The 60,948-nt window shown below is 42.4% G+C and overlaps 3 protein-coding genes across 4 annotated transcripts in view; 1 reads left to right on the forward strand and 2 right to left on the reverse strand.

Moving 5' to 3' along the window:
- The window catches only part of pkp3b (plakophilin 3b), a gene marked incomplete at its 5' end in the record, with an annotated part of 14,783 nt that extends 11,037 nt beyond the window's left edge, over positions 1–3,746 (reverse strand). Inside the window, one exon of the mRNA XM_083665521.1 lies at positions 3,521–3,746. Coding sequence (XP_083521647.1) covers positions 3,521–3,746 — 226 coding nt within the window. The remainder of the gene's footprint in view (positions 1–3,520) is intronic.
- A 6,953-nt stretch (positions 3,747–10,699) lies between these two features.
- cd81a (CD81 molecule a) lies at positions 10,700–28,223 on the reverse strand. The gene is made up of 8 exons (XM_083690037.1): positions 28,072–28,223; positions 23,468–23,582; positions 13,898–13,995; positions 13,718–13,792; positions 13,392–13,511; positions 13,075–13,161; positions 12,851–12,934; positions 10,700–12,680 (listed from the first exon to the last, which is right to left on the reverse strand). The coding sequence occupies exons 1-8, from the start codon at positions 28,135–28,137 to the stop codon at positions 12,618–12,620; spliced, it is 708 nt and encodes a 235-aa protein (XP_083546163.1). The 5' UTR covers positions 28,138–28,223; the 3' UTR covers positions 10,700–12,617.
- Positions 28,224–31,165: 2,942 nt separating this feature from the next.
- On the forward strand, positions 31,166–59,755 carry kcnc1a (potassium voltage-gated channel, Shaw-related subfamily, member 1a; the record flags this gene model as incomplete). Of its 2 annotated transcripts, XM_083687938.1 has the most annotated exons (4): positions 31,166–31,732; positions 47,909–48,845; positions 55,628–55,798; positions 59,691–59,755. In XM_083687938.1, the coding sequence occupies 4 exons, from the start codon at positions 31,166–31,168 to the stop codon at positions 59,753–59,755; spliced, it is 1,740 nt and encodes a 579-aa protein (XP_083544064.1). The 2 variants fall into 2 exon arrangements, with proteins under 2 accessions (XP_083544064.1, XP_083544065.1); XM_083687939.1 differs by lacking the exon at positions 59,691–59,755 and having other exon boundaries at positions 47,909–48,836; positions 55,616–55,806.
- Positions 59,756–60,948: the final 1,193 nt, after the last annotated feature.

Here is a 60,948-nt window from a genome sequence, read left to right on the forward strand (position 1 = left end):
CCCTAACCCTTCTGAATGAATCATGAAAGAATAGAATACAGTCGGTCCAAGATTTCATAGCTGGCACCAAAAGACCTCAATCTGCTGAGAAAATATTCTGCTGTTCTACTTTTGACCAATCAAAGTCTACATGGACATCCCAGGATAGGGTTAGATAATCTAAGTGAACTCTACAGCATTTAAAGGACTTCTGCATTTAAAGGACACTCATTTAAAAACCTTTGTAACCTGCTCAGATGACCATTTTCTCTGTGTCACAGGTTTCTAAGACTGCAGCACAGTCCACCATCCACGTCTTATAACCATACAACACCGTCAAAGATCCTCTACCATACACTAAGAGAAGAAACAGATGTAAAAATGTGCACAATACCTCAGGTTTAAGGGAGGGGGTTAGCTAGAAACTGGAGCTGCACTCATGAGATACAACCATTGAGGGAGGAACCAGGATGATGTCAGACTAATCAAGAAGCAAGCTAGCATACCTCTGGGTTAGACCCTTTGTTATGAAGTAAATGGGAACTGACACTGGCCTCATTCATACCGCCAAAATGCTAAAAGCATAATGACCACTAGATGAATTAGCTAAAGCTAAACTAGCTCACTCTGTGTATTGAGGGTTAACTCTGTGAATAAGTGGGAGGATTGCATGCCTGAGGGCTGACACTGAACAGACAAATTCTGCCAGGTCAAAGGTATGTGTACTACAGTCACAGAAGACAGTTAAAATAAACAGATTTACTTAAATAGTGTTCATCTGAACTATCTAGAAATCTCTTTAAGATAACTGTTAGGAAGGAAACCAAAGGGGAGCTTTGTTGGGTTAGTTTGATGAACAGAATTGGCTCTGTCCAGCTTGCCAGCATGGTCCGTTCTACACTTTGCAGGTTAATGTTACACTATCTTCCCTCTGTCTAGGACATTGGGTCATAGAAATGAGCTTTTCCCTATGTGTGTAGTATATGTATATGCTCTACAGTATAACCATGGCAACAGTGGGATGTCTCTCTTTTGTATAATGTCGTCATGCAAGTAATTTGAGATTATGTTATCTATAGTACCCCTTTTAGGTTGAGTAGCCTAACCTACAGTACACTTCTCTCCAATAATCATATTCCCTACAGTACTTCCCCTCCACAATAAGTCATTATATGAGTTGCAAGACACACGCACATGTGTATGCACTAGGGTTAGGCCTATATTCGATATATTGAATATCGTGATCTTTGGTACATAACATATTGTTCTCTTACAGAAAACACTCTGCAAAAGTGCTTAAACTTTTGCTCACGCTGGCATGTCTCCACTATACTTCAGCAATGAACGATGTTATTATATATCATGATATTTTCTAAAGTAATATTGTGAATAGGAAAAGGTGGATATCACCCATCCCAAGTGCCCACGCACACGCACATGCACATGCACACACACACACACACACACACACACACACACACACACACACACACACATACACACACACACACACACACACACACACACACACACACACACACACATTCTTACACACACTCAAACACAAATTTAATGGGAGAAGGTACTGTACTTGCTGCTGAATGAAATGTATGTTTTCAATCAAATACGTCTCTTAATTAAAGTTTATTACTATAATCAACTGCCTCGTTTTCCAAACCACTTTTTTTTTCTCCTACTTATTGCAAAACATAGGCAGGCAGTTGAGTGATTTATAAGTTGGTGTTACACGTTCGTCTTCCAGATACACCATCTGGCCACAATACCCAACCCAACCCCAGCCCACTCAACCCTGTCCAAAATAGAACATGAGCTGAGTAGCTCAGGCCACCGATAACCATTCTGAAGAGCTGAATGGACAGGAATTTTCCATACATCAGAGGATACAATGAGGATTTTGAGATTAAGTCAGAAATGTGTTTTTTTTACCAGAGTTTGAAGTTATAGATAGCCACTACAACTAGCAAGTTTGATGACAATACTGTCAAGCAGATTTAGCATGTATTTGTACATCTTGAAGGTTTTTCATAGGTTTTAACAAATTACTGTTATGACGAGTTGTGTTCTATAACCTACATTGTTACTGTACATGGATGGGACTATCTGAGCGACTCAATTGGAAAGAGAATACAACATTTCAACCGCAGTAACATAAGGTAAACAATACAGACACCAAGTGAACTGTCAGGTAATATTCATCTTAAATTGTCATGCTCAACACGTGTCCCACTAAACCACCTGCCTGAGGCTGTCATTTTAGTTTTCACTCTTGTAAAGGAGGTCACTCTCTAAACCGAGCAACCAGTTTCAGGAATCCTGTGAGAAAATGCCCCTCCAATTAGTCCTAAACTTAAAATAATACTTTTAAACCCATAAGTGCTATATTATCCAGCACAATGTTCAGAAGATCAGACTGAATATTTGTTTTTGTATTTTGTCACTTATGGGCCATGGCTGTATACTGACTGACTGTCACTTTCTTCATAAGCATGGGTATAATCGTAGTAGGCTTCAATTTCACACTGTGCTATAGAATCCAGAGCCTCAAGGTACCTCAAGAATGCCAAACCAAGGGAATTGCTCTCATGGTAGGAATAATATATATTTATATGCACTAATATGGTAGTAATAAGGTAGTAATAGTGACTTAATTATGTTATTCAGAATTACACATATTGTAAACTGCTAAGAGAAGAGGACTTCTCATACACTATAGTACATAATCACTATAAATTCAATTCAATTCTGCGGCATGAACGATCAGCTCTATGCTGAATGGAATTGTCTTGGCATATGGACATACCCATGGCTGAAGCTATGTGAGGAATACTGGTCAGATCTATTGTTTTGCAGTCCAAATGCCTGCAAGGCTTTGTTTTAATGACACCACTGAGGGAGGAAGGTCTAAGTTTTACTCTGTTGGAGTGTGTCCAAAGGCGAAATCACTGTCTGCAAATACGCTCTCATTTACTCATAACAATTCGATGTGATTAACAGAGGGTGGGTGTCAGTCTCATACCATTCAACTAAATGCTTTGTATACCAGTCACTCAAGAGTAATATCCTCCTTGCTGGTTGATAGCTCATCTGCAGTGGACCACTGCCCAAGCAAGCCCCTAACTGAAAAGCTTTGTATCAGAGCAGTTTCAACAGGACTTGTTTCACTGATTAGGACAAAATATTATTACGTGTATATATATATTATAATACGTATTATATATGTATTATTTACAGTTATAATACTCATTTACATTGACTGGTTATGTACCAATGCACAATCCACATTTAAAATATGTATGTGTAGGATATCAAAGTGAAAACCATTGATCATTATCATTATCAAGAGCTTCAACCTATGCTGGACTAAAGGGCATCCTCCACAAGCGAGTCATTTATGGAATTTCAGAGGTTTTCCACATGCGTATCTTATCTGGTCTCCGCACACAGTTTTGAAATGAATGTGTAACGCAGATGAATAAACTTTCCAACGTTTGCATAAATCAATAGATATAAATGTGCCCACCTAGGGAGACGAGGTGCGAGCCGTTCAACCGTGGAAGAGAGGAGGACTTCTTTTCGGCAAGGCGCATCTGGACTTGTTGCTGTACCCTCTTTGCCTTTGCCATCTCGTCCGATATTGTACCCCCTGGTCCAATCTGTACATCGGAGGGGACTGCATAAGTGGTGACCGAAGTGTTGGGCTGCAGGGCAGACAGAAAGCAGCCTTCGGCGGCCACAATGGCACTCATTACGATACAAACAAAGAAATTCAAAAGGTAATCCTAAATGTGATTGAGGGATAGATAATCCTTCCTCAAAGAGAGTTCCTTGTTTGTTACTCTTGTGTAAATGACGCCCAGATCCTGGATAAAATTAAATAATCAGGCATTCAACTCTTATTATTCTAAGAGGCAGACAGGTAAACCGTGCCCCAGCACGACTGCACGCACGATGTTCTGCCCTTGGCAACCTTCTCTGTGGACTGAATAGTCAGTCAGATGCTTGTCCCGAGGCAAGCGCTAGGCGGAGTTTTTCTTCTGTTACGCACCCTCATAAACTTTTGCCATACGAATTAGATCAATTTCACTGCCGTATTTGAAACAAGATATGTCATTAGAAGTATACTGCAGTATGTCTTGTATCCTTCGTTTTACCATCATTGAGTTGATGTTGAATCATTGTTACATTTAATTGCTTGTGGATATTCTCTGAAGAACTCTAGGAGCCATCTAAGACCTTTAAACCATCTGCGCTATCTTGTCATTTTTCTTGGCCGTACAAAACCTATCGTAGTTTTAGGTATCTCTGATGTTATGCAAAGGCCTTAACATTTGAAACCACATCTAATTATCCATAATCGACCTCAATCTCAATCGAGGAATTAACTGGCTCACCGTCATAACAGATTTAGGTATCCTCAGTAAATATGGTCAAAAATGTTGTGTCCTCTTCAGTTAGCTCCAACCAGTCTGCTGTCTTTTTCTGAAATCTCAGCCCTTTTTGGGAGGCGGTTGTTTTAGACTGCAGAGTGCCTATAGTCTGAACCCTACCTTGTGTGCTCCCCCCCACACTGACCTGACGAAGATGAGAGGATGGGAAGTGTGTGTGTGTGTGTGTGTGTGTGTGTGTGTGTGTGTGTGTGTGTGTGTGTGTGTGTTGAGGGCATACAATTAACTGTAGCATGTACTCTGCGTCATGTACTATGTGTCTACTCAGGACCTGACTGCTCTCAATGATAATGTAGTGTGTGCAACTTCCTGTCTGATGACCCTGTCTGGGCCTGTCAAGGTAACTGATGGAAGAGTGTGTCAGCATGTGGCTCGAGGATGGTTGAAGATGCAACACACTGGGATCAGCTCTATGCTCTCTGTGCTGGTGCATTCAACCAGAAAAAACACTTCATGCATTCCCAAACATACAGTTAGGTCCGGAAATATTTGGACAGTGACACAATTTTCATAATTTTGGCTCTGTACACCACCACAATGGATTTGAAATTAAACAATCGAGATGCAATTGAAGTGCAGACTTTCAGCTTTAATTCAAGGGGTTGAACAAAAATATCGTATGAAACCATACCATTTTTATACACAGTCCCCTATTTTCAGGGGCTCAAATGTAATTGGACAAATTAACATAATCATAAATAAAATGTTCATTTTTTATACTTTGTTGAGAATCCTTTGCAGGCAATGACTGCCTGAAGTCTGGAATCCATGGACATCACCAAATGCTGGGTTTCCTCCTTTGTGATGCTTTGCCAGGCCTTTACTGCAGCTGTCTTCAGTTGTTTGTTCGTGGGTCTTTCTGCCTTTAGTTTTGTCTTCAGCAAGTGAAATACATGCTCGATCAGGATGAGATCAGGTGATTGACTCAGCCATTGTAGAATATTCCGCTTCTTTGCCTTAAAAAACTCCTGGGTTGCTTTCGCAGTATGTTTTGGGTCATTGTCGATCTGTACTGTGAAGCGCTGTCTAATCAACTTTGCTGAATTTGGCTGAATCTGAGCAGACAGTATTTCCCTAAACACTTCAGAATTCATCCGGCTGCTTCTGTCTTCTGTCACATCATCAATAAACACTAGTGACCCAGTTTCATTGGAAGCCATGCATGCCCATGCCATCACACTGCCTCCACTGTGTTTTATAGATGATGTGGTTTGCTTCGTGCTTACTTTTTTCTTCCCATCATGCTGGTACAGGTTGATCTTAGTTTCATCTGTCCAAAGAATGCTGTTCCAATGCTGTTTAGATTTTTGGCAAAGTCTAATCTGGCCTTTTTATTCTTGAGGCTTATGAATGGTTTGCACCTTGTGGTGAACCCTCTGTATTTGCTCTTATGAAGTCTTCTCTTTATGGTAGACTTGGATAATGGTATGCCTACCTCCTGGAGAGTGTTCTTCACTTGGCTAGATGTTGTGAAGGGGTTTTTCTTTAACATGTGAAGGATCCTGTGATCATCCACCACTGTTGTCCTCCATGGACATTCAGGCCTTTTTGTGTTGCCACGCTCACCACTGTATTCTTTTTCTCTCAGAATGTACCAAACTGTTGATTTGGCCACTCCTAATGCTGCCGCTATTTCTCTGATGGATTTCTTTGTTTTTGCAGCGTAAGGATGGCCTGTTTCACTTGCAATGAGAGCTCATTTGACCGCATGTTGTGCATTCACAGCAACAGCTTCCAAATGCAAATGCCACACTTGGAATCAACTCAGACCTTTTACCTGCTTAATTGATAAAGAAATAACAAAGGAATAGCCCACACCTGTCCATGAAACTGTTTTTGAGTCAATTGTCCAATTACTTTTGGTCCCTTGAAAAAGAGGGGGCTACATATTAAAGAACTGTAATTCCTAAACCCTTCCTCCAATTTGGATGTGAATACCCTCAAATTAAAGCTGAGAGTCTGTTAAGCCCATATTCATATATAACTGTAACTTGAATATGTTTTGCTAAACAGCTAAAATAACAAAAATTGTGTCAGAGTCCAAATATATATATATACCTAACTGTATATCTCTCCCTTTGGCTGACATAAAGAAATGTACATTTATTATAGTCCTGAAGAGATTAGGGTTAGAGTCAAGACGTTCTTGATTTGATCTTGATCTGTACCTCTATCCTCTTTCAACTGTTTGTGATATTGACACAAGCTAAGCTGAATTCAGTCTTTCTCAAATCACACAGTTCTCAGTGGGCGCAAAAACAAGTGTTGGTGATGTCATCACATAGGCAGCTCTTTACTTTGAAATGATGACATCACATTGGGAGTCTCTCTGGCCCTGATTAGCCATTGGGTGGTCAAAATCCATTGCAACACTGCACTGAACTATCTGATACACACATTTCTTGTCATACACACCGGTAGACTGTTAAGGATGTTGATGTCTCCAGACACATCATAGACAAATAGAAACCTAGGAAAAGGGATTGAGCTGTAAACTTAGACAGTGTACTCTCCCTAAGAAAATAACCGCCACGGAGTGTGCTTTGGAACTAATACAACAGCAGCCTAACTGAGCCCTTGACTCTCATGGCAGGTCACAGAGAAACAGTAACCTAGCCTCACTGAGTATCTGACTTCATGAACGGTTGAACAAACCCTATTTTTCGGAGTTTGTAATAATAAGCAACCAATTTAGGTTTAGGAAAGCAGATCCAGTGGAGCTAGTTGCCAGTAACATAGGGGGATTGTGTTGGGAGCCCTAACAGGGCCTCATGCAGATAAAAACCCAGAACTAGTGTCTGACAAGCCATGAAGGAATGAGCCACTACTTCATTCTCACACTCATCTGTGCAAATTTGAGTGGGCCAACCAAAGCCAGGCAACAGTGTGGTCATGCAATGGGTTGTTTTCACTGCACTCTGAGATGTTAGCACCATTGTATCAGCATTCCAGTATCTTTCTGCTGACAAAGTCAAATACTGTATCTAGTTAGCTCTTTACAAAAAAAAAGCTGGTATCAAGTCATTGCTATTTAAGATAGAGTACATGTTGGCAGAGCGATTTCTGCATCAAAGTGTATTGCTGATATGTGCCTAATAGGTCTTTTTCATGAAGTATCAGGGCAATAATGCTATGGGGCAAACATGGTTTGTGGGTTATTGGCTACTTCTGTGAAAAAAACTGATGGTTGCTGACTTGCATGCTAATGTTGATGAACTGTGCTGATGAAAGCCAGATCATTCTCCCTAAGTTAAGGTCTTATCATTCTTCAGCTAGTTCAGCACTGCCAAAACCACATTTTGAATCAGGGACAGATAGGAGGTGCCAGGAGGTGCCTATAAATCAGACATGGCTGTCTGCTGTTCACAACAGTCATATCAGCGAACACACAGCTGTCAATCATATTCAGACTCCCGATGGGGGATCCCATCATCTCCTCTTCATTATTTCAGTGTCAGCTCCAGCACGTGTTTCTCACATGTTCCATTTTCTCACATGTTCCTAATGGGGAACACACCCATCTTGTCCTTCCAAAACAAACACACACACACACACACACACACACACACACACACACACACACACACACACACACACACACACACACACACACTTATCCTTTCACCTCTCTACCATGCCTTGTTACTCTGCATATCAAAAATGTGTGACATTTCTCATGCCAAGCATAAAATGTGTGATGACAATGTGTGTACCATCATCTCTGTGACTAAAGGACTTTCTTTTTGTCTGCTCGTCTGTCCTTTTGCAAGAGGACAGGTGTTTGTCATTTGTCCAAGGTAAACATGTCAGTGTGTGCTCGATGTCAATTGGGGTCACTCAATCCCTTTTACTGAGTGAAATAGTGATTCCTTAATGTGAGAGGATGGGTTTAGACCACAATGACTTACAGTATGTGTCAGGCTACATTATGATCCATGCCTGTAGGAAACCTGAATCTATTAAAACACATACCCTAACCCTAAATACTCAAAATACCTTACCAACAATAATTAAGGAGTATTTTGTGTGTGAAGTATCAACAAAGTATCTACTGACATTATATCAGTATGTTCATAATGGCATTGTGTTAGTGTGCATGGCTTCAAAGGGATTCTTTAAGCCAAAGGCATATTTAAAGCCTCACCTGGATCACATTGTGCATGGGCTGTAAAGACACACTGGAATCCATGAGAGCATAGAGGGAGCTTTCTTCTTCCTGGATACCCTTTGAAACAGTGACTGCACCCTTGCTAGAGCTAACTCTGAGATAACGAAGAGGAGATGATGGGATCACCCATCGGGGGTCTGAATATGATTGACAGCTGTGTGTTAGCTGATATGATTGTCGTGAACAAAAGCAGACAGCCATGAATATGCTCCACAGCCATTGGCTGAAAAAGCTGAGAGGCACTTAGGGCCTTATTCAGACTTTGTCCAATGACGCTTGTGCGTCATTCATTTTTACAAAAAGTATGCATGAAAATGTATCCATATTCAGACCTCAACTACGTACCTGCTTAACTCATAAGTTGATTAGAGTTAGTGGCTCTAAACTTATTCCACCTTTTCTCATGAGTAAAGTCCACGTAGCCAACACTGAATATGATCGAAGTCTGAATTTGCAAGATACTGTGGGCACACCCCTATTTTGGTGGAACCACACCCAGACGTGCAACTCACCATGGAGCATTTCATTCAGGAAATAATCCTGTAGTCTGAATAGCTCTCAACTGGACTAGTACGTCATTTTGGAATTAATTCCATTTTGCGCACGCCTTTATCTCAACTCTGAATAGGTCGGATAAAACATTTATAGTACATAGGCATGGCCCAAAACCCATGAGTGCATGATGTCAACTGATTCACATTGTTACCTTTCAGTCAGGTCCAGGATGAATGTTTCCCTAGCCATGGCTATCATTCAATATGACATAACACTCAAACTAGACCAACACAGTATCCATGCCATTGCATGGAGAATGAATCTTTTGTATGCATTAAGTGGATGCAATGTGGTCTTTGTTTAGTTTCTTTTAAAAGCATATGGACTCAAAACATAAGAAAGAGTAATACTCTTTCATTGTCCTTGTAAATGTCAATGCACTTGGAGACTCCCAAGTGCTACATTGACTACAGAGAGCCTACCCAAAAATACAGCTTGCCCTCTCTATAGAGTGGTGGTGATGGGTTGTCTCTCTTTGGCCCAGTGGTGCTGAGGGTCTTGCTGTAAGGCTGTTAAACGGTGCTGGTATGTGAGGAATCTCTGCAGCACTGGGAGAGGCCTCCTAATGGTGTCAGTAATGGCATAAATTATGTCAGTAATGGCCTGAGAGGGCAACCTGAGAGTACTTATAGAGTATACCACTCTGCTCTAAGCCAATGGGATGGCCAGATGGTCCTGTGCAAAGCTCTACTTATCTGTAGACTCTGGACTGTACATGTGTACTGTGTGGACATCCACTCTCATATCCTCATAGCCCTAGTTAGAGCCTCACCTCACCCTGGTCAGCACAGACTACAAGATGCCTGTGAGCCTGTCAACTTCTCTGGGAACATTCAGTTACAGTATTTGCACTTAAAATGGGGTAAAATTGAAGAAAAGTATAGAGGAACCTAAACATATCTATTTATAAACAGACAGTATTTTGGGCTATCCATAACATATTAAAGGTCAAGTATGTTGATTTTAGCTTTAAAATAGTTCTAAATGGCCATGATAAATCGGTTGCTATCAAGGAATGAGATCACATGATGAAGAACGTTCTGTGTCCAAACAAAGCGTTTTCTAAAATTGTGTGTCAGGTGGGACACTGGCCTTTATAAGCCTATTTTACATTTGGTTTGTTTACAAGGATGTTTACAAGGATATGCACATGTTTGGTGCTATTATTGAATATTAGGTCCCTATCTGGCAAAACTTTTCTCATTAATGATCTTACAGTATCTCAGAGCGCAAACTAGACTATATGTTTTATACTGAAACCTGGTTAAATATGAATGGGTCAGCTGCGCTTATTATATAGCTTAGCATATATATAATGCTGAGCATTGTGTTGCATCCGTGTATGTAATGTGCTCTATGAATAAAGTTTGACTTGATTTGATTTATTAGAAAACGTAGCATGTACATGTTTTCACATGTTTAATGTGGCCAGAGGGGGCAGCAATACACACAACTACATGCTGGACCTTTAGATATTTGTAATTGGGAACTATCCTTTTACAGTTAACCGAATAATAATAATGAACATACGTTATTTGTAAAATACATTTAATCCCTTAATATTTGGGCAACAAAACCAAACCAATGTCTAAAACGGGAGAAAGGGCCCAGATTTGAGTGGCAGTGGGCTACAGAGTCTCAGTCACTACATAATGTGTAATAATAGACAGATACCAACACTAGAAAGAGAGCAATACTTTTGCTGGCATTAATCCTTCACTTTTGTCTCCCACAACATATACTGTAGGCTACAACCAATACGTTGTTCATCACTCCAAGTTTGAATTCATGACTCAACTGATTTCTCAGTCTAGCACACTGCCCCTGAAGTCTAAGCCCCTCCTTCTTTTGACAACGTACCAGACAAAATATCACAATAAAAGGCATACCTTGTCTTTACATAGTCATTAGTACAATAATATATAGCTGTACATGTTACAAGACACTTAACCGTATATCAGCATAGGCATTATGTGTTAACAAGACATGGTTTTAGTTGGCTGACAAAGCCATATAGCATCAATGAGTAATACAAATGATGATGGAGTGAGTATGTGTGTGCATAAGTGCATGTGAGTATTGGTGAATGGTAAGAACCCGATTCCATTTCAGTCCCTGGCACCTACTCCAGAAGTGTTCACAGATCCATAAGAACAGAACAGATGTGCATAATATAATGATAGCTCCACTTAGCCATCCAAGAGGCCAAATGGAGCTTCCACCATATTGCACGCATCTATCCAGCCCTTTCAGATATGTGATGACAAGCCAGAGACAGAGATGGAACTGGGACTAGAAGTGCTTTGCAGTCAAGCACTCATCCATAGTCACTGTGGAGCAACAATCTATGGCAAGAGCTCCCCCTACTGGACCGTTAACCATGGAACACCATGGAGCAGCACAACAGGCCTGCCCCCTGGTGGCTATATCATGTACTGTTTAGGACTGTTTAGGACTGTTTATGTCCCTGGACTTCCTGATACACAAACACACATACATACACAACCTGTCACAACTGCATGGTCAGTGGCGGAATACAGTATCACCATACAGCACAGCTACAACATTGTCGAGCACGTCTCAGCATAGTAGGACATTGGGCTGCAGGAGTATAACAAGTAGGCGTTAAAAAAGACTAGAAAATACACACGTTTGGTATGAATGTCTGAAGGGGTTGAGGTTCTGAGGGTATGAATAGTATGCATGCAGTAAGGACAGGAGAGGACATACAATGTAGCTACACAGGAACACAGTGTTACTGGACAGAATGGGGACATTCCACGCATAAGGCTGGGAGGCATATGGGAAGCCTCTCTATGGCTTGAGTTGGTTTGATAAAACACAGGGGGAAACAATCACCTCCTATCGTCTTGGTTCTGAACATGGTCAGTAAAATCATTGTTATCCATTCACTGTTTCTTAGTGGTTGTTCTCACTGCAGAAAACTCAGGCAGACAAGCAGTGAGTGCAGAAAAGGGTGGGGAAGAGGGATTCAATATGACATCCATGCTTGACAGTCATAAAGCACTGCAAATATATACAGTTTATACATATACATTTCAAAAGAGATTGATAAAACCAACAGCATACAATTTCTTCTGCATACAACTTCAGCAAGGAAGCAATACCTCACAATTAACACTCTGGTATGTGCTGCTGGTGTGTGCGTGTGTGCGTGTGTGTGTGTGGGGCTACGGGGGCTGTGAGTTCATTGTGTTCAGACTAGAATTGGTAAAATATAGAACAGCAATATGTGACTGACACAAATCATTGACACTACTATTAAAATAACATGTAGAATCATATCTCATTTGTAGGACTGACACAAGCATCTACTTGAGGAAGTGACAAATTATAAAAAAGAAAAGAAAAAAGAACAGAAATCTTTTCCTTCAGTCATTGGCTAGTGTCTTCAGAGGCCACGCCCCTTGGCCTCCTCTCCAGGGACTTCAGTATACCGGGCTATTGCGGATCCCACAGCACAGGACCATGCTAAAGATCATCTCGAAGATCTGAGAGGGGAGAAAACAGAGCAGTGAGTGAGAGAGGGGTACAATGGGCCTCTCTCATAGCCATGACTCTTTCCTCTGGGTTCCACCTTTAGACCAGGCCTGGAAACCCTTTACCATGGTACTAAAACTCTCTACAATGGCACTGAAACTCTCTACCATAGTACTCTCACCATGATAACGGCAACCACCAGGGCAATGATGCCACTCAGGTAAACCTTCTCAGAAAACAGGTCCTTGATTTTGGTGTGGCAGTTCTGAAAAAGAGAACGACAACCTGATTAAAGTGTGATACTGTTTGTACCCTTTGATTTATGTCAAATCACTGCAACCACAATAATGCACCTTGTACAAATGGGAGGTATTGTACATGTGTCCTTGTGGACTATAGTCTTACCTCCTGGATCTTAACTGTTTTGGGGCAGAGGTCTGTTAAACCTGAGGTGAGAAACGATGTAATGCTGCCTTGGCCACAGCAGTTGAGCTAAAACAAAAAGATAAATGTTAATGTATGTGTGTGTGTGTGTGTGTGTGTGTGTGTGTGTGTGTGTGTGTCTAACTATAGTATGTTTGTTTGCCAATTTGAGCATTATACAAGTGTGTGCTGTAAGTGTGTACAGATAGAAACAGTTTAGAGGACCACTTAAATATCAGATTGATTAAGATATAGATGAGTTGGAAACAAGTTTACATGTGAAGTTGTGCTTGACTTACTGTCTCATGGAAGACCTTCAGCACAGTGGTGGCAGCCTGTTTCTTGTCTGGCTCCACTATAGTGTCAGTGATGGCTTTCTGGTACACTGAGTCGTAGAAGTTGATCACCTCTTTAGAAATCTGAAAGAAACAGGAAAGGGTTGAGCACTGGCCTTCACTGGTGAGTGTGTGTGTGTTTAAATGTGCATGCGCGTGTAATTGTGTGTATGAGTGAGTGAGTGAGTGAGTGAGTGAGTGAGTGAGTGACAGTGTGATAGTATGTGTGTGTGTGTGTGTGTGTGTGTGTGTGATTGATTTACAGTATGTCTAAGTGTGTGTGTCCTCACCGTATCCTTGTGCATGAATCCCCAGATCCCAGCTGCCACCTCACAAGCGAACAGGATCACCAAGCAGGCAAAGAACTGTAGGACAACAAAGACATTCATTCAGTGGTAGATTTAGGGGATAGCCAGGAGCAGGGCTAAACCCCATACACATGACTCTGTGCTGTATGGTTTGTGACTCACTGTTCCAAGAAGACACTGAGACTCCTGAATCGCACCATAGCAACCCAGGAAACCCACGACCATCATCACCGCGCCCACAGCGATCAGGATGTGAACACCTGAGAGAGAGAGAGGGAGAGAGAGAATGAAATGGTCAAAAAGATATTGATTAAGGTCAAGAGAGGCACTACATTTCAAGCCTCCAAGTGTTAATTCTAAGACTAGTCTTATAAAGCCTGTAATACCCCTAGTTTACCACCAGATGGCATAGTGTTGTTTTTTTATGTGGCATTTTCCTATGTTCATGTTCACAGTTGTGCTTAGCTCACAATCATGTATGCATCAGACATGCATGTGCATGAAAAGAATACGCTTAAACTGTAGAATAAGACAGAAGAGGGAAAATAATGCACAAGGAGGACACCATTTTTTGGTTCAAAGGTTTATAACTGCTCAGGCAGTCCAATGTTTAGTTTATACAGCTCCTTTGTGAGGTATTCATCTAGTGAATCCACAGACTGGCCAAACGCAGTAACCATAGAAACCCCAGGCATGAACTTGAGGGTGTAGAGAAGCTGATTTGCCTAATAAATTCAGCCAGTAAACCTGTGCAGAGCATCAGGGCTTTAGCACCACACGCCTCAGAAAATACTTCCTTTATTTACTGCATACTGTATATCATTCACTGGGCCTCATACAGGATTCCAGTTGGCGTTTGGTGTTTGCCTGACCCAAAGTCGTAGATAGAAAGTATAATGATACCTATGAACTCTGTCGTAGCCCCTCTCATCTTTGTTGACCTTATCAACCTTGTACATGATCCCACCGCATTGTCTTGTGAAAGCTACGTCATTTAAATGCGTAGATGAAGTCACATAATCTGTTAATCGCCCCCACCTGAAGTGTTCTGGTTGTCCGGGGTGACTGTTGCCTGAGCTATCGTTTGTGTTCACTTGTGTTTCTGTGACAACAGCCTTGAGGTTTTCCACGGCAGTAGCAGCTAGAAGGTGATATTGGCCGAGCTAGGGTGAACTGGTCAGTCAGAGAGGAACACCCATCCAATGGCTGTGACCAGTTTAGAAATCACTCACTAACCACAGCTTTACACATTGCCTAATGTGAGTAATGGTTGAGTGCCCCAATTTGTTAATATTTGACTTATTTCTCAGCTGGACCTCACTTGGGCCATTGTGACTCTGCATCCTTTCTCCATCTCTTTCTACTAAGATTGATTTAGCTCCCAGGTGTTTTCTGCAAATCTATAGCTTCTATAATTAATTATTACAATTTTAACCTAAACCATTTGTACCCAAAGAATTACAGATTTTTTTTTTGACAGGTGCTTTGTGTTTTTTTGTATGAGACTATACTGGACTGCTACTAGGGCTACAGTACGCCCCTCTCTCATCAGAAGAATTTTTTTTTTTATCTCTCTTTATCTATCTCTCTCTTCCCATCCATCATCGTTAAGATCTCTCCTCCCTTCCTTCCCTGCACGCCTCACAGACGAAATATCCATTGGGTTTCATCCCTCTGACTGCCCTTGTTAGATACAAGGAGGGGCCTGGTCTCGGTTGGGGTTCAATGTTTTTCGTCTTGCCTAATGTAATCCTCAAGCTAATTGGATTCTGGTCCTCTGGTCCTCTGCCCCCCCCATCTCAGTGAATAGACATAGTGGGCCAGGACAGTACCCCCCCCGCCCCCCACATCCACTCGCCTGGGTCATTTAAAAATCGATAGCTTGGAGGCTGACCAACTGCTCCTTCAATTTCCTTAATTGTGGCTGTGCGGCGGTAGAGATTGAATCACGGATGGAGGGTTCTTTACGGCCGTTGCTCAGCCATCCCTCAATATGACATCATCAGACTATGACATCAGACTGCTGTGACCGGCATGTTGAGCAATGTTACACCCTTCTCTTTCTTTCTTTACGACTCCCTTTCTTTCTCACTCTCTTCCTTTCTCCCCTTTGTTCATGAATTTGCTCATCAATAGATTCTCAAGAACTGTCTAATTTAGTCTTCTGCTACACATGAGTTCTCTTCAATGTTCATTTTCTTTATCTGTCTTTCTTTCTCTGTCAGGTTAAAAGCATCACAATGAAAGTCAATCCCACCAGTGGAAAACTAACGTTGTGTTCTATGTGGTCCAGATGCTTCCTGTGGAGAGAAAAGTGAACATGTTTCCTGTGGTAAGCGGTGGCACTGATGACATACAGTAGCCTTATTGTGTCATTGTTACCTTACAGTGAACACTTGAATCATCCCTCCAACAGGGCGTGTACTTCTGAGAACAACAGATTGTGCATCAGAGAAATTACAACCTTGGGGAAACACCTTCTTTGCAACATCTTCCTTGCAACACTCTGTGTAAGACAGAGAATATTTGGACATGTTGAACATTTGTAAGTGTGTATAATCTAAGTTATTGTAGAGTAATATGTGTTTATTATAAAAATACATATATTTATTATCAAATATAAAAATATATATATTTAAAAGACATATAAAAAATACGTTTTAGTAATGGGCGAGTAACATTAACAAGGTTAAATAATGTATACTATTCAGTTTTATCACACTTTAAGGATTAAGAAATCCTCAGTATGTAATATAACAGAATTATACAACACCAACATTAGACTAACTATGCAGATAACACGAAAGCTGTTCAAATATATCTGTATATATTGAATATAATTAAATCAATGGTTGGAGTGTATATTAACTGAAACACTAGATAACAGTGCTCAGGCCAATGTATAGCAAAGTGCAGATGTGTGGTCTTCCCAAAATGTAGTCATGAGCGTCTAGTTTAAAATCTGCATTGACCTGGTGGCGCACAAAGTAAGGCAATGCAATATCTTACAAGAGGTTATAAGTTTGAATCCCAAGTGAGGACACTTCAAAAAGTGACTGAATTCAAATGTAAAATGAAATGCTGAATGTAAAATGCTAAATGTAATCCTGATTGTAAAAGATGCCATCATATCAATGATACCATTGCTCAGATAAATTAAATATGGAGGGAGAACTAGAGCAAATCAACCTCTTCTTTTTTTGCCTAAGTATCTATTTGATTAGGAGGTTCATGTTACATCAATATTAGGCATTTAATGTTGTATTTACATAAATAGGCAACATTTAAAAAATAAATGTTTAACTCTGAGATGGTCTGATGTTGACCGTCAACTGCCAATGTTAAGAAAACGTTCATTTTCAACCCATGTACAATCATGTAGTAACGTTAGATGATGAGCATCAAATGACAACCTTAAGTCAATGTTGAAAAATAACCATCACATAACAAGGCCTAATAAACGGTTAATTCTAACCAACATGTGACTAACCAACAACCATAAAAAAACAATGTAAATTCAACATTGCATAAACTTCAGAGCTCCAGCGCTTGCATTTTGACGTTTAAAAACAATACTCTCACAACCCTTGTACAACATCAGTTTAGTTAGGGGGACTGCATGGAGAAAAGAGAGAAGAGAGCATTTGAGCATGAGTGTATGCTGAAGGAGAACCTCCCTCACACTGGATGGTGACCTCATGCCCTGAAGAGACCCTTGGCCTCATTTAAGGATACTAGTCAGGCCTCGCTTTTTGAAAATGCAGGAGCAAAGATCATTTTATAATTTTGTGGGAAGTTGAGGGTTATTGTGTGCAGTCCTGAAGATGACCAGATCATCCAGAATCACTTGCTTGTAGTTCATGTTCCTCAAATGACATCAATGTACCAATTTTGTTACAATGTACCAATTTTGCAAATGACGTAGAGTTCCTATGCATCATTTGTTATTCTTTGTACATGGAAATTAGTTGAGAAACATAGGAAGAAATAAACCATATAGGTAGACCTACATGTTCACCTGTGAGGATTAGCTTAGTGTTTCAGTTTATAAAAACAAGCCTAAATGCTAACTGCTTATATTGCCACTATACATGTTATGCTATGGAAAAACATGCAGAGGCTGTACCATGCTGTGCCTATGAAATCTGAGACAGCTCAGTGTACTATGGCACTAGATAGTATATTGGAAAGTATTGGAAAAAAGGTCTAAGTTGTGTGAGTGTGTGTGCGTGTGCGTGTGCGTGTGTGTGTGTGTGTGTGTGTGTGTGTGTGTGTGTATGTGTGTGTGTATATCTGGGTGTGCGCGCATGCACCTGTATATGAAGTGGTAATGCTGAATGCAGCTGTTTGTCTCAGTGCAAGCAGCTGGCTCTGAGCCAGGCGGATAGACCCTTGAGTGAGAGGAAACATAAGGTCCAACACCAGTACAGCTCTAGAATCAGCCAGTATATGACATCAGGCTCTCCAAGTGGGCTAGAGAGCACACATTCTATGGGCTGTAGAGAGATGTGCAGTATGGGGCCCCAGGTGGAGCTTAGATGGAGAGGGTGGGGGTAGGGTGAAGAAAAAGAGAAAAAAAGAGATGGGAATGAAAAGAGAGGAGGGGATAGCTGCAAAGCAGAGAAGGATAGACTGAACAAGAGGAGAAGAGGCGGAGTAAGTAGGAAAGAGTGGAAGAGAGACAGAGGCAGAGATAGGGATAGCAAAGAGAGGAGTGTGAATTAAAACAAAGGAAGCAAGGAGAGAGAAAAGAAAGGAGCAGAAGAGGAAAGAGAGAGGTAGCCAGAGCTGAAGAGGGGGAGGGAGAGACAGCATAACACAGACGTTAAACACAAACAGATGGGTACAAAACCAAACTTCAGTGGAAAGTAGTGAGCTAGAGAGGAAACTTTCTCAAGAAGAGGGTGGGGCAGCGGAGGGAGGAGGGGGGAGACTGGTGAGGAATTTTTTCCTCTCGTTTATAAAAAAAACTAAAAAACATGGACCATGCTCTGAAGAGCATGAGACCTTATGTAACAGGCAGGATGTGATCATTACCTTTCTTTGTGTAAAGTCCCCCTCCTACTCTGTTTGTTTTGGGATGTTTGAAACAAGTAGGCATATTGTTGAGGGGACAAAGAAAAACAACACATGTGGGAGTTGTTTTCTCTTATTCGTCTTTGTGGTGGGTGGAGCGAAGTATGTTACAATGGAGTAACAAAATTATGCCATGAAAAAATCCATCATGGAATTCCCCAGAGAACATATTGTTCCCTAGTTAGTTACTGTTGATTTGATTTGAACACAGACATTGAACTTGTTTTTTCTAATCAAGGTCTCTTGGCTCTAGTTTCCTCTCCTGAAAGTTCACTAATGTTTTCTTCCGCCTACTCTCCTCCCTATCTCTACATCTGTTCGTCCATGTCACATGTATGCCAAATAATGAATGGCAAAAAGTTGTGAGGCAGATGACAAGGAAGATGATTCATGTAGCTCAGACTGTAGCTGCAGACTGTTTATTATGGTTTAGTTTGTGAAAGTGGAGGAAAAAGAGGAAGTTTCTGGAAAGAATAAAAGAAAACAAGGAAGTTTCTAGAGGAAGTTGACCTCCCATGGAAGGAATTTCATGGGAGTATACATAAGACAGACAAGGGTGACCCCCTGGGTGGGAGAAACACATAACTCGCTGATGTTAATAACCTACACCAATTCACACAACCTCGGCCCACTGTACAATATCTGACAATGAAGTGTAAGTAATGCCATGCTAGACATTTCTCAGCCAATAAGACAGCAGGAAAGAGGAGAGCACATGGGGGTCATACCAGATTTGAGACTCCAGATTTAGGGAAGTAGAATGCTCTGTCTGCCATGAACCTTGCGGGTGGTCAATATGAATGAATACACATATTAAATAAATCTAAACTATTTGTTGACTACGGACAAGTGATTCCACCATTATGAACCTTACAGATTCTTTAATATTACCTTCACCTATAGGAATGATCTACAAGTGCTGGGGAAAGATACTTAGACTCGCTATGTGTAGGAGTAAGTGATTAATCAATTGGGGGGCAGGGGGAAGCTTTACTGGCATCTATGTATCAGGAATAAATGGACTGTGTAGATAAATTTTACTTCCTCTGAGAGTGTTTTAATGAACGAGTAGAATTACCCTCTTATTAGAGGGAACGTAGAGGGAATGTGGGTAATGTCAATGGCCTTTTCTCAATTGTTAGTAACATGATTTCTCACATCCTCTCCTCCATCCTCCACTCGTGTCCTACTGAAAACGTCACAGGGAAACGAGGAGAGGATCATTTTCATATGATCAGGTACAGTGGATCCACAATTCTTTTGAAGCCCACGCTTTCAACCTTCAAAATGTTGTAATAAAGGGGGCGTGGGTTTGATACGTAAGCAGAATGTCTGCAATGTCTTCCACATGAGGATACAAGCTTACTTATCAGTTTCAGGGTCACATAGGAATTGAGGACGGAGGAATCGAGGAGAGGACAGATTTTCGGACTATTGAGATTTCAACCGGTTTACTATTGAGAAAGGGCTAAAACCTCTGCTGACTTCCTCTTTTTGCTACTCAGGCTCCTGTCGTGTTATGCTCATGCAGTGGCATGTGTGTGTGCTCTGGTGAGGCGCCCACTGTGTCACCTAGACTCATAAAACACTTTGGAATGGAATACTTCAGACTCCCAAGCACAAACTTTAGCTGTTCTCACTCAGATTTCACTTGTGCAATACAAATTCAAAGGACTTGCCCTGCAGTATTTAGAGCAAGGGGCTGTGCAGGCTGTGTCACTTCTCACATCCTACATGGAGCAGCAAGCACCTTCATAACCAATCATGAATGTTTTCTTGACACTGAATCAGGAAAGCCCTACTGTATATGCCATGATGTGTAGACTGTAGTAGGATATTAATCCATACGGTATTTGAGAGATCTATTGATTTCACATGCTGTTCAGCTGATGGTTGTATTATGTATTGATTATTCAAAGATAATTCATAGGACGTTTTATTGAATTGCACTTCCATGTCTAACTTGTTACTGCACACATACAGTACACTGCCCCTGCTTGTTCTCGCCTAGCCTCGCCTGAATTCTAGTCGGGTTCAATTTTGAAGTCAAACAAGCCCACTGGCTGTGCAACAACTTCTCCAACTGTTTTTAAATGAACATTTCTACCACAACCCATGGTCAGACAATGACAGGAATGAAGGACCAACTTTAATGGTTTCTGCCAAATTAATACATGTCTCTCACCCACAACATGTCTCACACAACTCCAACATCAGTAAAACCCAGGCAAGGCTGCGCTGTGCTATTCTCACAAAGAAAATCAAACACCCTGATTTCCTTTCGCAGGTAGTCCCAGGCTTAGCAAGCCTCTCAGCTGTCCCTAACCCTGGATGGCCACCCACTGGGCTTAGACAAAGGGGGCTGTGTCCCATGGTGTCAAGGGTCAAGGCCTGTCCAGGCCATTACAGTGGAACTTCCCATCCCTCTCATTATAACTGCACTGTCTTTGGAACTGTGAGAAACACACTCAATGGAACCTGATATGTTGCTTACAGGCATCCTAGAGATGTCTCACTTCTGCAAACATCTTGGAAAGAAGTGAAAACAGGTCTGATGACGACAAGCTGACACTTGTGATGAAGCTGGGTTGAATACTGATGTGTTTCGCCAGTCAGTCCTTTGTTACACTGTTGCCTTCCCTCTCTTTTTCGAACAAGAAACAAAAGGAAGGAAAAGGGAGTGACAGCGGAATTACACAGCGTGATAGGAAGGTAGGTAGTGCTGTCACAAGTGGCTGTTTTTTTTTTACAAGTCCAGTGATTATATTAGAGCCCTTCCTACTTTCACTCACAACAAAGATCTTACAAATATTCAACATTTACACACAATGAGGGAACTAGGTTGTTTCATATCTTCTTTAATGTCACTGCTAGAAATGCTTGATTGTTGAGGGCATCTCATTCAGATCTTTGAAGTGTGTCCTGAATTGGCTTTGAATTTATGATGCTGATCGTCATTGATTATTTGGTATAAAAATGACTTGAGTGATATAAAAAGAATGCAGCTGACTAACATCTATAAAGTTACAAATCAGTTATCTGGGGTTTGTCAAGTCTTTGGAAAACAACAGTACAACAGTACAGTTCTGTGTATAAATGCATAGACTGCGTGTAACACTACACACTATTGAGTTAGGCCCACTGTAAGCATTGCAAATTAAGTTATGGTGTAACTATAGGAAAAGACAGAATGTGATGACAACAAGGGATTGCTCTCTTTCCTGTTGCTATTGCTCACATTTACAGAACTTGGTTTCATGAGTAAGAGCCACGGGTTTTCCGTTAGTTGGAAATATAATCATGGTCAGTATGATGCCAAGATTCCTTTAAGAACTGTGAGGAAGGAGGACAGAGAGGGAGAGAAAGAGACGCACAGTGAGAGATACAGAGAGTAGTGGGGGGTGAGGCTAGAGAGAATCCCAAATTTTTGCCTGAGGCTGAACGTGAAACACAGATCCATTGGGTGTGTGTAAGATTGTGTAAGTCAGTGAAAGACATTTCAGACTCTCTACAGAGCTATCCACACCCCCTAAACAAGCAAACATACAAAATACTGTATTTATAGGGGGGGAAAGAGATGGAAAATTCAGATGTATCAACAAGTCTTTAAAGGGGTTCAAAAGAGCTGTTGGTTTGGTGAGACAGACACCAGCACTATTAGGGTTTTTTCATGTATTGTTTGTACAGTTGTTACCCAACTGTCTGTCTAACAGAAATTCAGGCTGCAGATATAGAACTCTTGGCCAGAGATAGACACTCAGCTGCTCACTAAGAATAATGAGCCAAGGAGAAGGCATCTCAGTTTTTAGTGGTACAGGAAAATCCCAGTTGAAACTCAGTCCCACAAACAAGTGTATCGGGTGCAACAATTAAGGTCAGCACCATTCATTCTGGTGTGATTTCTAAGGTCGCGATCCAAACTCCCATATATGTGAATACTACAGAGAATACTGTCAGTAAACATACTATTTTCCCTATAGTCAAACAAAATCACAGAAATGTTTTGAGGACTAGCTACACACGTCTACTACACTCTGAAGCCTCCAACACAATAGTTGACTTTGGGGATCCAGACTGATCTCAGCGCAACTGGGAGGGATTCCTGACTGATGTCATTGTTCAGACAGAGGCCACACCACAAGGGAGATCACTCTATGGAGACTGTTAAAAATAGATCATGTCCTTGGTGTTGCAATGTAAGTAATTTTGACACAAATCTAATTCATTAATCACTGTAATGTGTGAATACATTTCAAATCCTTCAAGAACCCTAAAGGAGCTCCCATAACTTTAACTTGATTACTCTAGAGGTAGAGAAGTGAAATCGGCCATTTGAAAAGAGACTGAGCAGCTTTGATCAGTGGGGCATGGGTAGTGTAGTGTTTATTTTAGCTGACCTTGCCCATGAGCACCCCAGGGGGGCACAACTGCACTAATGGCATCTGTGTCAAACAGACAGGTCAGGTCACAACCCCACCTATGCTTATGGCAGAAGTCAACATTCAACCCAATGTACAACCCATACAGTACATAGAACTCACCTGGTGAAATGCATGTGTTATAAAAGCAAGACAGACATCTAAACACAAAAGAGACACAAGATGTATATAAGATTGGATGGAAAGAGGGAGGTAGAGGAGGTTTTAAGAGACGTACTGATGTAGAAGGTGCTTGGTGCCTGTTGGCCTTCAAACTGGAGCCCAAGCAGACTGCTGGTCTGGGTGTCATGTCTGAGCCACAGCGCCACGCCCAGGATCATACCTCCTACAAGCTGGACATAAGAGAGAAGGGAGAGAGATAAGGGGTTAGACACATACTTTCATAGAACTAGTCTCATCTATTTACCTTGCAAAATGTTGCTTTGAAATACCCCTCTCTGGATTTCCAGATTCTACCAGAGTCCATGCTTTAATGAAAGGTTTACAGGAATGGTTAATGGAAAAGGACCATTGTAGTGTTTTCAATGTTCCTAGATGACAGAGAGCAATTTACCCTCCCCCACCTATTACTTTAAGTAACAGTGTCTGCTTAATCTCTCTGGCAACGTAGGGGGCAAAGGTGAAATTCCTGTAGGGGGCAAAGGTGAAACTCCATGCTTTACCTGAACTGACTGAATTTTCATTTGACCCAGGTGTTCATTTCAGCAGTGTCCAATTTCTCCCTAACTTTGTTTGAAAAGTAAAGAGTCACGTAAGGCCTTTTTACCATCATTAATTTTGACAAAATGAGAATGGGGCCTCATTAGCCTTCTGTCTTGTATCTCTCCCTGTACAGAAGGGTGTGTGGAAGTAAGGGTGTGTGGTATTCCAGTTACAGTGGAGGGGGACAGAAATGGCAGAGAGCTGAACACGCAAGAGAAGAGATGGGTTCGGAAAGCTTGAAATATAAAACAACAACACCATTTCATGGGTGGTACAGCAGCTTAAGTGCACCAGGAGAAGATTGGTGTTCGTAATTGATACAGTATACACACTCTTTGCGGCTGTTGTTATTGTTTTTTGAGATGGGGGCGTAGTGTTTAGGCAAATAATTTACACAATGCAGGTCCTGGCACAGTCCCAACACACCAAACAGCTCACCAAATCAGCTTGTAAAGTGTGGAATATTCTGCTTGGGAGGTATAGACCTGAGCTGAAGGTGAACCAAACCAAAACCATGTCCTTGCAAACCATGCATTTACAGGAATTGAGTCATTTGTTGATCTCTCTTATACTACAGTATATGAAGGTGAAAATGAGTGACACCATAGGGCTATATTACGTAACATATAGAAAGGTGTTTTGGGGAGTGTATGTGTGTGTACATCCCAATGTTTCAAGTGGTGGAGTTTTAAGTTCATGGACTGAAATAGACTCCGCTACCCAGCCCCAGCCTCTCTTCTCTCCTCCTCCTCATCTCTCTCAGCTAGCTTCATTCCACTGCTGAGGCTAACTGCTGCCTGGCAACCAGATCAACACTGGTGCTGCCAAAGGGTGAGGCCCCTGAACGTTTGCATTCTGGAGCACCGAGAGCAGCTCTGCGCAGATGCCTCTGAACCACTGGGATTTCTGTCATTTGAACACAAGTGCTTATAGCACCTAAAACAGAAATAGACAGAGCAAATTGCATCTAATACTTCAATACTTAATACTTATATGGTAGGATCACACTTAACATAAGTTCCTCTTCTAGCTGCATAGTAATGGTGTGTTGTTACATGTTGTTACATTACAGTCATTGATTTGTAAAGCTCTTTAATTACAACACAATGTAAATTGAACCAAGAGGTAAATTCATGTACTATAGACTTTCCATGATAAGATACAGTAGGTGTGTACAGAAGTACGGTCTGAGGCCTGTGGAGACAAGTGAGTTCCCTTACAGCTTTATTGTCACCCTCCTCTTTCGGGAATCTTCCCTCACCACCCCCTGTCAGCTGTTGCTGTTCCCAGTATGGGCAAAGCCAGGGCCACTGATGTCCACTGTATCACTGTATGCATGCTATGATTCCCTCCTTCCATGTACCCCACCCAAAACACACACACACACACACACACACACACACACACACACACACACACACACACACACACACACACACACACTGAATAAGCACTCATACTGTACTGTATCTCTCTCCCTCTGCCTTCCCAACATGCTGGCCTGGGAGCAGCCTACAAAGACAGGTGGCCAGGGAAAATACTGGAGGTAGCATGTGTGTGCATAGTCATTAGTTTGCTTCAATGCTAGTGGTCTCATGGAAGAAGGGAACTTTGGACTCCTTTCCTATCAGGGCACCAAAAGCCCTATTAGGTCAACAGAGGTAGTCTATCCAAATAATCTATTGCACTTTATTTGATGCAATGTGTTGACTCCACTCCAAACAGTTTGGAAACTGCTCTGTAATGCTACTCAAGTACAGTATTGTACTTTGTTTTATGGACTTCAACATACACGGATGTGTAGTTCAGGAACATATTGACAAATAGTATTTTTATGGGTAAAAGTGATTTGATGCAGTGAGCAGACCACCAGAGTTCACCTTGATATGGAAACAAACCAAACCAATATCAGATTGTCAACCTACTGTATTCACATAATTTCTGTGACAGCTAAAAAAGTGAATTTCCCAGAATTATGAAATATCAAAACAGCTAATGCTTCCCCTGCAAGTCATACACTGCTTATCTGGTTTCCATCATCCACTCCCCTCTGTCTCTCTAAAACAACTAATTTTTCAGTCAATCCACTCCTTCCATTGTCTGAGCAATGGCATCTTTAAAGGCACAATCTGGGATCTGGAAAACTGTGTGGTCATTTCAATTCATCATATAGACTCTTGAAGAATATTGATTTCACCCCAGATTGTGGCTGCAGTGTATTACAACCCAACCAACATCACTTCCCCATCTACAAGTGTACTGTAACTACAGCACAAGTATGCTCCTGTGCCTAGATTGGCAGGCCCTCAGTGCCAATACCCCACAGTGTATGTTTCCTTTACTGTATGATGACTGTATCCTGATACTGTGGCACTGGTATATCTGACTCATAACAGAGAATGTATACTCATACAAAAAAGCACAAATAATACTTCCTGTTAGCACACACACATCCTGGCTTCTCTCTCTCTCTATCTCTCTGAAGCCTGGGGCAGATAGGTACACATTAACTTCCCTAGCACCTCTGCTCTTTTTCCTGCGGTCTGGTGACAGGGTTATTTCTGCCATATACCCCCAGTGTACAGGGGGGTGTAGAATGCCTGGCATGCTGGAGGAGAGGGGGGACTTCGCATTAGCCACAGTTTCTGTGGCCACCAGCCCCCTTACTTACTGTCCTGTCAACCCAGATGTATGTTGGTTAGAGACCCATGGGTCTTTGTCCTTAAAGTGGGGGTGTAGAGAATTACTTTTTCACATTGTGCCAATTCTGATTTGTACCTTTTACGTACTTCCAGTTGCACACTTTCCAAGATTTGGTATTCCCATTTTGAAAAGGTGCACACGTATCTCACCAAAAAAGTGTTCCTGACTTAACACACTTGGAAGTGTGGCCAACAGAAATCATCTGAGTTCAAATCTAGATAGATTCTTCAAGTAAATAGAATTACAAGTAAATAGCCTAATATTCTTTGCCACACCTGCTTTTGAGTGGAATTGAATTGTGGAAAATAATTCGACAAGTTTGCCCCAATAAACTTTTGATGTGGGGATAAATTGTGCCTGAGGGGGATCTTCAAGCAATCTGAAATGTTTGTGTCCTCTCTCTAATTTCTAAAAACAATACAATTGAATAGATTTCAATGACATTATCTAAACTACACATTATTTAAAAAAAGCAAAATGTCAAAATGCATCATTACATTCCATGTCTCAGTGTAGAAGCGAAGAAGTGAAGCACGAGTGTGTGCGGTCTTTTAGTCAAAGTTTCCATCCTAATGAATCATCCACCACAAAATTTCCCCATAGAAATCATAACGCCAAAGGAATTTCACCAAGATTGACAACTTCACAATGATCAGCAGGCCTCGTGGAGTTTAGAGTGGAAAATCATTCCGATTCTGCTGATGAGGAACCTTATGATTCTCCAAAAACGCCAATGGAGGTGATGTCATATAATGTCATGCCATGTGTAATATATTTAACATTGAACATCAATGTTTTGTTACATCAATGCAATCTACCATGCAGTGGGCCCACACATATTAACCTGTTACGTTCTTATAAGAAAACCCTTTAATACATCAAAAACCTTTAAAGAACTCTGAACATAGATTCAAATCATATACATGATATGAACATACTTCCCGCGCACTCAGATTCTGGGCAGTGCACTCGGTTATTATTTTTGTTTCAAGCTCTAACATGGCAACTATTCTGAACATATAATGGTCCGCTCACGATGCGGTCGCTAGAATAAGACTCCTCCCGTACCGCTATTCGTATACCGCTATTTGTGATAAATAAACATCCCGCCATATGGTAGCGTATCTAGTCTTAATTTGGGAAATGTATTTTCGGGTGCATGTATACCAGTTACCGTCGACAAAGAGGAAACGTATAAACAAGCAAAAATACCCGCACAACACACCATGTTTAAATTAAAATATATATTATATGATGTTTTTGGGTGTTGTTGTTTTTCCTTCATCATGGACCTATTCTGCGGATTAAAACATGACTATTTTTGGAGGGGAGCTCGATCATGCCTCTCTAGATAGTAAACAAGCCTATCACGGCCGTTTGGCCTTAGAAATACTCTTTATTGCAAGATGGTCTTACCCAGAAGATGAAGTTGCAGAAGAAAAGCAGATATTTAATACATTTAGTGCAGCCTTCGACTCCCATGGTTGAATTTTTCCGATCCTTTTCGACAGGGACGCAACGAACGAAAGACGCAAGGCCAAACGGTCAGTGAATGAAAAAGGTCTAATTTTTGGACACTGTCGACTCTTTGTGGATCGAGCTTGTCGACGCAAATAGGCAACACCCAACTACTCCCCCGCCCGTTAAAAGACGAGATGGAAGTCCCGCAAACGCAGCAAACGAGATGTGCGCAGTCCTTTTGGGTGGCCCCGCCTCAGTTGTTTTAAATCTCCTTTACCCCCATGCAAAAAACTAGCAATAGGACCATGTGCTGTACAACGGTGACGCCTACAGAGAAAGTAGTGAATCGCAGTTAAAGGTACAATCTGCAATTCTGCTCTTTAATGTCATTACATATAATTGTAATTAATATATAATATAATACATCCATTGATTCTTGAAGAATACAACTTATAAATGCCTCTTGAGTTTAGGACACTGTCATAACCCAATATATAACTGCAACAATGTTGGCTAAATGCTTCCAAATATGTTCATAACTTGCCTATCATGTTGATCTCATGGACTGGCAGTCTCTCATCCATAGCTCCATCTATGAATTTCAGAATGGTTATTTCTCCAGTCCCAGATGCTGCTGTTTGGCTAAAAACCGAATCCAATGCATCCATTACGAAGCTTAGCCTATGTCTGTGTTATTATGCAAAGATGGTCAACTTAAATTTGACTTCAATACACTCACTGTTGTAGAAAGTATAGGGGGCTCAAGAAAGGTGCTGTTACATTAGCTACTGCTGTGATGAATGTAGTCAGGCAAATTGGCCTTCAGATAGGACTAGTGTAATTATGGAGTGATATCGGGATTATGGGATTGGCATCCTGACAGGAGATATTGTTGGAACACTCCCAAACCACATCCAGCACACTCTCCTCCTTCAAACGATCCCTCAAAACCCATCTTTTTAAATTTGCTTTTAATCTTTAACCATTTTTATTGTTGTTTTTACTGACTGTGCTTTTGTTTTACTTTTTATGTATCTATCTATTCTTGTTCTCTCCATGAAATGTAGTGTCTTTGAGTACTGAGATATACAAAATACTTTACAAAATAAATGCATTATTATTATTATTATTATTATTATTATTATTATTATTATTATTATTATTATTATTATTACATTATTATTACTGACGAAAGCTCTACTAAGCACCATATGCTTACATTTCTTTATGGGTTGTGTAAGGACCTCTCTCAAGTTGGCCTAATAGGCCTAGCCTCATGGGATTCTATTGGTATAGATAGATCAAATCTACTGTCTAGAAATCACCACCATTATTTATTCAGGTTAATAAATAATGCCATATTCCAGCATCGTTTAGTTTGGTTTAGTTTATATGCACAAATAAAAATGCAAAGTTGTCAGCCTAAGCCTACTCTAGATGCAACAGTGCTTTAGTGGTTTTAGCATAAGGGCCTACAATACACAAGAGAAAACGTACATTTTATGAGCACAACACGGTATCCCAGTATTCTACGTTTAAATAAATAAATAAGTAGCTTATAGAGGCTACAGGTTGTTTGCGGCAATATGCAATTTACTGACTGTTCTGTCATTTGATGCCCTGTGCTGCTAGGCTATTGCTGTTCTGCTTTTGTCCGCTGAGTGTCAGCTCTACCTTTTTGGTTATAATGGTTGAGAGAGTAGATTAACTTTTATGTTCCATTATAGGCTACGCATGAAGTAGAACCTAACCCTAACTTTACCATAACTGTTTTCAATTTCAATTTCAATTAGGTGACGTCAGAATCGGCATCTCACTTAGCATTAGCCTCGTCTCCAGGCTTTTATCAGCCTCAAAACATATGAAGAGGACAGCTTTGAGCACCTGTGTGGGTTTTCATGGGGAACAGGCCATTGCGAGAGAAATAATGATTGCATAGAAACTATTCCAGCACAACATGCGTGTATGCAATGACAATTGCATAGTGCAGCTGAAAGTGTAGAACAACCTTTCGCCCGCGACACACCCCACATACTTCGTTCATGCGCCTGCGCGTCCTTAAGAAACTTATGTTATACTTATGTATAAAACAATGAGGACGGATCCCTTTTAAATTATGCTTCACTGTACTGCGCATAGAGCCACACGGGGTTTGACTTCTGCTTCTTGTCTGAGCATTATTTCGAAGATAACTGATCAAGTTGCTGTGCCATAGGCTAATAGTGGCTCCTTCAATGGGATCGGCGTTTTTGGCATCTATGAAGCCAGGAGTATTATCGAGTGGTCTAAAAATAAATACACGTAGGCCTATACAATGTAGTCCTACGTAATTGGCACGGATCAATGCTGGTCTCTCAGCAGTAGTCGCTTCATCTGGGATCAAAGAGGAGGAGAAGAAGGACAAAGGGAGTGCAAGTGTCTTATTTCAGAGACGGTCGGGGGAGGAGAGGAGAGGAGAGAGAGAGAGAGAGAGAGAGAGAGAGAGAGAGAGAGAGAGAGAGAGAGAGAGAGAGAGAGAGGTGTTTGATGAGAGTGCGCTCAAAGCGACTGGTGCTGTCCGTTCAGCACCACAGCTCTCATTTCTCTTTGGATGCCACCAGTGCTATAGCCTACATTTACCCAATTAGAACGGGATTGGACTTAGCCATAGGATTTAATTGTTTGGAGACATACACTCACTTTTCATCCACGCCTTTTGGGGGAATGGTCGTCTTTGCTCCTGGGATGTAGTCATCAGCATTTTGTATTTCTTCCTTCCTTTTTCTTGGGTAGCCACAGGCAGTTTTTTTGCTTCACCTGGCCAACATCTCGAACAGGCATTGAGGCATTATTCTCCTTCGTATGGTTACTACAGTAATTGTGTTTTCTCTTATCATCAAGTGGAGTCAGTGCCTTTTGCTGACTGATTAAATCAGGTGTCGTCCTTATCTTCCTTCTCTTTTCTTCTCTCCTCTCGAGCTCATGTGTCGGCCAGGTCTCAGTGCGTTGCCTCGCGTATGGTTTGCATTATAATGCCTGGGACCTGCTCGAGACATGCCTAAGCGACGCAATGGGCCAAGGCGACGAGAACGATCGTATTGTGATTAACGTGGGAGGGATCAGACACCAGACCTACCGCAGCACACTTCGCACATTACCGGGCACACGGTTAGCTTGGCTCGCCGAGCCCGATGCCCACAGTCACTTTGACTATGATGCCAAGATTGATGAATTCTTCTTTGACCGACACCCAGGTGTCTTTGCCCACATCCTCAATTACTATAGGACCGGCAAGTTGCATTGCCCTGCGGATGTGTGCGGGCCGTTGTACGAGGAGGAGTTGGCGTTTTGGGGCATCGATGAGACGGACGTGGAACCATGCTGTTGGATGACTTATCGACAACATCGAGAGGCTGAGGAGGCTTTGGATAGCTTTGGAGGTGGGCCTGTCGAGAATGGGAATGATGAAGCGGATGGTGACATGGGCGATGCTACGGACGGTGACGAGGAGCTAGAGATGACTAAAAGATTGGCGCTTGGGGACTCCCCAGATGCCAAGGCCGGAGGGCTGTGGCGACGTTGGCAGCGGCGCGTTTGGGCACTCTTCGAGGATCCTTATTCTTCTAAATATGCAAGGGTGAGTTTAAAGAGAGAGAGAGAGAGGATGAACACAAATGTTTCTTTTACAAGTTTTGATATTCAGCATAGTTTTGTCCGACTTCATAACAGTGCTTTGACAATATGTAATCTGCAGTGCTCAAAGATATGCCTATTCATTGGCATTCCAAGCTCAATGGAACCATCACCAACACATAAGTGCATGTGCATTATAGAGAACATGTGCATTATATTTGGGCGTCTTGTCGCATTGATCGGCTGCATCCCTTCCTGCAGCTCAGCTGTGCAACACGCAGCTACCTTACTCCAGGCCCGCAGGAGTTCTCTCATGAATGAATCTCATGAAGACTATAGCTTAACGTAACTTTTGAACAACGGTTTGAATGTTTTATGGGGCCATTATCAGCGTATTGAGGACTACCACATAATGAGCACACCATGAACTAGACGGATAGCATCAGTCCTCTATGCAAGTCCTGTGGACTGGATTGGAGTCGGAGACTTTGTCATGAGTCGAAATCAAAATGACCCCGCCAAAACATCGTTTGAAATAAAATCCTACTTTCACACACTCACCTTCGTTAGGTGGTTATCCCCTTTGTCAGGCATCAAACTTGCGAAATGTGCCTAACAAATAAACAATTTTGCCTAACAAAACTGACTTTTCTACTACTCGGGGGTAGCATATGTTATGAAGCGCGTTTAGGGAGTTAGCGAGCTAAATTAAGCTCGAACTCGGCGTTTGGTCGAAGTTAGCTCGCTAACTCCCTTAGCTCGCTATTAAATGACTTTGAAAGGGACATTTGGCAAGCTTGATGCCCGACAAATGGGACAACCACCCGACGAACTATCAGAGTGAAAGTAGGATTTTATTACAAACTGTGTCTTGGCGGGGTCATTTTTATGTCGATAGCCTACAGTCTCCATCTCCAATGCAGTCTATAGGACTTGCATATGAGGATGCTATCTGGTTAACCATGAACCAAACTCGCCTTTTCCGTGAAAGCTCAATACTGATGAATTGAAAATGGTCAAGAAGAGGAATCTTATCAGGAGATGTTGCATATTCATTAGAGTGTTCTTGTTGATTAACTTTACATCTGTAAGTGATGTGCTGCTTCACATCGTCATGGTTGGGGGTATTTTATGGAGAACCCAAGTGTTTGCATTGTCTGACCTGTTTTTTTCTTGGTGCCATTCAAATCGTAGAAAGTGCCAGGCTTCTAGAAGTAAGACATGTTACTGGTGAACTGGTCTACAGTAGCTCTATGCTGACCCACTGACCTGAGAATAAGATGTGAGGACATTTTATACAATCACGAGCAGTCCATCTTTCCCTAATTCAGCACAGGTTACATTGTTTTGGCATATTGTCCATGTAACATTCTCCAGATGGCTCCTTAATATCGATCAACAATTAACAAATCAATCAATCAATTGATATTCCACACCTTTCTGCATTGTGCTGGATTGTGTTGAATTTGGCTAGCAATTGGTCCGTCCCTAGCATTTGACAGAAGGATGGGCGTCTGCTCATACATATGTGCCCTGGGAGATGGCTACGTCTGTATAGATCAATGTAGAAATGCAGCTGTTTACTCGTTAACACAGGAGCAACCCGGTTTGGCTCCAGCTTAAGCACCTCGTAATCCTCCTGAGAGCTCCAGTGAATGGTGCGCTGCAGGATTGAGTGACAGGCTAGACTACCCCCCCTCTATCACAATGTATATTGTCTATGCTCCGTGTTTCTCTTGTTTATTGTTCCTTCCTATTCTTTGACTCTCTACTTCTCCCATTCTCTCTCTTTCTTTCGCTGTGATAGTTAATCTTTGGCATTACAATGGATGTCTCTGTGTCTGAGCTACTGGAGATCTCTTGAACCATAGATACCATGCAGTGTACTGTACACAAACAGGACATTTGCAGAACTTGAGAGACCAAAATGTGGAATTTCCGTGTCCAGCCAAGGAGTCAATTACATCTAATTAAAGCCACATTAAGCCCCCTATGGTCACTAGGGGCAAACTTAATACTGCTCTATGAGAAAGACCACATGGAAATCCACTTGGGAATCTTGTCCATCTGTAAATTGCCTTTATTCCTGTGATAGAGAGAGAGAGAGAGAGAGAGAGAGAGGGAGGGAGGGAGGGAGGGAGGGAGGGAGAGAGAGAGAGAGAAAGAGAGAGAGAGAGAGAGAGAGAGAGAGAGAGAGAGAGAGAGAGAGAGAGAGAGAGAGAGAGACAGACAGACAGACAGACAGACAGACAGACAGACAGACAGACAGACAGACAGATAGACAGACAGATTGAGAGTGAGAGAGAATCATATTTTGATATCAGGTGGTTCCCTATGCAGGGTGCCATATCCCTGTGTAGACAGTGAAGAGCACCTCATTAACACCTCTCTCTATAACTAACCAGCCTGTGGCTCTGGCATCTCACGCCCTCCTCCTGCTCTGCTGGCATACAAGCTCACGTATACCTGTTGAAATACATGGTCATTAATGCACTACCAGTCTACCATGTAGGTACATGTTGCAGTAAATTACAAACATGGCTCTGTAAACCTAACATTCTTGTGAACAGGTGTTCATACAGCCCTCATCCCTTACAGAGAGACATCACAAGACAGGCATAATCACCTACATCAAGAACAACTTGACTCCTCAAAAACAGTTTGTCCTCAATTTGCAGAGGGGTCTGTGTTTAAGCCATAGTTTGTTTGAGGATCTGTGTTTGAGGACTTTTGATGATTTAGCGTCTACTTCCTGGATTTGTGAGAAGGCAGATTGTCCTGAGTGGTTCATAGATCCCCATTTACAGATATAAAGACATGCTTTAGTAATATATGTTTAAGTGATGATGATGTTGTGAAGTGACATTGTGCAGCTAGAAGAGCGTGCGGATGGGCGTCGGTCGGGTTTGGGAGAGAGGGAAAAGAAGATGTGAGATTGCCCTGGTTAGGAGTGGAGGTGGGAGCTGGATGGAAATGGGTAGGAGGTTTCTTTCTTCTCATTTAGCTACAGCTGTGTGTTGTTGCACCGTTTCACTCTAAAGTCACACAAGAAAACAGCAGTGAGTTTCTGTGGAGGAAGAGATTCAAAATCAATATCATGCTTTAGCTTTTAAAGTGGACGTGTCAGCTTTAATGTGAGGAGACTGCTGTAACCATCCCACCCTGCCAGCAACTTTGACCTCAACCATTCAGGGAGAAAACCGTCCTTGAGTTCAGAATGAGATCCATACTACTTAAAAGGAATGCGAAAAAGTGCACCTGCATCAAAAATGAAGCCTAAGTGTTCACCTTGTTCACCACTCCCTGACAGGGGTGTGTTGGGAGGGAAGCTCTATAACCAGCACAGTGTGAATAACAGATCCATGCTGAACACAGCAAGGCTGGCTGGTCCTTAGAGGGCTGGAGCGATTTGCATTAATTAGGCTACAATAGTGGAGTGGGCACAAACCCTGTTAATTAATGGAGAGACAGGGAGGCATCCCATTACAGATCAGATATGCTGGGTAACCATGCCCCCACTAAACCAGGAAGTGATACCCATTTGAAGGAGCTCCAGACAGAGAGACTGGCTCCAAAGGTTTCTGGAGGGGCTGTGGCTCGGATATTGTTGTATCATACAACACCCATACTTTTTAGTTTATCCTGCACTATGCATTACAATGAGAATATTCATAGGTGTATGTGCTTGGACACCACACACTCACACCTTGTCCCTCCTGCCAGCTGTTTCTTTCAAAGCAAGAACGTTTTACTTCGATGACCTTGATGGAATGTCACACACCTCAACACAGACCCAGACCCAGCCCACAGCTGTCTACAGTGCAACCCCAGCCAGCTGTCCCCTGTTCCCTCAGGTGGGGACATCTCTTGCAGCTCTCCTAAAAGAAGTGGAGCAGGACACCCCTTAAAAAGCACTGGGGTGGGTCCCCACGAGCCCCTGCATTATAAATATCCCTGGCTGAGAGGAACGAGGAGCACGTCAGAGAGCAACTCTAACTGGGGCAATCAACGAAGCAGCATTCAGGGAGCAAATGCCACTGCTGCCTCACAGAGACTACAGTACCCATCATTGGATGGATCACCCAAGACTTGGAATAAAAACACTGAAGAATAGAGAAAGGACTGGACGGGTTAAGAATAAGATTTTAAGATAAGATAGACATTTATTTCCCAGTACAACTTCAGATGGTTATGGATATGATAGAGCAGACTCTACATGAGTGGTCACATGACCAACACAAGTTAACATTACGTTATATCTGACTCCAAAAGATATTTTATGGTTAATAATGATTGATAATGATTTGCTCGTCCCTGTGTGACAAACCTTAACCCTCACCCTAGATTACATTAAGAATACCCAATATACCACTACCGTGCCGTCAAGTTACAATGAATCGCGAGGAGTTTATACTCTACGACTATGTGTTGTTAGAGATGCATGTGAACATTAGACATTAACGGGAGAATCTGGTCATGATTATGTTGCTGTTGCTGTGCTGTTTTAACAGAACCTTTATCTAGCACACAACAGCACATTAATGCACATAGGAAGAATGAGAATAGAGTATCAAATTAACCAATTTAACAGTTCCAAAGTAAAGTATAACTGTAGCAAACAAATGGAAGTTTAACCATATGTTTAATGCTATGTGTGTCAAGGACAACACAGGAGATGGGTGCCCATAGGCCTAATCCGAGAAACTCTAAGGAAATCTTGCTGTCCTTGTCCTTAAATACTATCCAACAATAGAACATAGGTGTGAGAGCCAGTTGGCCTATACTATATACATTATAATAGCAAAGGAATTGACAACAGGCAAGGCGCGATTTCTTCAGGATGTCTACCAGGCATGCTCATTCAACTGTAAATAGATATTCCGGGCTGAAAGATGGGGTTATTGATCACCATTCCCACTGGAAGATCAGACGATCCTTGTCTTTGTCTCAGCCACATTTAAACACATTTAAGTCAAATAGCAGACATTCCCTCTGCCATCATCCACAAGCTGTTAGACTCTGGTCCATAAAAGTCACTCATGACCCCAAACACCCATGATGACAAATTTTGTTCATGACACTGCGAAAACCTACAGCTTTTCGGTCCACGTTGGACCTGAATTTTCACACATCATCACTTTTGGTATATCCTGGAAGTGGCTCTAAAGCTGTGACAGACCATATCTGATCTCTTGTCATTACTTAGATTCTATCCCATTGGAATGTAGACACCGTCCCATATGACTGTCCCATATGAAAGCTTGTCCCATCAGAGACTTCGGTCTGCAATTCTGTGCCCTTCTTGTTGACCAACTTACTTCAGGGCTACCTGGTATTCACAGATCTAATGTGTGACTCTCCAAATTTGATTAGTGAATAAATTAATATAAAAATATACGATTAGTGAATAAATATACATTTTGAGTTGAGACTAAGAAGAAACTGTCAGGCATAATCAATCCTTAAGGATGTTTTCAACCTCTGCAACCAAAGGCATTTTATATTGTGTCACAGTTGTGCAACAGTCAAAAACTAACCAACTGATGTTGTGCAATGGTTTTGAAAGTTTTTTAAATGTCAAAATGCAAATGCTGGAGTTCTGTAGCTTTTGCAATGTTGGATTGACATTGTTATTTGATGGTTATTGGTTAGTCACATGTTGGTTGGAATTAACATTTATACAGTTTATTAGATGTTGTTATGTGATGGTTATTGTTCAACGTTGACTTAAGGTTGTCATTTGATGCTCAATCTCTAATGTGAGTTGAAATGGGTTGAAAATGAACGCTTTCTTAACATTGGCAGTTGACAGTCAGCATCAGACCATCTTACAGTTGAAAATAGTAGTAGTAGTTTTTAAAATGTGTCTCTCTAGAATAGTGGGGGGTGCTGATGACATGGACATGATTTTGCATGAGTGGTGTGGGTAGCAGTGACAAGGAATGGCACACTGGCACTCAGCCTAGGCACCACTGCTACACATGGTGCGGGCAAATGCTTGGTGTATATGTTGCCAGGGTCCATTAGCAGAACCTGTTTCTTTCTCATTTCAGCCTGTATCATTGGACAGTCACAATACACAGATCACTTCCTCTTCAGCTCAGTGGTTCCCTTTCAACAAACTCATGTCACCTAAATGTCGGATTTCTCACCCATTTTCTATGATGCCAACATTTGTTATTATTATATTACGCATCAGTGTCTCAATATCAGTGATTGTAAGAGCTCTTGAGCCTTAGACCTAAATTATCATATTTCAGATAAGAATAATTCACGTTGGTCTTTTTCCAAAATCCAAAAATCCAGCGAAAAGTGATAGGTTGTTATACTGTAGCAAAGGCTTTGGTGATGATTTTGATTATGCCTTGATGATACAGCATGCAGTACTCTTGCCATTTATCTTCAAATTGTTTGAGATGACTGCCATCACTGCTGACAGCGCTGCTTACTTGCAGTACAGTACATTAAGGGGTAGTTTCCGAGACAAAGATTAGGCCTAGTCCTGGATTAATCGCACTGGAAATTTTCCATTGAGGATGCTTTTTAGTCTAGGTCTAGGCTTAATCTGTGTCCTGGAAACCAGCCCTTATTGTCCAGACACCACTATGGTTTGTGTGTGAATAGATAGTCTTGAGTTTTAACAGACTAGAGTAATATCTGCGTAGCCCATTCATCAGTGTGCTGTAAACGCTGAGTGTGCAGTTGTCTCTGTGTGCACAGTCATACAGGAAATAATGTGAAGTGGGATATACACTTTATGTCTCATAGCAATAACCTTGTTATCTGCCTCATCAGAGAACAGAGTGAGTGAGTGGTACAGGGATGTAGGGGAACTCAGAGCTAACTTTGCGTTCTACATGGCATCTGCACAAGCAATACACCATGTAAACTTGAAAGTTAAATTCTATTCATAACCTGAAACTGAAAACAGCCACTTGCATTTTATTCAAGGATGTTACTATGCTTCAAAAACCTTATAGGCATAGGCCTACATAAATGAGCAGTTGATCGCATTGAAATGTCAATCTGACATTATTTTATAGTACCAAGGACTTGTTCTGTATATTTGATGATTTACATTTACATTTTGACATTTAGCAGACGCTTTTATCCAAAGCAACTTACAACAAGTACACTTGTCTAAAGTAAGTGAATCATCTATACATCAGTCATCATAAGCTAAAATCTATGCTAGGACCAGGTGCCATTGGCAGTCACAATGCTAGAAGAAGGAAGGTTTATTTTTATTTAATTTTGTATTATTATTATTTAAAAAAAAAGATTAACAGTAGAGGAACTGTACAGAGGGGTAGTGGGGGGTAAAGAGGTCTTTAGGAGGGACAGTCAAGATGTAGGCTGAAGAGATGGATCTTCAGTCTACAGCGGAAGATAGGTAGTGACTCTGCAGTCCTAACAGCAGTGGGAAGCTCATTCCACCACCAGGGCGCCAAGACAGTGAAAAGCTGTGACTGAACAGCTGCATCCTCATAGAGCCAGCGGTGCCAGGCGGGCAGCCGAGGTGGAAATGGAGTAAAAAAAGGAGTAATCGGGCAGGGGTTTGGGGGCTTACCATTGCTTGCAAGTAGGGAGGAGCTGTTCCCTTTACCGCCCGATAGGCGAGCACCAGGGTCTTGAATCTGATGCGCGCTACAACCGGGAGCCAGTGAAAGGTGCGGAGGAGGGGGGGGGGGGGTGAAATGAGAGAATTTGGGGAGATTGAACATCAGACGGGTAGCAGCATTCTGGATGAGCTGCAGAGGTCTGATGGCGGAGGTGGGGAGCCCAGCCAAGTGCGTTGCAGTAGTCAAGGCAGGAGATCACAAGTGCCTGGACCAAGAGTTGTGCTGCTTCTCTCGTGAGGAATGGACGTATGGAGGTCACAGTGGAGTTCTCGACTGTGATGGAGGAAACCATCTGCGGGGGGGGGGGGGAGAGAAAGAGTTGAGTGTCATTAGTGTAGCAGTGGTAGGAGAAACCATGTGAGGAAATTACAAAGCCAAGAGATTTGGTATAAAGGGAGAACAGTAAGGGCCCTAGGATGGAGCCCTGGGGGGGGGGGGCGCGTGAAGAGGACAGCGACCCTCTCCACGTCACCTGGTAAGAGCGATCGGCCAGGTAGGATGCAAACCAGGAGAGTGCAGAGCTAGAGATGCCCAACTCTGAGAGAGAGAAGGATCTGGTGGTTTACTGTGTCGATTGCAACAGACAGGTCCAGAAGAATGAGAGGACAGGGAGGAAGCTTGAGCAGAGTGGAGGGTCTCTGTGACAGCAAGGAGAGCAGTCTCAGTAGTCGTAGTAGTGTCCAGCCTTAAAGCCAGATTGGTGAGGTTAAAGGAGGTTGTTCTGAAGGAGATAGTGAGACAGTTGGTTAGAGACAGCACGTTCAAGTGTTTTAGATAAGAAAGAGAGAAGGGATACTGGTCTGTAGTTATGGACAGCAGACGGGTCAAGAGTTGGCTTCTTGAGAAGAGGCTTGACTCTGGCTGTCTTAAAGACAGCTGGGACAGATCCTGTGGATAGAGAGGAATTGATTATGGTGGTAAGGAACGGAAGGAGGTCTTTGGAGATGGATTGGAGAAAGGGTGAGGGGATAGGATCGAGAGGGCAGGTGGTTGCACGCTTGGATGTGACAAGTTTTAGTATATCATCAGGGGAGAGGGGGGGAAGCTGATGAACCAGAGACCGGGTGTAGCGCAGTGGGTTTAGGAGGAGTGGTAGCGGTGTTGGCGAGAGGTTGAGTGAAGGAGCTGCTAATGTCATCAACCTTCTTTTCAAAGTAGTTGACAAAGTCATCTGCAGACAGGGAGGAGGGGGGGGGGGCGTTGAGGAGTGAGGAAAATGTGGAGAACAGTTTCCTTGGGTCAGACGCAGAGGATTGAATTTTGGAATGGTAGTAAGAATTTTTAGCAGCTGATGCAGAGGAGGTGTAGTTGAGGAGGTGAGAGAGATAAGGTTTTAGGTCATCAGGGAGGCCGGTTTTACTCCATTTCCTCTCAGCTGCCTGGAGCCCTAATCTACAAGTTTGCAGGGTTTCAGACAGCCAAGGAGCACATGGAGAGGATCGTGCTGGCCTTGTGGTCAGTGAACAGAAAGAGTCAAAGGATGAGGAAAAAGTGGACACGAGGGTGGAGGAGGTTGCATCAATAGATAGAAGGGAGAAAGATTCAACAGAGGGTAGGGAGGATAAGACAGAGGAAGAGAGAGAGGTGAGGGAGAGGGTTCTGACTGGGAGGGGGTGGATTTGAGGGGAAGGGAGAAGGATACAAAATGATGGTCTGGAAGAGGGGTAACAGTAAGGTTGGAGGTATGGAAGGATCTGGTGAAGACAAGGTCGAGCTGATTGCCTGCCTTATGAGTCGGAGGAGAGTGGGAAAAGGTAAGGTTGAACGAGGAGAGAACGTTAAGAAGGTCAGACAAGTGAAACTTCTCTGACTGGATGTAGAAGTCACCCAGTAGTGTGAGCGGTGTGCCATCTTCAGGGAAGAGGCTGAGAAGGACATCCATTTCTTTCTTGAAATTAGAAAGCTGCCCAGGGGAACGATAGATAACAACAATGTGAAGTTTGACAGGGAAGGTGACAGAAACAGCATGGAATTCGAAGGTGGATATGGACAGGTGTGATAAGGGAAGGACATTATGTGACCACTTAGGTGAGATGAGGAGCCCTGTGCCACCCCCTCGACCAGAGAGTCTAGGGGAGTGAAAAAAGGAGTAGGCATCAGAGAGAGCTGCCGGAGTAGCTGTGTTTCCGGTGTAATCCATGTCTCAGTGAGAACCAGGAAGTGGAGGGACATGAAGCAGACATAGGCTGAAATAGCCTCTGCCTTCCGGACTGCTGACTGGCAGTTCCAAAGTCCTCCCGCGACAGCGAGGTCGTGGCCGATTGAGCATGGTGGGTAGACTAGATTGGTTGGGTTGCGAGGGGGAGGTATAGCGTCTATGTGTCCTCCTGAGGGATGAAATAACAGGAATGGGGAGAAAGCACATTGTGGTAGTTACAGGTATAGTTGGAGGGTTTGCAAGGCAATATGAGATGCAGGTAGCGCTATATACACACAAGCGTAGCGAAAACAAATCCTTAGTCGTCTGGCCCTTCTCTCAGGCCTTCCTTGATGGACTCCCTCGTCTTTGTGTCAGGCGTCTTCGTGTCAAGAGGCTATCGCAGAGGCTGTCCCTCTTAGACAGTCAGGATAGAAGTACAGATTCTGTAATTGCTGATGACCTAGCAGAGTTGCAGCCCCTCCCACCAAACAACCAGTTAATGACCAGCCTGTTTAAGTAGTTAGCAAAGTTGCAGCCCCTCCCACTAGTACTTGACAGTGATTGGCTTCAAACACAGTCTATTCTCAACAGAAACTAGCACCCTAGGCTTCTGGCAAGATAACTTACAGCAACACACTAAGTCTAAACAAGAGTCTAAACAAGATTAATTCACCACAAAAGTCAAAATTTACTTTGTTGCAGTGTGGAGCTGCCAGCCAGCTTATGTAGTTAGCAATGTTGCTGTCTGTATAGCTGCATTGGCCAAGTGTGTGTTTTATGGATTGATGAATGACAAACCACTCATGATATTAGCTAGTTTATTACAGAAGTGTTGTGGCCTTTAGTTGTTAATGTTGTGGGTAGTGGGAGTGGATTGTGTCCACCTATTGACACTGCCATTAAACTGTCAATCAAGGCAAATCAGAGCTGTTCATACATACAGTAGGCTTAACGTACAAGGGTATTTTTCACACAAAAATGCTTGTGGACAGTTGTTAGACAGGGACTTTACTTTGATCCCTTTGGCAGTGACCCCATAGGGTACTTGATTCATGGCATAACCTTCTCTTGTCTCATTAGGATCTGCTGATTCTAGAAAGCTTTATGAGCCCCCAGGGGCTCTCCCTCACTTCCCTCCTCACCATCAGATTCCTCCCCAATAACATCTAGTCACACTAACACAAGCACACACACTACTATTGTGTATTGATTTAATGAAACATAAAAACATGTAGTACAGTATACTGTACATAAATGCAGACTAAAACACACAAGTACACCATTGTCACAACCTCATAAAACCCACAGAAAGGCAAAATGGATGGGTGGAGAGAAAGGTAGTTACATAAGAGAACGTGACATGCTTTCATCTCTAGGAGGTATGCGTCTAAAAGAGATGGAGAGAGTGGGAGTGGTTGTAGGAGAGAAGGGTCTGCTTGCAGGTTTATTTTTTAGCATTGACTCAAAGCTGCTGTCTCCCACACTTAGTGGCACTGTGTCTGAGGCTTCCAACTCACCTAAATTGTTTTTGCATAACTGGTTATTTTGATATGCTCTTAATGTAATGTACCTTGCAGCTCTTTCACTTATAATACTTTATTGTTGTATTCACTACAGTATCCTCTAACCCGAACCCTGTAGAACCATATCCTCACGATACAGAAACTCAACCTGTATTGTAGATTTAACAGGAAACGTGTCCAAATACTTTGCTCAACAGTGAGATATCTCCATAATTATTGAATTTTGATAACCATTCAGTGCCATTGCTTCTCAATGTCAATAAAGTCAGGTACTTGTTGTTATTGTTGTTGTTGTTGTTGCTGTTGTTGTTGTTGTTGTTGTTATTGTTATCGATGTTAATGAAGCTCCATCTTGCCAAGGTATGATGGAGTGCAGTGTGGCTGGCGGATGTTTAGTTGTTGGGTGTTTATTTCCCACAGGTCTGTTCTATTAACAGCCCTGATGAGAAGAGGAGTCTGTGATGCAAACTGACAGGATGAGGGCTAGCTGCTGATTGGTTTGCATTGAGAGAGTGGCTATATGCTCAGTCATAATCGTAGCATTGTCCTTGGTTCCCCCCATCCATCTGAAGGATGAGGCCTTGCCCAGCCAGACACCAAGGGAAAATTTCCCTCACTGTTAAAGATGCCACTTCACTGGACTAAATGTCTGAGTTCTCCAAGGCTCTCTTAAGAACATACAGTATGGTAACGCTTTATTTTGCAATCTTGTTTCAGTATTTACAATGTTTACTTTGGGGTAACTAACAGGTACAAAATTAAAGTGGTGCTGAATTGTAAACAAACAAAACTATTAAAAAATGATTATGATATTACCATTTTCACAATGTGCTTTTTTGCAGACTGTCAAATAGGCATCAGGCAATGCCCATGCCCTCTCCATTATGTCTGTAGTGATACAGATTCAGGAGTCTGACTCTGAGATTACAGTGTTGTTCTAGTTGAATTAGAACATTATGCAGTTTGGGTCTGTGCTATGCGTGGGATTGTATGTGTGGGATTATATGTGGGTAGTCTGAGCTGCTCCTTCCTTCACCTGTAATCTAAACAACAAAATGGCTCAAATCCAACACCGTAACATGCTACAGTACTGACAGACCTGACCTGACCAGATTCATTGTCTCACTTGGAATGTTTTCACTTTACTTTCACAATGCAGGAAATTTGACTTCGTAATGGATAATTAAAAAGACTTCCTGTTATCCTGTAAAACAGATTCATCAGGACTCAACAAGTAATCACATTTATTATGGTAAATCCGGAAAACAAACCTATATCTAAACTACAACACTATAATTCACATGCAGTAATTCACGTGAGTGTGTTATAATGCACTTATATTATAATATATTACTATACAGTACCAGTCAAAAGTTTGGACACACCTTCTCATTCAATGGTCTTTATTTTTTATTATTTTCTACATTATAGATTAATATTGAAGACATCAAAACTATGAGGGAACACATATGGAATTATGTAGTAAACAAAAAAGTGTTAAACAAACCAGAATATGTTTTATATTTTAGATTCTTCAAAGTAGTCACCTTTTGCTTTGATGACAGCTTTGCACACTCTTGGCAAGGTGTGTCCAAACCTTTGACTGGTACTGTATATTACCTCTTATTTATAGTATAGCACTGAGTTCGTTTGTCGTGAATTGCTTTTTGTGCTTGTCCTTCTTCCAGAGTGTTTTCCATCATCAACTGTACCACACACACACACACACACTCAAGTTTGGTCAAAAGTTAACCTATAGTATAACACTTGATTGACAGTATTTTGACAGTACCTATACAATCTTACTTGTAACAACAACTTTACTTGTCATGTGCTGTATGAATTATGTTGTTTTTTATTTTATCGTTTATGCTACATTGTTTTATGTTACAAACTGTACAGAAAGTTTGTCAGCAGCAAGCATTGTTCCCCAGGCATGTGATACAGGCAGCAATGGTGTCCAGTAATGCAGTTGACAAATACAGAAGGACGTCTGTCACCTTTTCTGGGCTTGTCACCAAGTCTTATGAACACAGGTCCGTGATGACAAGGACACTAACAGTCTCTTCTTACTGGCTGGAGTACAGCTGTCCTCATTTCAGAAACCCAAGCAGTAAGGTGTTTTTATGTGGAGGGCACGGATGGAGACACATATAGAGAAAGAAAACAAAGTCATTTTGATTGCCATTTAGACAAGATAGAGAGGTGTGTGTGTGTGTCTGTGTGTGTGTGTGTGTGTGTGTGTGTGTGTGTGTGTGTGTGTGTGTGTTTCAAAGAAAGCCAGCTGAGAGTTGAAGACCTCTCCAGACACCACTCTGCCTGTCATGTGTGCCTGCCATCTCCAGACCTCTGCAGCCTACCATCTGTTTCATTAGCACACATTGCACAAGGGCCTCGTAAAAGTTATAAAGTAAATGATAAATGGGTATGGCACATGATACGCATCACGTTATCAATGTTGGTCGTTGGAATATTGTGTCAAATAAATCGATAAATAGACAATTCTATCATATATGCGGGAGCTATACAATGTACAAAACTTATAACGGGGGTTTGGGCAAACTCACAAGCTTCAGAAGAGCGTGCGAAGTGGGCGTGTACAGCAAATGGCGGCAGATTTGATAATTTGGATGGTAAGACTACAGTCTACACAATACAATATTTACCAATCTAACGTTACACTAGCACACAATGCCTTGTACAAAAGAGAGAGTAAACCCGGATAGTTACTTTGAAGCGCCTTGAACTTTGATCGCTTGAAGAAAACACAGTGTCCTTTCCATCCACACTCTCAAGATGAACACGCAGCAAGCGAAATCCAGCAAGAGGATCAGGTTTGGGCTGTTGTAACCTTTGCTAGTTGGAGAATATAAAGTTTGTATTGTAGCAGTTGTTTTGTGGTAGTGGTGGTTAGCCTTTTGCTAACGCTGCAGGAAATCCTAACTTTTACAGGCGGTTTAAGCTCGTGGTACAGCAGGAGGTCCTTTGTTCCAGGTGTGATAAAAGGAGGGGGGGGAGTGACTACTAAGAGACTGAGACCATGGTCTTCCTCACCTACATTGAGGGCGTCTGCATGGTGTGGTTTACCTTTGAGTTCCTAATGCGTGTCACCTTCTGTCCAAACAGTGAGTAAGTGACTTTAGTCTCCCAGCTGCACCGACTAGGCCAGTCAACAACTGGTCTCATGTCCATTAAAGATTGTGCTGTGACAACTTAGGTTTATAGGCTCTGAAAAGGGGAAGGTCAGAAAAGGGGAAGGTCATAAACCTTGATGAACCTTAATTGGTCAGAGATCAACTGGGCGTCACATTCAGCATTTCATTCTAAATGTCATTATTCCCAGTATTGATCATTCTGAGGAAAATGGTGTCTTGTACTTTCGTTTAACATATAGGAGGGGTGAAGATGTGGAGGTAACTTTCCTTTGTGAGTTATTTCCTACTTCAAAGGAGAGGGATTTGTAGGTTATAGGTGTGTGGGGGGGCGAGGGGAAATGGCCTGGCACAAGGGGTCATCTGCTCTACAGCCTGCAGCTTGCACAGCCTTCAACAACAATAGCGAGAATCAGAGTCAGCCTCCCTTGCACAATTTTTCATAGTCATGATCTTCCTTCAATTGAATGGGTCAGTCAGACTTTCTGCATCTGCTGTCTCTGATTCTAGTCGTGTCAAGTGGGACATATAGAATGTAGTAGTCTGAATTTGACTTTAGCGAGCCATGGGAAATCATTATGCAAGGGTCACTTCGTTTCTCAACACTCTATAGTGTGTTTCTTTTTTCAATTTAACCTTTTCTCCTGAGAAGCTATTAAGGGGGTGTTTGTTATGAGAATCAGTGTCGCAATCACATTCTAAGGAGTGCGCTCACTGACTCATACCATATTTGGAGTTCAAAGGTATCATTTGATTTACAGTATGTTGTATAGGTTATATTGACATTGTACTGGGTTCTTGGCAGAAACAAAAGTTGGCCAAGTTTGTTATTGGTGAAGGATATTGAAGGGGCCATGTAAGGGCCATGTAAAACAAAAACAAAAATCAAATGAAGACCGTACAATTCTTGTTAAACCGTAAATGGCATTTATCTCTAGAAACCCTGCTTGTCCAGGTAGGGCTCCAGCTCACGTGACTGTGTGCTGTACGTGCCTGGCAGAGAGAGCCTCCTAGCCCTGAGCCAGACCCGGCTGTTTAATATTCCAGTGGTGTTAAGTGGAGTTACACAACCCCATCAGCCTTCTCTGGCAGCATCAGCAGCATCAGCAGCAGTAGCAGCACTAGCAGCACTGCTATCAGACTCAGGCTAATCTATGGGCAGCCATATCAGAGAGGATTATACATTAAAACACTATTCTGAATCAATGAGTGCAGCTCCCTGGCATGGTCACGTGGCATCGTTTGGGCCTTGTGCAGTGCCCACTCTTCTCGAAAGAAAACCTCAAATGCCTGCTAGTGCAAAACCTGACCTAAAAAAAAGCTTCCTCATGTAAAATACAGCAGAGCCCCCTTTCCCCATTTAAACTGATGTAACTCAGCTGACCTTCTATGTGAGAAGCACCCTTTTAGGGGCATGTCCTTCCAAGAGGCACCCGTATTTAAGAACACTGACCTAGATTTTTGTTCCTACAGGTTTGTACTGTACTCTAAGCTCAGCTCCCTCACTTATAATCTCTCCCTGTCTTTTTTCTTCTCCCCCCTATTTCTCTCCCTCCCACTTTTCCCTCCCTCCCCATTCTTCTCTCCCTCCCTCCTTCCTTCACTCTCTCCCTCCCCATCCCTCTCTCTCTCTCTCTCTCTCTCTCTCTCCCTATCTCCCTCTCTATCTCTCTCCACTCCCCCCTTTTCTCCCTCTTCCTCTCTCACTCCTTCCCTTCCTCCCTCCCTCTGTATCTCCTACAGTGGGTGGCATTCGCCTCTCTGTTCTTCATTGTGGTGTCCATCACCACCTTCTGCCTGGAGACGCACGAGGCCTTCAACCCCATCATCAACCGTACCGAAATCGACCCGCTGGACAACATCACGCGTGTCTACCAAGAGACTGAGACCGTGGTCTTCCTCACCTACATTGAGGGTGTCTGCGTGGTGTGGTTTACCTTTGAGTTCCTAATGCGTGTCACCTTCTGTCCAAACAAGCTGGAGTTTATCCGGAACACCTTGAATATTATCGACTTCGTAGCCATCCTGCCCTTCTACCTGGAGGTAGCGTTGAGCGGGCTCTCGTCTAAGGCAGCCAAGGATGTATTAGGTTTCCTGCGAGTGGTACGTTTCGTCAGGATCCTGCGAATCTTCAAGCTGACTCGACACTTTGTGGGGCTAAGGGTCCTAGGCCACACGCTCCGAGCCAGCACCAACGAGTTCCTGCTCCTCATCATCTTCCTCGCCCTCGGAGTCCTCATCTTTGCTACAATGATCTATTATGCTGAGCGGATCGGTGCCAAGCCCAACGACCCTCGCGCCAGTGAGCATACGCACTTTAAGAACATTCCTATTGGATTTTGGTGGGCGGTGGTGACCATGACCACCCTCGGCTATGGAGACATGTACCCTCAGACGTGGTCGGGCATGCTGGTGGGCGCCCTGTGTGCCCTGTCAGGTGTGCTGACCATCGCCATGCCAGTGCCTGTTATTGTCAACAACTTTGGGATGTATTACTCACTGGCTATGGCTAAGCAGAAACTACCAAAGAAAAAGAACAAGCATATCCCCCGTGCCCCACAGCTGGGCTCACCCAACTACTGTAAGTCAGGGGTGAACTCTCCCCACAACAGCACGAGTGAAACGTGCCCCTTGGCACCGCAGGAAGAGATCCAAGAGCCGAGCAGAGCAGAGACCAGACCGGAGACCAGAGCAGAGTCCAGAGCAGAGTCCAGAGCAGAGTCCAGAGTAGAGACCACCAGAGCAGGTAAGAAACCTCACACTGGCTAGATGGATGAGAAATACACATGGTCAAATATGAGACTAAACCCCCTTTTACCATACCTCTGAAAGTCCCTTCTACTCACCAATCACAATTCTGCACACTGCCATCTCACCAGGAACTGTTGAATGTACTGAGCCCCTAGCTACACAGTATGTGACCACTGCACATATACATATACATACCACTCCCTCCCCAGACATGATGAACCTCATACCACACCAGACTACCCCCCATTTTTTATTTTTAGTTGTAGTTTGCTTGTTTGCTGTCTCAGCAAAAACACAAATGCTGAGACAGAAGTTTAGGCTTCTGTTTTTCCTGAGGGTGAGTGCCTAAGATAGCTGGGCTACATTAAGGCTGTATAGGCCATGAAAGTATGGAACTATTTAGCATAATTTGTAAAATCTCTTATACATTATAAAAATAAGTGGTTTAACTGCAAGTTGTTTAACAGTGGTTATCTTATATGATTACTGTAGCACCAGTGGTATGAGTGCATTTAAAGTGTGTGACTCACGGGAGAGAAGAGGAGAGGAGATGAGGAGAGAGAGAGAGAGAGAGTAGGGGGTGGGGACTTCTTCAAGGAGAACTCATCAATTGCAGGAAGTCCCTGGGACTTCCTGATGACACAGGTGTGATGAATGACTCAGCTGTGATTCTCTTTCTTTTTTTCTCCTTGGTCAGCTTGGAGACCTGATCATCTGTAGAGAGCATACACTGCCTTGGGGCCTCAGCTATTTTCAGTCTTTTTAATCTAATTTATTGATGTCTTTCTGTATACAGTAGCTGTATCGCCCAGTCCCCAGGGCCCCAATCATACTGATTCCATGTGTTCCTTTGTCAGTGAGGTAGTGTGAATAGTGTGTATTTATAACCTGCCTGCCATTGAAATAGCCATGAGTGCATCTGTTGACAGCTGTATATTTACTGTCACCTGTCACCTTTAACCATCACAGGCAATGTCCATGACTAACAGCCACGAACACACACACACACACACACACACACACACACACACACACACACACACACACACACACACACACACACACACACACATACACACACACACACACACACGCACATGCACCTAGTCAGATGATGGTGGCTCCACTTTCTGTGCCATAAGGTCCTATCACCTGAACTAACTGCCTGCAGAGACAGAGAGAGAGCGGGAGAGACAGAATGAGAGAATATCCAAAGGTGACATGAGCTGACTGTCGCAGGAGTAGCAAGGTTCACACACTTTATGACTCTCCTCTACTGTACACTACACTCATCGCAATCAGGTGTACAGTACCGTACAATGTCCTCTGTGATCTTAGGAGATTTTTCACCAAATACTGCAGTACTGTACTGTATGTTCTCTCTGGAGGTGGTAAAGGGAGTGCTTGTTTTCACCTTCCTACCATCCTCTCTCACTTAATGTCTTATTTATTTAATTCCCCCCCCCCCCCCTCTCTTTCTTTGTGCCAGTGCATGTTGCCATGGCAACGGTGTCCAAGCAACCCACAATAGGATTCTGGTTCTGCAAGGAACTGCAGCCATTCACTAGCTTCTCCCTATTCACTCTTATTCAAACTGGATTGCAGAGAATTCCAGAGTAACAAGGCAATGGGATACTCCTCTACCACTCAATCAGAAAACAATGGGTGCACAGTGGTTGCAGTTCATCCTACAGTACATACAGTATATTATAACATGTAACATACACACTTTATTAGGTACACCTTGCTAGTACCGGGTTGGACCCCCTTTTGCCTTCAGAACTGCCTTAATTGTTTGTGCCATTGATTCAACAAGGTGTTGGAAACATTCCTCAGAGATTTTGGTCCATATTGACATGATAGCATCATTGCTGCAGATTTGTCGGCTGCACATCCATGATGCGAATCTCCCGTTCCACCATATCCCAAAGGTGCTCTATTGGATTGAGATCTGGTGACTGTGGAGGCCATTGGAGTACAGTGAACTCATTGTCAAACCAGTTTGAGATGATGTGAGCTTTGTAACATGGCGCGTTATCCTGCTGGAAGTAGCCATCAGAAGATGGGTACACTGTGGTCATAAAGGGATGGACATGGTCAGCAACAATACTCAGGTAGGCTGTGGCGTTTAAATGATGCTCAATTGGTACTAAGGGGCCCAAAGTGTGCCAAGAAAATATCCCCCACACCATTAGATATTTACGTTCGCGAGCAGTTGAACAGGTGTACCTAATGAAGTGGCCGGTGAGTGTATATGTGACTACAACACATGGAAATCGAAGGCAACACATCACAACTCATAAATTTCAGGGTAACTACAGGGGAATTACTTATGTTATCAATGTGCAATACTAAGTGTACTGGAAGAACAGGCAGTCACATAGTACTTTTTATAGTTCATTCATTTCCCTCATGATTACAAAAACGTGAGAGGTGTAAGCTATAGGCACACACTCACATACATGCACACATGCTCACACACACACACACACACACACACACACACACACACACACACACACACACACACACACACAAACAAACATGTACCGTCAAGAAGGGTTGGGTTCAACTCAGGGGGAAAATGAATAATGTACATGAGTTTGGTGCTGGCACATGAGTTGGCATTCTCTGTAGATGGCTTCCCATGGAGTAAGCACTCTGTCTGAGGCCTGCAGTTATTAGGAGAGAGAGGAGCTGTTGATCAGGACTAGAGATGTGCCTCATATGCCAAACATGCAATACATACGTTTCCTCCATCCACAGTAGAGCTCACTCTCCCTGAAACAGAGAAGCCCTGCATGGAATGGGAAAGGTTACATAACTTTTAAAGCACTCCTCATAAAGTGGGTCCCCTGAGTAGCTGATGTAATGAAGCGCATACTAGCTTGACACACACACACAGACACACACACACACACACACACACACACACACAGACACAGACACACACACACACACACACACACACACACACACACACACACACACACACACACATACACACAGACACACACACACACACACACACACACACACACACACACACACACACACACACACACACACACACATACACACAACCTGCACAAGAATGCACACACTGGCAGAAAAACGTACTTGCTTGTTGATGAGATCTATAAAGAACTATGTAAAATGATCAGTGTGACATTTTACTGGGATGTTTATAGATTTCCACCCTGTGCTGTGTTTTAAGCTTTTTTGTTTTGTTTTGTTTTGGGGCATTTTGTTTTGGGTTAGGGCTCCTTTAGGGGTCCTCGCACCTCGTGTCCCTGTCTCCATTCATTTGGTTACTCCCTGTAAATACCAATGATTGGCTGTGAAAGATGACTGCACACCTTCTCACATGCTCACCCAAGATGACTGTGAGAGTGCAGTGCCAAGGCAGAAGGCATTAAGAAAGCTTGTGCAGTCTGAAACATGGCCTCTAAAATGGCTCTCATCATTAATTCAATGGGCTGTGGTTAGCCATACATGAACACAGACATAAGCTGCTGTGTCAGATCTGCTGCACATCAAAATCCTGGATATACAGCACAGAGAGAATGCACCTAATTCAAACACACATTGTATCTCCCATTTTGGATAAAGCTTATTGTTTAGTGTTTTGAGGCAATATTACAGTACACTATTGTGTTGGATGACAGGTGAAGGGGGATCATATCACATGATCTCAGATGACAGCAAAGTTATATGATTGTGCTTTAGTCTATGTAATGCTGGGGGGATATTTCCATGAGAAATGATATCATTGTATTGTGATAAAGGTTATTACAGTAGATAGTACAGTAGAAAGTAGAAATGCCAGCTACAGAAAGGGGCTATGGAGGTACAGTATACAGTAGCAGTGAACCACGATGCATGCCTGTGTTGGCAGCGTTCTCCTCCATGATGGCAGTGCCTGAACAGACCCAGTGAGAGACCCAATAACGCTGTGTCACCCTTACCCTCCTTTCCTCTCCTTAATGACCCTGCCATCTGGACAAACGCTCTAACCCTAACCATCACATCAGACATGCTCCATGAACAGACCAACTGACCAATTAATAGATACCCATGACCTGGATATGGATATCCAAAAGATAAATGAGTAGACAGAGGGAGGAATAAAAGGAGGAGGGGGAAAAAATACACATTTCAGCAGGGTTAGGTAGAGAAAGAGAGGAAATAATAGAGGGTTCCATAAAGGAAGAGATGATGGTGGAGAAATGAGTGACGGAGGGAGGGTGAAGGAGAGAACACTGCCTTTATTCATTGAACTATTCTGAAGAAAGTGACTCACACCCCCTCCTTCCCTCTCCCCTCCCTCCTCTCTGTCCCAGGGGGTCTGCATCAGATCTACAGTGGCTCAGTGTGACTGTGGGGGGGGGGGGGGGGGGTCGCCTGCTGCATGCTGCCTACTGCACTGACAGGAGCAGATGAAATAGTGTACATGTGTACCAGGGTGGAGCCTCACTGCAGCACATACTTCTGCTAATCTCTAGAAGTGTTAAACCCACAAATAACCTTTTACTGCAGTGGTGACAAGGGTGATCTGAACAACACAGTCTAATGGGGAATGAACCACAGACTAGAGGTGTACTGTACTGTACACAAGGGCCACATGACATATGCAATGCTTAATGCAATGCTTCATAGTTGATTTTTGAGGAAGAGCCTAATTCATCTGATTTGGTAAATCAGGGATCAGAAAGTGTTTCTGTAAAGTATGTATAGTGGTTTGCACCCAGTTTTCATCTCACAGTGTGAGGTTTCTTTTCAAGAAAGGACAGGATGATATAAGGCAAGTATGTAGACATCAAGTCTGTACATTAGTAATGATGGGCTGGGCACCAGGAGCTGTTTCATAGTCCAGTGCATTGCAAGTGAAAATACAAGAGGGAGCGGTAAATATTCCTTGATATTGTAGATGTACCTCTGTTTTGTGTTGTGAATTGTTCTGTCTGGCCTCCACATCAAATGTATCTCGGGTAGACCGTCCTTCCATGTTAGTATGCCATACATGTACAATGGCTTCGGAAAGTATTCAGACCCCTTCACTTTTTCCACATTTTGTTGTGTGATAGACTCAATTTAAAATGGATTAAAACATTTTGTTTTGCCATCAATCCACACACAATACCCCATAATGACAAAGCGAAAACACGTTTTTAGAAATTCTGCAAATTTATTAAAATTGAAATACAGAAATACCTAATTTACATAGGTATTCAGATCCTTTTTGGGTCTGTTCCAGCTGCCGCAGTCAGGCAAATTACCTTCGCTGTCATGCAGCAAGAATAGAGAGGCTTAGACTGAGTTTCTTCCCCCATGCCATCAGGATCATCAACGACGACCCCACCAGTGCCCCCCTCAAGTCACTCACACACTCACTGACATCATAGCACATACGCACACACATAATTACCCATTGCAGACTCATCTTTTCACTGTAATTAACTGTACTGTCAACCTGCCATTGGCATTGTATATAGCCATTCCATTGTGTACATTGCTTACATTGCTGTTTATACTGCTGTCTATATTCTATTTATTTTTACATTTATTGTTGCACTCCTCTGTGGCACTGTCACTTTTATATTTCACTGTATACTTGTATGCACGTGACAAATAAAGAATCTTGAATCTTGAATCTTGAATCTTTTCTTTGCTAGCTCAAATGCAAAAATGTCATCAACAAATCACTCAATACGTTGAATTGAGTCCATCTTAATGCAAGGATAATAGTTAATGTGATTTTGGAATTAATATCTTTGTTTTTATAGGGTCTCTGATTTGCATAGAAATGAATTACACACTGTGTGGATCAGGTTGTCATTACAAACTGAGCAAATTGAGAGGAACAAAACTGCTCAGGAATGCGACCCTGAGGCCTGGGGAGACTTACAAAAATCTACAGCTGAATGGTGGAGAGGAAAAAGCACAGTCGATGGGACAACATCATCTCAGTCACTCTACAATATTGGTCTGTAACCAAGTGGCCAAAAAGAAACCCTGAATGGAAAATTATCTATCTCATATCCATAATTGTGTTTGCAACAATGAATTCAAGTGATACAGCAAAAAAGTGGCTGGAAATGTGTTTATTTGGTTTTACTACAAAGCATTAAGTTTGGTGCAAATCCAGCACATGCAATGCAGTTTCATTTGAAGAATAGTGGTAACTGCATCATGTTATGGATATGTTTGTCACCGCAAGGACTGGAGAGATTGTCAGGATAAGAAAATAGCAAAAGAAAATTATAAAATTTGCTGACTTGGTAGTGACATCCTAATCCACACAGTGTGTAATTGATTCCTAAGCAAACCAGAGACTAGCCCTAACAAAAGATATTCATTCCGAAATCACATAACTATTATCCTTGCACTCAGATGGACTTAATTCAACTTGTTGAGTGATTTATTGAAGACATTGTTGCATTTGAGCAAATTTGTGCCATAGCAAAGGGTCTGAATACTTTTCAGGTATTTCTATATTTCAATTTTAATAAATGTGCAAACATTTCTAAAAATGTGTTTTTGCTTTGTCATTATGGGGTAATGTATGTGGATTGATGGCAAAAACATTTTTTTTAATCCATTTTAAATTGAGTCTATAACACAACAAAATGTGGAAAAAGTGAAGGAACCTGAATACTTTCCAAAGTATGTATCTGACATGTGCTTCTGTGTTTCAAGATCCCACCAAAGTGAATGGGGAAGCAGCCAAGGCAGCACTGGCCAACGAAGACTGTCCCCACATAGACCAGGCCATGTCACCTGAGGACGGACTTTTCAGTCCCGCCGACCGGGGCGAGCAGCCCTGCTTCCTGCTGTCTATGGGCGGACGGCAAGGCCACACAGGCGCCAGAGTGAGGAAGGGTACGTAACATATTGGCACCCCCACAAACACAGACACACACTCACCAATACTAATATTGACACTCAAGCACAGACACACACACACACACACAGACAGTGCACTTAGTCAGAGGAGAAACCATAAACACGCAAAGCCTATCTACTATAAGTCTGAAACGTGACGATCTAGACACCACAAAATAATATTTTTCTATATCCTACTACATCACAACAGAAGGCCCTGTCATGGCCTCATCTTTTCTCACTTAGAGCCTCCAACATCAACATACAATACTGTTTAGAGCTCCACTTCCCTCTGCCCCTAGATATGCACTCTACTGCCGAACATCAAAGCCTTTACCCCCAACATTCTTATTTGACATTTGGACACAAGTCTTTTTCTCTGTCCCTCTCTATCTTCTCTCTCTCCCTTTCTTTCACTCTGTCAAGACCAGAGAAAGAAATCTTAATTTAATCATCCAAATAATTACTTACTTTAACTTATTTAGTTGCTCATTTAAAATGTGTTTTTTTATAAAATCAAAAACAAATCACTACACAGTGGTTTTGTTTTTTGTCTAGATTTTCTTGAGAAGCTTCTTAAATCATTGGATGATTACTTTTAACCCACCTCCCTCTCTGGATTTTCTCTCTTCTCCATTCAGTTTGTTTACAATCACTGAGAGACCATGCTGCCCCCTGGGCCAACCTTAACTTTCCTTTTTCCTGTTTTTCTTTGTTGTTTGTACGTTTGTTTTTCCTTGTTTTTCCTCCACTCATTGTCTATCTGTTTGTTTTTCCCTCCATCATCCTCCTTCCCCAATCCTTGACTTGTGTCTAATTGACCAGTAGCCGGCCCTGCCTCGGGGAGGCCCGTGGTGGTGGCGGAGTGTGCGCCCCCCCCGCCGCTCGGCCCTCAGGGCCCCCAGGGCTACCCTCTGCTGCAGCTAGGGTGGGTGTGTGGCCAGGAGGACAGCCATGCCACACTCACTACCTGACCATACCTTACCCTGCCTCTAATCACTAAAGAATATACCACTCAAAGATGCTCTACCCACCATGATGCACTAGGTTCAGTTCCAATCAGAGACATTGTTTCAACTACCATACTGTTCATTTGCTAACATAATCTATCTACAGCCATCTTAATGCCATCAATACAACACCTACAGTTATGGCCACAGTGGCCAACATCTGTCATAGAATGAACTTTACAGTTGGCATGTCCTCTATTTCAAATCCTTAACCCTACCTGCCACCATACCCATCCTGGTCCCTAGAGGTTAGTCAAGACAGAACCTGCCGCTGTCTCTAAATAGTAGCCTACACACAGTTTACCCTCTCTCTTCTCCTGCCTTATCAGGTGTTTGATGGAGCATTTTGTCAACGGGTCACACATTCCCACTGTGTCTACCATATTGGCCCATAGTGTATTGCTCTCTGTGAGCATGCTCTGTGTTCAGTCCAGTGATTACCAGGACAGGAGCCAAGAGCTAGGAGCCTGTACAAACTCAACTGTAACTCACTGTGTCCACACCATAAGGCTGATCCATTGCGTGAATCATGGTCTTCAGTAGGATGACCACAAACATGAAACACAGCACATATCAATACCATGACAGTAGCAACAATTCATATGTCAACAGAAAGAGTACAGTGACCCACACAGTTGTATTTTCTATGTTGTTTTGTTTATGAATATGCTTTTTGGTGGGTATTACTGTATGTCTGTGAGTGTGTCTGTTTGCGTGTATGTGTATGTGAGTGATTATCTATGTATACTATATATGTTGACAGTGTTCAGGGAATGTGTCTGTTGCTCCATGTTGGCATGTGTGTGTTATCCCAACATTGCATGCTGTCCAGCTGATCATTAGCGTAGGCATTGGCATTGGAGAGGATTAGAAGCTGGTGTTAAGGGGTGAGGTACAGTATGGGAGAAGAGAGCACATGATGTTACAATATAGAACATGGATAAGAAACATCAACAGCCACATACCTGTGATCTAATTATAGTTATTCACTAGTATCTACCCTCAGCTAAGAACTCTAAGTCCTGCTTGGCTTCCCAATGTTAAAAGGTTACACATCTAAAGCAGATTTTAGGTCAATGTTATATAACAATATTACAATAGAATTTGACTGCAGTACTTTATGCAGTATATGCCTCTTTGCCAGTGCACTCTTTTACAATATTGCAAAGACTGAAACTATCTGTCTCTTTTCTTCATTTGAAACTGTTAACGACATTATGATGATAGCTGAATCAGTATAGATTCCTGTTGGGTCAAGATGCCAGTTTATGGTATCACTGCCACATGCCCTGTCCTTTCTAGCTGTGCCTCAACCCCCTTCAGCTCTCCTATGCTGAGATACCACTACCGGCCTCCCCAACCGCTCACTGCATGCCTGTGGGACTCTAATCAAACAGAGAACAGATGAATGGAAAAGTGAAAGGAAATGTGTAAAGACAGAGGTCACATACCAGTACAGTACACTCTGGTGTGACTCTGACTGCCAACTGCCCATCACCTCCTAAAACAAAGATAACCATAAACTTAAGAGAGCCTTGGCACCATTGCGGGCATGGGTATGGCTGGCACTAGAGCTGTGTCAGTGTCTGCGAGGCGGGGCCTTGCAGTCCACTCAGTTTCCTTGTAGCAGAGTCGTTCACCTACTGTATCATCACCCATGCAGTTGGCATGAATCAGTGGCACAGGATGCTCTTCTAAGGTCCCCTCTACAACCGTGCCCCTCTCCTTGATCTCCCACCTGCAGCTATCATCCTGCCCCACAGCGTGTTGTATTGGTCTGTCCCATTCCTGTTCCTGTTCCTGTTCCTGTTCCTGTTCCTGTTCCTGTTCCTGTTCCTGTTAGCTGTCTTTTGGACCGTGCTTTCAGCTTTTTCGCTTCTCTCGCTTAGTTTTTTCTGTGGTGATCTATCTGTGTTGCTTGTTCTCTGTTTCAGAAAAAAAATAAACTGACAATGGGAAGAAAGTATTTGAAAAGCAGTTGAAAATACATTTGGGGAATAGGTCATGCAGGCCGATTCTCATAAAAGCCCCAACTACATGGTTTATAGGAACTCAAACAAATAGACCCGTACAATTAGGAGAGAATGTACAGTACATACCAGGGCCTAACAGTGTTGTAGTGTCTTGTAAAGAGACTGTGGCTAATGAAATTGACTGATTCAAGGTAGTCCTCCATACATAGTCATGTGTTTATTGAAGTCATGCCAACAAGAGAATTTAGGAGCGGAGAAATAGACTTTTAGTTTACCGTTTTCTCTTAACAGCTAGATTCCTTTGAAATATATATCTTTTTTTTCATAATGTAAATAATAGAAATATCTACCCCCTCCACAAGCACACACAACTTTCAATAGCTTCAACCTATCATCAACCCTACAGAGCACATCCGAACAAAGAGAAGCCCAGTCTTCCCATTTTTGGTTCAATTCTTCCCTATTTCTTTTCTACTACTCTTCTGTCTCTTAATATGTCGGTTTTCCTATCCAGCAACAACCCCTGTCTTTTTCTCTCTGTCTTCCCTAACTACTATTGGGGTGGACCCCGTCTGGGAGGTTGTGTTCTGGGCAGAGCTCAGTTTAAAGGAGTTGGCCCAGCCACACCCCCCAATACTCTATTCGTCTGCTGTCTTTCGCACTTGTCTCTTTCTTTCACCTCTCTAAATCTCTGTCCCTCGATCTCTCTCTCCTTCTCCTGCATCACGACAGAGAGCGCCTTTTCTTTTTATCTTTTCCAAACATCCGTAAGAGGTCCTCTTTCTCTGTTATTTTTTTCCTCCCCATTGTCTTTACTTTTCTCAATTGAATCCACCCACTCTTGAGATTGACCAATGACTGGATGATTCTGAGCAACCCAATCCTCCCCTGTATTCTCTACCACAGATCCCTGTAAAGAGGAGACTGTCCTAGTTAAGTATATGCAGGCAGAAGTTCTCAGAGTGACCTGAGGGGGCGCACCAACAGTCTGAGACAGGGAGAAACCAAGCCTTTGGTGTCTGTCCTCTTCTTGATTCCAACGGATGGAGGGCTGGAGAGGGTCACATTGACAGTGAGGACGGGATAGAGATACAGGGGGTTCTTTAAGTGAGTGCACACTCATCTCACTTTGAAGACAAGTTTTCTCTAACGTGGAAGAACTTCAAGATCAAAGTTTTTATTTTTTATTTTCTCAATTGTTTTTTTTTTTCATACTGACTTTTTTCTCAAGAAAGGATTATGGGAGGACAGAAAGGGACACATCCAAACGGTCAGCCTTGGCCAATCAAACCATTGGTTGATGGCCAAAAAAGGTGGAATTAAATCAATAAATAGAGGGATAACAATAACTGCTAAAGGCATTAATGATACCACAATGTCACACAGTGAAACATGACTGTAGAAGATGCTTATCTGTTCATTTAGCATGAGTTGCATGGTGGACTGTAAAACAGAAAACACTATAGCTGTTATGAATATCCGTATGCAGAATATATTTTCTTTTAAAATGAGGTTCCTCACTTTTGCATACAATTTATGTAGCCAAATTCTAAGATGTTCAATGACGGTGTGCTTTCCTTTAGCCAACATTTTCTCTCAATTTACTTTTTTTTTTTTTTTTTTGTGGTCCAGAGTACTTTTAACTTGGCAGCTCTGGTCATATTGACCACCAATTCTATTTAATAACTAGAGACTTGTAGAAAGAGAAAATACATATTTTAGCAAGCTCTCTATGTGGTTAAAAGATCACTTTGGACTTTGTTTCTGTTGGCATGCTTGTGATCCTGGATCTTAATGATAAACATCATCTATTCTAGGCTAATTAAATTAGTGATATATTTTTATGTTTTATGCTATACTTATTGGTGAATACAATAGATTATTTATGGAGAACTTCTCATAGTGAGCCATTGTTCTTTTCACAGATTAAGTAAATACTTTTAACAGTGTTATTTTTGAAAGAAAACAACAAAAAAGCCTAAAAACAAGAAAACACCAGTCATGGTTTATCAGAGAGAATAAAGGTGTCACCATCTTTCCCTCTCACTACATTTAGCTATGAACTATACAAGCAGAGAGAACAAATGTATATTTGAAAACATTGAAGCATTGTATGCAATTTAGAACATGGGGGAAATCAACTGCATGCACAATGTTATGCAAC

The sequence above is a fragment of the Argentina silus genome, assembly GCF_951799395.1.
Source record: "Argentina silus genome assembly, chromosome: 2".
Lineage (NCBI taxonomy): Eukaryota > Metazoa > Chordata > Actinopteri > Argentiniformes > Argentinidae > Argentina > Argentina silus.

What these genes read in the sequence shown, in the direction of transcription:
- cd81a (XM_083690037.1), bottom strand. Translation starts at nt 28,137, where the DNA reads ATGGGAGTCGAAGGCTGCACTAAATGTATTAAATATCTGCTTTTCTTC. An exon ending in ACCAAGCACCTTCTACATCA is followed by an intron (nt 13,996 to 23,467) that starts GTACGTCTCTTA and finishes TCTCTCTCTCAG; the next exon opens with GTGTTCACATCCTGATCGCT. An exon ending in GATTCATGCACAAGGATACG is followed by an intron (nt 13,512 to 13,717) that starts GTGAGGACACAC and finishes TGTTTCTTTCAG; the next exon opens with ATTTCTAAAGAGGTGATCAA.